At 43.3% G+C, this 66,808-nt stretch overlaps 1 protein-coding gene across 1 annotated transcript; it reads left to right on the forward strand.

The window, feature by feature from the left end:
* Window positions 1-12,714: 12,714 nt before the first annotated feature.
* COLEC10 (collectin subfamily member 10) lies at window positions 12,715-39,281 on the forward strand. Its single transcript, XM_024208594.2, has 6 exons — window positions 12,715-13,026; window positions 28,531-28,602; window positions 31,089-31,160; window positions 36,157-36,210; window positions 37,335-37,430; window positions 38,874-39,281. The coding sequence occupies exons 1-6, from the start codon at window positions 12,879-12,881 to the stop codon at window positions 39,260-39,262; spliced, it is 831 nt and encodes a 276-aa protein (XP_024064362.1). The 5' UTR covers window positions 12,715-12,878; the 3' UTR covers window positions 39,263-39,281.
* The last annotated feature ends 27,527 nt before the right edge of the window (window positions 39,282-66,808 follow it).

The following is a 66,808-nucleotide window of genomic DNA, read 5'->3' on the forward strand; positions in this document are numbered from 1 at the left end:
GAGGTTGTGGAATCTCCATCTCTGGAGATATTTAAGAGTAGGTTAGATAAATGTCTATCAGGGATGATCTAGACAGTATTTGGTCCTGCCATGGGGGCAGGGGACTGGACTCGATGACCTCTCGAGGTCCCTTCCAGTCCTAGAATCTATGAATCTATGAATCTATGAATCTAGGGCTTAACATTCACAAAGTGTTGTACAAATATTAATTAAGCTAATGATATCTTGGTGAATTTCATACATAATTATTATTTCCGTTAAACATATGGGGAAATTGACCCTTATTAAACTCTGTAGGAATGTTCCATAGATATTAAACCAATTGGAATCTATAGAAATTGAAGTGAGTTCTATAGCTGTCAGTCTAAAAACATATCGAATTTAGCCGAGAACTACTGTCTTTTAACAGTATTTTTGCACTATCCTATAGAAATCTGTAGCAGGGGTATAATTTTCTATTATGTTTTATGGGATTGCCCAAAACACCCTTGGAAAAGTTAACCTTTTCTATTAAATTCTGTACAATTTTTTCCATTAGGGGAAATTCAAACACTGAGTTGCTCAAGGTCATAAAGCAATGTAAAGCAACCCCAGATCCAAGCACCCTGAAACTTTGAAAAAGTACAAATTCAGGTGCAGATTCATAGATATTAAGGCTAGGTGGGACTATTGTTATCATCTAGTCTGACCTCCTGTATAACATAGGCCATAGAACTTCCCTGAATTAATTCCTGTTTGAACTAGAGCATATGTTTTAGAAAAGGATCCAACCTTGATTTAAAAATTTCCAGCGATGGAGAATCCACCACAACCTTGGTAAAATGGTCCAATTGTTAATTACCTTCATTGTTAAAAATGTACACCTTATTTCTAATCTGTACTTGTCTAGCTTCAACTTCCATCCACTGGATTTTGTTATACCTCTATCTCCTAGATTAAAGAGCTCTATTAATCAAATTTCTGTTCCCCGTGTAGGTATTTATAAAGTATGATCACGTCACCTCTGAACCTTCTCTTTGATAAAGTAAATAGACTGAGCTCCTTATGTTGCTCACCACTCCTTTACTCATTCTCTTGGCTCTCTCTGAACCCTCTTCCAATTCATCAGCATCCTTCTTGAATGGACACAAACTGGACACAGTATTCAAGTAGCAGTTGCACCAGTGCCAAAAACAGAAGTTAAATAATCTCCCTACTCCTACGCAATATTCCCATGTTTATTCATTCAAACAGTTCATTACTCCTTTCAACCACAGCATTGCTCTGGGAGCTCATGTTCAGTCGGTTATCCACCATAACCCCCAAGTCCTTTTCAGAGTCACTGCTTCTCATTATAGAGAAGACCATCCTTTAAGCATGGCCAATATTCTTTTTTCCTAAATGTATTACCTTACATTTAGATGTACTAAAACACACTGTTTGCTTACACCTAGTTATCAAGCAACACAGATTGCTCTGTAACAGTGACCTGTCTTCGTACCACTCCCCTAGTCTGTGTCATTGCAAACTTTATCAGTGATGATTTTATGTTCTCTTCCAGGTCATTAATAAAAATGTTAAATAGAATACGGGCAAGAACCAGTCCTTGCAGGACTTGCCTAGAAACACCCCCATTTGATGATGATTCTCCATATACAATTACATTTTGAGACCTATCAGTTAGCCAGTTTTTAATCTATTTAAATGTGTGGCATGTTGACTTGCTATTACACTTGTTTCTTATCAAAATATTGTACAGTACCAAGTCAAATGCCTTCCAGGAGGGTAACTATATTACATCAGTGTTATTGCCTTTATCGGTCAAACTTGTAATCTCATCAAAAAATGATAGCAAGTCAAAAAATGATATCAAAGATCTCAAGATCTGGATCCAGCCCTTTTAACTGAGTCTCCTTGACTAAAAAGCAAAGGTGACTCAAATAAGAACAACCAAGGTCACTGAAGACAGCCAGACCCCATCTTGGCAGTCTCTTCACATTAAAGGTAATACCAAAGACACCAATACAGACAGTTGTGGAGTTGTCAAGTGCGCTATCTACTGCAGTGAACAAAATCTTTGGACCTCCGGACTATTATGCCAAGAGAAGTAGTAAGCAGAGATGGGTCACAATATGTTAGGGCAAGACCTTCCCCAACACAACACATTTTGATTTAGCTAGCAGTATAAAAATATCCTCTCTTTGAGGAAATGTGTCTGTGTAAGAATTGAATTTTTAAGTTTAAAGGGCAAAAAATATTTCATTCTTATTGACGAACAACCTGTGCCATCTTTCTGTGAGCATGTGGTGTGACCGGCTTCTAATACTCTATGGTTAAATTGCCCTCTGCCTCCCTAAAGCCCCTCTACTTACTTATTACATTGATTTATATAGCACCAGCATATTCTAGCTAGTTTGCAGACAAACATGAAGACAATATGCTGGCCCTGAGAAGCTCACAATCTAAATTCAGTTTAAGACCATGATCCTGCAAAATGATCCACACAGGTAGACCCCTGCACCTGCCTGGATTTGGGATTATATGATCATCATCTTCACCTCCTATCCTATATTGTTGTGTATTGTTGATGTGAACTGGTAAACAATGTGCTTTCCACCCCAGAGCTGGCTGGTGAGTAGTGCTTTGGGATCCTTGAGGATGAAAAGTGATGTATATGTTGTAATTGAGATATTATTCTGTATGGACTAATGGCACTTTGCAATTGGCCCTAAAATTATTGATAAAAAGCTGATTACCACTAAGAATGCCATTGATTCATTTATGTATTCATGCACACACACACATTATATATATATATATATATATATATATATATATATATATATATATATATATATATAGACAGGATCCAATGACAGAGAGCTGAAGCTAGATAAATTCAAATTAGAAATAAGCACATTTTATTTATTTATTTATGCATACAATGAGGGTAAATAATCATTGGAACAATTTATCTAGGGATGTGGCATGTTCTCCATCACCTGACGTCTTTAAATCAAGATGGGATGTTAAAATACCTTACAGCTCAACCAGAAGTTATGGGTTTGATGCAGGAATGATTTGGTGAAATTCTATGGTCTACATTACACAGCAGGTCAGGCTAGATGATAATAATGAACCCCTCTTTATTTAAAGAAAATCTATTAATATATTCTGTAATCCCAGTAATGAATCTAGGCACCCCCCTGGCATTTCTTTTTACAATGCTTCTATTTGGCTGTGTGTGTCATTTGAAAGAACTAGTTGCAGACAATAATGGTTTATAGAAAGCAGGGAATTACTATTTGGAACAAAGTTTGTTTCTAAAAAGCGTGCCATATAGGTCTATATTCTTTGGAAACACAGAAGCTGTTCCCCATGACACATACTATTTGCTGAAAATTTACGGTAGACTGACTCATGCAGGTTTATATTGTGCTCCATTTAAATACTATTTTTTGGTTAAGTGGTAGCTATTTCAGTGGTTACCTTTTGGTTTGATGGTTTGTTTTTTTACAGGGTAGAGAAAGTTTACCCAAATTATAAGCCACTGCCAGTACTGCCTGAGGGAAAATGTCATCTTGACATTGATTTCTTTAGGGAATGAATCATGCAGCCATATAACTTAGCAGCACTGTCTGTCTAGATTTCTGATGGTTTTTTGTTTCTGTTAATACAAAGTTTGTCACTTGAAAAAATGTGTGATGTCTGGTCTTATGTGTATTTATAGTTTACCCCATGTTTACTAACAATTCTACTATGTGTGTCATTCATGTCTGACCTATGCATCGTCAGTAGTTCCATTTCAATATAGAAACCCATAATTTCATTTTATATTTTGTCCATATGCATCATTTTTGTGGCTGCACTTTGTCTATGATGAGGTATTATAAGAATGCATGCTTAATGACGGAACCCATAATATGTTCCATATATAGTACTATATGGTTATTGTAAACTGGTGTTTGACACACATTTATGATTTAGATCATTAATGGCTGTTTGCATCACCGATATGACCCATTGCATCACTTTTTAAGAAACCAATGACACTTCTTTACAGATTCCCTTTAGCTCAGCTAATTCAAGGAAAATCAGAAAACCAAATCTTTAATCAGGACAAATTCACATTCTAAATTGTGAATAGGATTTAAAGGATTTCTTGAGGCCAGAATCTGCTACCTTGAACTACCACTTAGGTAGGTATTACTCTTAGGAGTAAGAGTTGTACAATCAGACCAGCATTAAACTCAGCATAACGTATGTTTCTAGTCTATGTTTTAATCCTTTGCAATTGACTAATAGATGGATTGCATCTTCTCATTTATTTCTTTTAGATCAGTTGGTTTCTTTGTTTCCCCTCTTTGTTCTTAATTGCTTGTTTTTGTTCATCGTTACATAGAGAGTGCTTGGGGCTGTACAGACATATAGGAGATCAGCATGTGTTTGCAATCTCAGTTTAGGACTCTATTCAGCCAATCACATCTCTTGCCCGTCACCCCTTAAAGCTCAGGATTCAATGACTTTCTCTGGTGCTGGCATGGTGCAGAATGTCAAGACACACCATCCCCACACCTGTGTATGAAAAAGGTCCATTCTAATGACCTCAGAGGGAGTCAGCCCAGGGTGGTACTGAGGGCACATTGACACCCATATTCAGGGAAAGTCTCTCAGGGATAAATGACTCATTCCACATCCTCCGTAAAGTGAAACACGTGCTTTCTGTGAATCCCTTTTGGTTTCACTCATTCCTTAGTTTAGAAATTGTTGTCATAGAGAAGAGACTGATTGCAGCAGAGGAGCTGGCACTAGCAGCATTAAGTAGGATGTTAATCTAAGTCCATCTTCAGTGTCCATCTGTGCCCTAGTGAAATTGGCTTACCACTTGTGAGTAGGCACTACGCCATCCTACCACATGGGTATTAGAATGGGTAGCCAAGCGATCATGTGCATACATTGACTGTGGGCAACAAGGGCAGGATTCCAGGCCCAGGAATGTGGACACAGCTGTATGTCTTGCTCATGTGGACATATTCAGTAGTTAATGAGCCATGTCAACAACACTTGAGAGATCAGCCAAACTGCCTCCACCGCTGTGCAAAGTGAGTTTTTTGCATCTCAGGGACCAGAATGTGTGTTGCACAAAGACTGGGGAGGAGAGGGAGAACAACAATCAGAGATTTCATGGTATTGCTTTACTCATTTTGTCACTTTCTGCCCCTGTGAATCACCATAATTCTTTGTGTGGGAAATAAGCATTTTAAAGGGACCATACCAGGTATGTGATGCAGCATTGTGTGTGCTTTTTATGGCACATACCTGTTATGCGCTGTGGATGGGAACTGGTTAATATTAGAAATGATCTATCATCAAGAACCCAGACCAGGGGTAGGCAAACTATGGCACGTGTGCCGAAGGCGGCACTCAAGCTGATTTTCAGTGGCACTCACACTGCCCGGGTCCTGGCCACCAGTCCGGGGGGCTCTGCATTTTAATTTAATTTTAAATGAAGCTTCTTAAACATTTTAAAAACCTTATTTACTTTACATACAACAATAGTTTAGTTATATATTAAAGACTTATAGAAAGAGACCTTCTAAAAACGTTTAAATGTATTACTGGCACGTGAAACCTTAAATTAGCATGAATAAATGAAGACTCGGCACACCACTTCTGAAAGGTTGCCGACCCCTGACCCAGACCCTTGGAAGAATTCAGATCCTAATCTAGCTCTGAACTATGCAGCTCATGCCAAGTTCTAGTTACTACCCAGGGCTTCAGGTCTCTCACTAGAAACAAGGAATTAAAATATATCTAAGTTAGGATAAAAACACATTAGCATGCAGTGCTTTGGATTAGGCAATATTGGTAAGAAAGGGATAATTCCTAATGTAAAGTCCTAGGAGTGTGCCATGTTCTGGACCTTGAACTGAAAAAGAATGTGGTTCATATTAATAAAACATTGTTCCAGCTGGATCTAGATAAGAAACATTTGAAGAAATTAAGATGTTGGATAAGATTTTACTTACGCTATCTCTCTCTGGAACTGATTTAATGTTATTTCTAAATACAAATTCCATTACCCATCAGCTTAGAATTTGAATAATTAAACAATGCCAAAGGGCAAAATCTGGAGATGGTTGAAATACTTCTGTGACTTATGAACATTTCTTTTATACCCAGGACTAAATCTGTAAGTGCAGGCAGCGGATTAATTGTAGAGCAAAGCACCTAAATGTATATCATTTAAAACATGAGGGGGAAATAGCTTGTAGTTTTGGTTATCCTATCCCAAGAACATATTCTGAAAACACCTGCTATTTGTTTTACATTGGTACATTCCAATGGCAAAATTACTAATCAGAAGTACTTTAATGAGCCCCGGAGATAAAATTTATTTCTGTCACAGATGGCTGGACAATGTCTAGAGAGGTGTGAACTTCTCCAGAAGCAGAGAAATCACTACATACTAGTACTGAATTGTACACAGGTGTGTTATGCAAGGTGACATTATAACAAATCCATGTAGTACAAACAACAACAATGATTGTATAAATCAGACACACACATGAAACTGGGACTAGAACCTGGTCTTTCAGATCCAAAATCACAGGCCTCTACCACTTAAGACAAAGGAGAATTGTATCTACTGCTAGTAGTAAGTCCCTTAGCCTCTGTGTGCCAGCCACTAGATGGCTGTATAAGACACTCATAAAACATGCACAGAGTTGTAAGGGGACTTGTGTTACAGAGCCAATATATTACACAGTACCCCCACGCTGCACAGTGCTGTGACCCAAGAAGTGAAGAAGCCTTCAGCTAGGACACAGACTGTGCTAGACCTGGACTATGCTGGAGTTGGAACTGTGTTATCTAGAAGTCTATTTAAACAAATATTTTACCAGCAGGATAACAACAGTGTCATAGGCTATATTTTGCCAAACTGTGCTTCCAGGAGCTGCTGCCACCCTGGAGCCGCTCCGGGTAAGCGATGCCGGGCCAGAGCCTGCACCCCAAACCCCTGCCCTGAGCCCCCTCCTGCACTCCAACTCCCTGCCCTGAGCCCCCTTGTACACCCCACACCCCTCCTGCATCCCAACCCCTTGCCCTGAGCCCCTTCCTGCACACTGCACCCCCTCCCACACCCCGCACCCCAACCCCCTGCCCCAGCCCTACATTCATGGCCCTGCATGCAATTTCCCCACCCAGATGTGGCCCTCCAGCCAAAAAGTTTGCCCAACCCTGAAAAAGGAGAAATAAATAACTAAGTAAGTGTGTGTGTGTTATGTTCCCGGCATGCACACGCGCGCACACACACACACACACACACAAACACGTTAGATAAAATCATAAATTACTCTTGCTGAAAGGTCGCAATGTAACACTGCTTTATTTCTTAGAATTCAGAATAATAACACAAAAGAACCCAAAACAGAAAGCACAACCCACTCCACCTGACTCTAGCCTGGCTCTCTGATCATGGACCCTGCTAGGCCCACATCCCTTGCTTTCTTACAAAGCCCTCTAGTCTGCAAGCAGGACCAGAAATAACCCCTGAGCATTTAAAGTAATAGTTTACAATTTTAACACTGTTTATAATACACCACTATGTGTTTGGTTGCAACATTTAAAACAAAGGGGGATAAGGCAGGACACTGCAGCCAGAATTCTGGAAGAAGGAGAGAGGGACAGACTTGGCTTGAGAATCTGATGGCTAACAGTGCTCAGTACTATCACTGCAGTTCTGGAAGTGGAGCTTTCGCCAAGGAGCTTTGCTGTTGGTTTTGCCACTGTTGTTTGAGGTAAACAGGACTTGTGTACATGATGGGTGAAATTTGGCCCTATGTAGAGAGGCAGCACAAAGCTTAGATGTTAGGATGAAATTCAGCCCTGAGCAGTGAACCGGCATAAGGTCTATGCCTTGTTCTGGCTCTCTGCATAAGGCCGAATTTCACCCTCTGTCAATAATTTCTCTCCCAGCAATGAACCAACCTTCTCCAAAGTCCCAAACACCACCTATCCCTCAGTGGAGGGGACAACAGTGTGGTAGGGTGTATACCATACTGACTTCTTGGCATTTCCCCTCCCCACCCCCCAAGATCTTTGGCCTGACTCTGCTTTAATACATTAAAATAGATGTTGTCACCCTACACTTAGCTTTTGTGGAGAAGAGGAAAATGCTCACTCTCTCAGGGGGATTATCAGTTCCAATCTTTTGTGCAATCCTTCCTCCCCCTGCCAATACAAGGTATCAAGCACTGAGAGATGATACTTAAAGATACCAGGTTAATTCCATTTAGGTTGGAAGCAGTGCATTTCCTGCTATAAATGGAGGGCTGTTTCCAGCTATAAAAGTTTTGAGAGTTCTACCCTGCAATTGTTTTGTTCCTTGTACATAGTGTTTAGAGATGGGTCTCAAACCAGCCCCGTGGATCTGAACTCGTGGGGAAGCTCAGATTCAGGTCTGGTTGTGTTAACAACGTGAAATACTAGAACACCAAACCACCTTTGGAATGTTCAAATCGCAGATCTGGATCCTAATCCTATGACTCAAGCCCACTATTCAATTTCTGAAGAGAGAAAGATATGTGAAGGGGGGGAGGGGAAAGACATCTGAGATAGGGCTCCTCTCTCAAATGTAAACAGAGTTAAATTTGTGTCACGAAGCAGTAGGCTTAGTTTTCTAAAGGAGGCATGGTTCCCAGAAGGAATTACATAAATATTTATGAAAATGAAGCAGGAAATATTTTCCCAGGGTAGGACACTTATTCAGTGCTACATCAGGTCAGCAAGAGCCGGAGGCTATTTGGTAAGTCATTCACTGGAACTGAATCACTGCCTGCTTGTTTGCTGGGTTCTGTTCTGACACAGGAACAGGCTGCACTCTGACTAACACAAATTATGAAACAATTGCAGCTTTTCCCTTTATATTTTATATATATTCATATCTAACCGAACTTGGAATTCCCTTTTTTTTTAAACAACCCCAATGTTTGGCAGTATCTATATGTGTTTCCATGGAAAACCATAATGGTGGCATTAGTTAATTTCAGGCCTTTCATGGAGTCTCATGAGAGTATTATTGTAGCCAACAGTCATTTTCAGTAACAGGAAAAACTTTAAGTGCTCTGTGGCCAATTGCTCGAACTGACAATAGGGATGAAATTAACCTAGAGACGTCCCTGTTAATGTGGTGTGATTCCTGGGAAATGTGAATAATCGTGAAAAGGGCCTGGTGCTGCATATTTTATATACCCCAGTGAAGTGGGCTTTAAGTAAGAACATACCATATGTTATCTTCAGGCCACATGTTTGAAGAGCTAATAAATGTAGGCTTTGATCTTGCAAATCCTTGCACGCTGCATAACTAGGGACACAAGGCTGTGGTGGCCCAGTGCAAGTGTGAGCAGAGGCTACATGTAGCGTGGATATGCTTGAACAATGCAACATAAGTGGACCCCCCAAACAACCTGCGAGGCGAGAATGGATGTTAGGCCATTGTCACCAAGACTGCTGGGTCATGTGTAGCCTCTTGAATATCATGTTGGAAGTTATGTAAGACTATTGCAGACTATCTTAAAATCTCTATTTAATTGACTGTACAGCCAACAAGACTTTGGAGGAATTCTTGTCATTAGCTGTAAAGTGCAGTTCTTTTTGGAAGCTGTTCGCCGACACTCATAAAGCATTGGTCACTGCCTGGGTCTCTGACTGGAATAACGTAGTGTAGAGCTGCTGTTTACAGACTACAGCCACATAAAGCAAATGTTACAAAATATGACATGGTGTCAGAACACACAGGGTCAGATTTTGAATGGGAAATCAATGAGAATTAGGCACCTAAATCCCAATCTGGGCCTAAAAGCTTTAAAATACCTTCCCCCTGCCCCGTCCCTCATGTGCCATGTCATATTATTCTATTTCTCTCTATTCTTTCCTTCTCTAATCAGTTCCAAGCTTTGACAGTATTGGAATTAACTCAGTATCCGACATGGCAGGCGGCACAGTCTTGACCTCAGATACTGTGGTAGTAGGGGCCATATAAGTACCATCGGCAGACATTTTGCCTTTGAACACCTGCAGATCCCAGTAGTTGATCAGTACAGGTATAGGGAAGCTCCCTGAACTATTGAAGTCTTGGGCTAGAGCTGCTGCAGGTGGACCCTGAGCACTCCAATCTGAGTTTTATCTATGGTATAGGCAGGATGTGTAAACAGTTGAATCCAGTTATAGTATGTGGGACTGTGCTAATCAGTCAAGTTGACACTAGCATCTGGCCACCTATTGGTAAACTTTACAGCTACCTGAGCAGGTTGTTGTTTGTACTGTATGTAGCATATTGACTTTTGATGGTTAACATCGGAGGGATATTAAGGTAAAGGTAACACTCGGCTCCTGAGGGAAAGGCTTAGATTCTAAAAAGGTAACATGTGACATAATGTTGACTTGTGTACAGCTGATGGCAAATCTATGAACACTTCATGATTTTCTTTTGACTATTCTCAGCGGTTTCTGGTAAAACGTTCTTGCTGCAGGAAACACAAACGCTGGTTTGTTCATTTTTTTCTTGCCTACAGACATCTCTCTTTGCCTGATTCAATGAGAATTAAAATGCACAATGGCAGATGTACCTCATTACATCTCAGTCACCACTGAATTCTCCGAGCAAATGTTTGCCTGCATCACTTCCCCTATCACTGTTTACTGCTGAGGAATATCAAACAATTGCTGGAAGATTTCACAGTATTGCTGAGCAGATTCTGCCATTCACATTGGTTTGCCAACATGCCATCCTCAGAACCAACTACACTACCTTCCTGCTCCTACACCATGGGCGACTTGCGCTTAAATGGACTTTATGCTCACAAAATGGAAGTGAAGTGTCAGAAAAAGGGAAAGGATAAATAACATGAATTTACAACTTACAAAGTGATGGGCAAATTCACAATGCAAATCACAGTCAAGTTTATTCCTGTGGGAACTCCATCCACCCACAATCCCAATTCTTATTCTTCCTGCATGCCCCTCTAGCTATGGTGTATTTGTTTTCCTGCCTTCCATCTTATTTAGATTGCATGCTCTTTGGGACAAGGATCTGTCTTCTTATATTTCTGAAAAGCACAATGCACACCACAATAATAAAGAGAGGGGAGTATTTTGAAACAGCATGGCAACCCATGACAAGCCTGGCTATCAGAGGTGAAATCTTCACTCTGCTGAATCAGTGGGAATTTTCCAATGTGGCCAAGATTTCCACCCCCACCTCCCCCCCCACACACACACACATGTGCTTGAGATCAAAGGCCTCCAGCCATCAAAAAAGAGTAGGTACCTTGTGTAACTGCACACTTCTGTATGGGTATACTTGCTGCTATGTTATCTGTCTGTCAAAGCCTGTAGGGCTATAAAATTAATTTCTCTTTAAATAATGAGGAAAGCATCTGAAAAGCTATTTCTCCTCTTTAATATGTTTTCGCTTAGGATGGGCACAAACAAATATGTGTGTGTAACCAGCAATAAATTACTCAGCTCCAACAAATTAGCCCCCCTTCAAGAGCAGCTCTCCCCTTATTGAGCTAAATTCATCCAGGATGTAATGGGACAAAAGTTAGTAGAGTCCCACCAGAGATTAACATGAGCATCCATCTGCCTTTGCTCCCTACCTGCCATGATTCATTGACATTGTTACTATGTTTTTTATCTAATTAAGAGCTAGAGCCTGCCTTTTTCAAGTAGGGTTGCTCTGGGAAAAAGTGCAGTGGGACCACACAATAAACAGAGGCCCCAGGAAGAATTCTTGTGACTGCCAGAATTCCTCCAGGGAATCACACACTAGTTCCTCTACTCAGGGGGTTTTACGCCCCTTTGTCTGTGTGTTTGAGCTTCAAACCCACAAACTCAGAGCAAAACTCGGAGAACCATGTCACAGAATTCAAAACCAGCACTAACTGAAAACCTCTTTTGCAGTGCAGCTGAGAAAACAAAGACTGAATGGGCCTGGAGCTGAACTACTCCATTGCCTATAGAGGTCATCTCTCCTGTCTGGCAATGGGATGCGTGGGCTAAAGGCGGGGTGGAGAATTTTGCACTGCTATTGCTTAAACTTTAAGCCTCTTCTGTGGCTTCAGTCCTCAAGGTTGTCCTTCTGGATCTTGTCTGTCAACAAAGCCAGGGAGAAACCATAACAGTCTCCAGGCGCTAATAGCAGCCATGGCCTGTGGATTCTGGTTGGCAGATCAGCTTGGTTCAGAGACCCCCTGCTCATACCCATCTCTCACCCTTCCACCATGCTGCATGGAGCCACCAGAGAATCTGCAGCATGGCATGCAGGAGGTGTGAAGTCCCATTCTATGACTTCTCCTTGAAGCAGAGCTTCAACCATTCTATTGCTTTTGGGGGATTTGGCGGGCTCTTGCTGGCATACGTCCCTTACCTGTTATAATGAGCGTAAATTAATTTCCTTACATAACACAGAACAAGCATCTTATAATTAATTGACATTCATTTGGATAGAAAATCAAAGGCTTTCTCTTCTGACTGATGGAGTGTTGGATTTCCCCATTATAAGTGTAAAAAGAAAAGGCTAACAAAAACAGAGAGAGCCTCATATATCCAAGACATTTCCTCTGGCCAATGCAGCTAAATATTTCACAACTAAAAGATAAATTAGAATAAACAGCTGTCACTGTTAAATAAATATTCTGGACAATGTATCATCAGTGCAGGATACAAAAAACTAACACATCAGTGACCTCCTTTTCCCCACTTTATTTAGCTTTTTTCCAAGTGTAAGCTTCCAAGTCTTTGCTCTGCCTCATTTAGTGAAACATTTATTTTAGAATCAACTTGTATTTTTCAAGACTGAAACAACGAAAGGCATTTCCTGAGGAACTGCAAGGATGAGCAGCATGAAAGGACAACAGTGGAGGACATGTGGAACTTTAGTAGTGCTCTTTATTTTTCAAGTTCAGATTTTTGGTTTCGATGTTGACAATCAACCTGCAACAGATGTCTGCTCGACACACACCATTTTACCTGGACCAAAAGGTGAGCCAGTTAATACCAAAGCTGATCAGAGTTGAAATTCTGAGCAAGGAAGGGATTTGTGGTGTGGGATGTGCATCACCAGTGGGCTGGAGATGAAGGATCTGAAGCATTGCAGCTCTAGCCAAATGAAACTTGTAGGGGAAGATGGAGGGGAAGGGAAAAGAAGGGCTGCAGTGAGGAGACTTGAGAATTGTGGAATTTTTAAAAAATGTTACTGGAACCAACTCCTGCACTTTCATATAAAGTGTTTTCAAACTGGGGTATGCATACCCGTCGAGGTACACGAGCTCTCGTCTGGGGTACGTTGGAAAAATTCTGTAATGGAGGACAACACCTTTTATTTAGTAAGACTTGGCAATCTAATCAACATTTAATCTCCTTTCAATTAAAATTGCAGCCGCTGTGCAACTCAGAATCAGAGGTATTTTAAACTCTGAGGCATGCCCCCCTACAGGGCACTGAGGAATGTTTGGGGGGGGCTGGGGCCAGCCCTGCAAGGCAGGGCTCAGAGAGGGAGCACCACCACCACGCCCTGACTCACCTCTGCAGGCCACCCAGCCTGTCTGGGTTGGAGGGGGGGGGGGGGGGCAGGGCCGTCCTTAGGCATATGCAGGATACGCAGCTGTGTAGAGTACCCAAAAATTTGGGGCACCATTCCCCTCACTGGCTGTGGCTGGAATCCTCTCTTCTCCAGACCCTCCCCCATGCTGGGCCGGCGGGCTTCTCCCCGCCCCCAACCCCACCTGTTCCCTCACTTGCTCCTCAGCCGGCTGGCTGAGGGCTCCAGGCTCCATTTCTGCTGCCCCAGCCCTGGGGAATCCAGAGCAGTGTGGCCAGTCACTGGCAGCGCGGCAGCCTGGCCCACCACTGCCTGGAGCGGAGTCCCTCCCTGGACCCTGCTTGCCTGCACTGCTCGGTCTCCAGCAGGGGCCGGGCCCAGGCCCAGGCCAGGACAGGAGGAGCGAAACTTCCATGTGAGTCAGCGGGGTGGGGGGCCTAAACTGACAGTGCGCTCACTGTCTCTCACACTTCCCTAACACACACACTCTCACACCCACATACACTCTGCCTCTCACGAGTCACAGTCCCCCAATACAGAGTGTCACGCGCACACACAGTCTCACACTCCCCAACACACAGCCTGTGTGTGTGTGACTGTGTGTTGGGGGACTCTGTGACACAGTCCCCCAACACACAGTCACACACACACAGGCTCCCTCTGTCTCTCTCAGATGCACTGTCTCTCTCTCACACACACATAAACACACTCTGTCGCATGCACACACACACACACACACACACACACACACACTTGTATTATTGTTGTTATTACTGCTTGGTACTTCCTGTCAAAATGCTCATGGTGAGCCAGGAGTGGCTAGGGGCTGCAGGAGGGCCGTGGGCTCTGGCAAGATGCAGCTCCCCCATGTGACAGCGCGAAGCCTGCCTTGAGCCGCTGCGTACAAAGCTCAGTGTGTGTCAGCAATGGGGGGGAGGTTCTGGGGGTCTGCGGGCGGGAGTGGTGACTGTGCCCCCTCGACACACTGGGGTCAGCAGCACTGGCTGGGGACCGCCTTCAGTGGAGCATAGGGGCACCAGTTTAATAATGCTGCATAGGGCCCCATAAATCCTAAGGATGGCTCGGGGGGGGGGGGGGGGGAGAAGAGGTGGCGCAAAACCAAAAATTGTATCACACACGGGGGGCTCAGCTCAAAAAGTTCAAACTCAAGTCAGCGCTCGCCCCCCCTGAATGTTCCTCCATGCCCCCTAGGGGGCACGCCCCACAGTTTGAAAACCTCTAGAAGCTGTTGCTAAATGGAAGGCAGAAATCTGTGGGGGGCACGTGACCCTATGTGCCAATCCCACACATCACCTCTCCCTATCTTAGAAGGGGATACATGGTAAGCTACATTATTTGAACACCACTAATATAAACTTAATATCTTGTCCAAATTGTTTCAGCTAAATTAGATCGCTCCTGTTCAACGTATGTGTTCCCAGGCAGTTGATATACAAAATAATAACACCGTGACTTCCCTTAAAAGCAAGCATTAACCAAGTGACAGCTGATGGTTGCACTAGTTGTTTCTATACTTAAGGGGAGAATACCATCATGTTCTCATTGTTTATAAATGCCTACTTATAGATAATGATCACTGCAGCACATATCAGACTTGATCTAGGAGCTCCTGTTGAAGTCAATAGGGGCTTCACCATTGACTTCCGCGGGATCTCGATCAGCTCTTTAGCATATCATTCTTTCACCTCCAAGACACTTTACAAATATCTGAGGCCAAATTCCATGCATCAGCTTACGCAACTGAACCCATGTAACCTAACTGAAGTCAGTGGAATTGCCTGGGGTGTAAATCAGCCAAGAACTTAGCCCATAACAAAGAGATATATCTTGCAGTGGCAGTTCTAAAACATTTATTCCAGGCAATGGCTATTGAAGCTCATACTGCTTCCTTATTAGTAATTTGTTATATTTCTCTGTAGGCTACAGAATAGGGGAACAAATGCAAGTGATTTATAGTTTAAACAGAAAAGAGACTTTATCAACATAAAACCATTGCTGCAGACTCATTTGTTTTTATGATGGATTATTCAAATGAATGTTGCTTAAAGTACCATTTTTAATCATCACATTCATTTCTTTAAGATTGAAATCTAATGTTTAACCTTTGCTGAGGCAGTATAAACTCAGGAAGACACAATGAAACCAGAGGGAGTGGTACAAGTTTGTTTAGTTTCTATCTGAATAACGGAAGCGTACATGCTTGGAAGAGAGAGTTTGGCTGACAATAAACTTTGCAATTAAAATATGCCTGAGTGGGCTATGTCTACACTAGAGACCTTACAGCAGCACAGCTGTACTGATGCAGCTGTGCCGCTGTACGATTGCTCATGTAGCTGGTCTACAACATAATTACCACCTCCAACAAGAGGCGGTATCTGTGTTGGCAGGACAAGCTCTCCTGCCAACCTAGTGCTGTGCACACTACCACTTATGCCAATATGTTGCTCAGGGACATGTTTTTTTTTAAGTTTCGCCAACATAAGTGGTAGTGTAGACATGGCTTAGTGGCACCACATCATGAATAGAGCTAGGATATAAGTCCAGGTCTCAGACTTGTTCCTTTGCTCTCATCCAGCAGGGACTAGGAGCACTCAGTGTAACCCAAGCCTGGTAATGAGCGAATCCAGCAATTGTGATGTTCGGTCTCTGTTGCTTCTTGGCCTGAATAATGGGTTGGCATGATGACACCAGGGGAGGGGAAGAATAAAAGGAGTATATTGAGGGGATGCTTAATGCTCCTCAGAACTAGAATATTACTATTTTCAAAGGGCTGAATGGCTCAAGACTAGTAATTGGACATGAAGCTCATCACCTTTAAGTCACTGCTTCAAATCTCCTGTCAAACAGGTGACAAGTGACCATCTGACAGCATTCTACACTATGGGAGATGAATCTGTGGCCTCACTCCAGTTCCTAGTGGACAAGAGCCCATGTTAGAAAAGTCACAGCTGGCTTTTACTGGCATGACAGCCTCATCTGCAGTCCAAATGAGAATCTAAAGACTGAATGGACCAATATATGAACTACCCCCTTTCCTGTAGAGAAGTCTCTCAAGGTCAGTGATGAGGCACATTGGCCAAAGAGGGCATGAGAAAGTTTGCGGTACTGCTGCCCACACCGTACCTGTCCTGTGACTAGAGGACTCCAGACACCAGGTGTTCTAGCTGTTAGCACTAAATCCATCAACAAAACTTTCCTACTGTATTTCTAACTGTAGTATCTCAAATGAAGGCTTCTATTGCTTTTAGCACCATCATTATTTTTCTTTTAAAAATGCTGTATCTGTGGTGCAGCCTGTTTTCCAGTCTTCAGAAAATAGGCAACTCTCCAGCTTCTTAGTCAGTTTGCCCACATTTAATCCCTCTACCATCTCCTTTCCTCTGCTAGTGGCAGGCATCATAGCATAGTTTATTCTGCTGAGAGATCACACAATATGCTGGGCAATCACTTTGTAGCTGTGCCACTCACAGGATTTGTGCTTCTCCTGTGACATAATCTACCTTCACCATAAGAGGCCTGTAGGTGCACTGACTGTCTCAGACCCTATGGCTCCACATTAAATTGAAGTTGTACTGTGCACTTGCAATATTTTAAAGTCCACATTTCCTACAGGAAATAGCAGCAAGAACTTACATTTTTTCATGTGCTTTCTGTGGAAACCATCTTTGTTCAAAAAGGGCCAATTTTCACCCAAAAATTATTTGCTCAAAACGTTGGTAACTTTTTTTACACTCAGAACAAGAGATGTCAAATTAATTACTTAGGTAGCACAATGGGATATGAGTAATGTGATGAAAATAAGTGAGGGGAAAGTTAGGCTGAATATCAGAAAAAAGCCTTCACGACACAGAGCTATTAGGCTCACAGGGAAGTGACGCAAAATGGAGCCTTGAAAAGTTGACTGGACAAAGCGCTAGACAATGTACTGAGGGAATGATTCTGCCCTGGGCAGTAGGGATGGACTAGGGAGCCTAATAAGTCTTTACCATCTTTAATTTCTATGATAAAGCCCTAGAAGTTAGTATCTATTAGAACTGTTTGTTATTAATAAGGTAATAGACATTAAAGTCTGACCTCTAGTGGTCATGAATGATATCTACAATGCATGTTTTAGTGACTGACTAATTTAGTATTCCTATTTGTTTTCTCCATCTTTCTGTTCACACACCCTTTTTTCTACTGTTGGTGCAGACAGGTCAGTTATAATTTTTAAAAGCACTATATGAGCAGATGACCAACCTTTGCGTGCATGCTAACACACACACGAAGAAGCAGGCAAACTTCAACTGGTTTCCAGTTTCCTCTCCAATCTAAAACTCAGCTCAGGTTTGCAAAGAAGGCTACTAATTCTTTTGTTGAACTTGGGCCTAATGTTACTGCAGACTGCTCCCACCTTTCTGAGAAGGTTTCATCCCTGATAAATTCTAATAGGGTTCTATAAAATTTCTTCAGAATAAGCCTATAGAATGTCATCAAGATTGATGGCCTCTCTATAGAATCTGTAAACTCACCAATAAAATTTAACAGCAGATTATAACCTTACTACAGAATTCTGTATTTTGGGCCAAAATTTCTATAAGAATTTGAAAACTTAGATTAACAAAGTGATTAGTGATTTTGGATGCCCAACTTGGGAGACATTAAAGGGATCTGATTTTTAGAAGGGCTGAGCAAACACTCTCTGAAAATCAGGTTAAGGTGCCACAGATTGTACCCCACAAAAATTCCCATATCCAACATCGCTAGCCAGTTTTGAAAATTTAGGCTATTATTCAGGATTAAAAATTATAAAACAAGGACCAATTCCTGGATTCAATTGATCCCCTGAAGGGGGAAGACTACCCTAACCATACACACAGTAGGCAACTTAAGTGAAAAAGTCCTTTGGAGTTAAAACTGGACCTCGCGTATAGTCTCAGACAGAAGCAATGCAAACCCTCACTTGGTTTCACTGAAGATGTCAGCCCAAAGCAAAGCCCAATGGATGCAAACCCATACAAAAAGAAGCCAGGATAAAATTTGCACAAACCTCTGAATTAAACAACCCAAGTTTCATCCAGTTAGAGCAAGAGCCTCTGAACTGGACGTTGTGATCAGTACTGTTATTAGTGGAATGTGGTTTCCAGATTGATGTGGTTGTTTATGCATCATCAGTAAAAATTACATAGAAAAAAAAGTTTTGCATGAGTACATTGTACAGAGAGGTTCCTTAAAGCACATATTACAGCCAGGGTGCACCAGGTCACTTTATTACCTTCTTGGCATCTCTATCTGATGAGATAAAGTAACTGACATTTCCCAGACAGTATCTGTATTAATCAAGTCTAAACTATTATGAAACATTGAGCCAAAAAAATTCCACAGAAACCTTCTGGGATGGCTTCTGCTGCTTCTTTCTTTCACAATAGCCTGTTCTCTCACACTCCACATCATCACCAAGGGATGTTTAGGGAACTTTAAGCCTCCACGGTTTTCACAATCCTGATCTCTCTTGGTTCTCTTGTGTCCGATGGTTCCTTCAATGTTCCCTCCCCTCTCCTAGGCAGGGCCGGCTCCAGCAGGGCCGGCTCCAGGCACCAGCTCAACAAGCAGGTGCTTGGGGCGGCCAAGGGAGAGGGGCGGCACCTGCGGCAATTCGGGGGTGGCAGGTCCCTCACTCCCTCTAGGAGTGAAGGACCTGCCGCTGAACTGCCGCCGCCGATCGCGGCTTTTTTTTGTTTGTTTTTGCTTGGGGCGGCAGAAATGCTGGAGCCGGCCCTGGGCTCCAGGCACCAGCAAATCAAGCACGTGCTTGGGGCGGCAAAAGCCTAGAGCCGGCCCTGGCAGCAGCAGTGCGTCCTGCATGGGGGGGTGCCCTGGGGCTGCAGTGGTTTGCGTCGGAGAGCAGCGCCCGCACCTTATGGCTGGGCGGGCTCTGAGCGCGGGACACTCGGGCTGGGGGCCACCCCACAGGGTGCACAGAGCCGCCTGCAGGTGCCACAGGGCGGCCGCTCCCCAGCGCCGCAGCCGGGACTGGGCGAAGCGGCCTGAGCCACCCAGGGACTGCGGCAGGGCGGCCAGGAGCACCAGCAGCAGGGGGGCCATAGTGGGGACCGGTGCCCGGGGCGCTGCCGTGTGGGGCCCGCATCCCGCTCTCCGGGGCTCCGCTCCCTCTGGGGCTGCCCTGCCCCGGCTCCTCAGCTCTCTGCTGGGCGGTCCCCTGGCTCTGCCCTCCTGGGTCCCGGCCGGTCCTGGAGCCGGGAGCCCCGGCTGGAGGTACCCTGAGCTGAGGCATGGCCCGGGAGCCCCGCTGCTTACCCCGACCCTGCCAGCGCCGGGCCAGATGGAGGTGAGGGGGGAAAGGGCAGAGTCAGCACTGGTGGGGGGGAGCCCAGTGCTGGGGCAGCAGGGAGTGTGGGTGGGGGGGAGAGCCCAGGGCTGGGGTGGCAGGGGGTGCGGGTGCGGGGGGGAGCCCAGGGCTGGGGCGGCAGGGGGTGCGGGTGGGGGAGGAGAGCCCAGGGCTGAGGGGGCAGGGAGGTGCGGGGGGAGCCTAGGGCTGGGGTGGGGAGCAGCCAAAAATTTTTTTGCTTGGGGCGGCAAAAAACCTAGAGCCGGCCCTGCTCCTAAGCAGTCTCACAAATTTCCATCCTTGGCCTCATTCTTTTCTTCCTGCACCCCCTCTCAGGGTGATACCATCCTTTCATACAGCTTTAGCTACCATCTATGAACTGAGGCCCCATAAATCTTGCTCCCCATTTCTAGGATGTCTCACTCTATCTAGTCCCATATCTCAGTCTGGATGTCACACCATCAACTTAAACCTAACCTGGCCAAAACTGAACTCCTGAACTTTCTTTGAAACCCTCCTCTCCATTCCCCTCATTCTCTGTCACTGTTAAACACATCATGATACCAGAGGTAATCTTAGTCTCCTTCCTTTCCCATGCCTCTCGCATCCAAATCCTATCACTTCTTCCTCAAAGACCTGATCTTTTTTTTCTGTCCAGACTGTTAGGACTCTCACCCAGGCCCTTATACGCTCCCATCTTGATGGTTATAAGCTTTTCTCTGTATCTTCTGACCCCTACAGTGCCCTCCTCTAATCCATATAAAATTAGGCCACTAAAATCATATTTTGTGCAAATCTGATTATATCAACTCCTCTTTGAACCCCCTATTAGTTCCCCTTTTCCAGCACATCAGGTGCAAGTTTCTTCTCCTTGCCTTTATGACCCTACTTCTACTACTTACCCAACTTTGTCTCTTATCACCTCAGTAGGACAGCGGGAGGTCTGGTTTCTGACAGAGACTGAGACTTTCCAGAAGCAGAACTGTATAAACACAATTACTTAAGATGAACCGGGCAGCAGTACTAGAGACCACCATAAACCGCACTGTTGGCTGCTCTTACTGTACAGAAACACATAACGATATAGACCTGCCTAGGTATCTTATTTCTAAAGCACCTTGTCACCTGGTATCTGGGCAAAAACTAACATGTTAATGTCAGTGTTTTAATGTAGCAAATCGTTTTTAAATAATATGTCACATTTCTCTAGAGCTTTTCATTAGAGGATCTCTAAACTCTTTACAAAGTTAAAGATTATCAGCATTGTACACCCAGGGTAGCTGGGGCAGTAAGGGCCAAATTCAGAACTCGATGACTACCCCATTGCAAATGAGACCAGAATCTGGCCAGGAGAGTTGACCAAGATCAAATAGTGATTCAGGGTAAAATCAGAAATAGAACCTAGAACTTTTGACTTAAAATGTATGTCTACACTGCCGGGTCTCTGGGACCTGGGCTTGTCGACGAAGTGTTTCCAAGCCCATGCTTGAGCGTCCACCCTGCACTGTAAACATAGGTTACTGGACCTTGGTCTCACAGCTGTGCTAATGCATCCATACTGCACTAAGCAGACCTTTGGACTCAGGTCTGTGGCTTGAGCTGTGTCCACACTGCAAAATGACAGGGCTTGGTCCTGAGTCACAGAGGGACGTGAGCTCTGACCCAGCCCCCTAGCAGGGTCCTAGGACCCAGATCCTGAGTCAGACTATTTGTTTGTGGACAGAAGAGGGGGTTGGGCTCAAACCTGAGTCAGAGCCTGGGGTTAGTGTGCAGTACCCCCAGTTTCACTCTATAAGCACTGGGGGCCTGATTTTTCAAAAGTGCACTGCCCAGCTGCTATTGACTTCTTTTGGAGATGGAAGTGCTCAGTATTTCTGCAGACCTGGCCCTAGACCATGCCAGCTCCCTAAGGTCTCAATCCAAGTCCCATAAAGTCCATGGTAGTTTTTCCCGGAACTTCAAAGGGAGTTGGATTGGGCCCAGAATGAGAATCTGGACTGGAATGAAATCTGAAGAAGGATACAGGGAGTTTCCCTGTTGCAATGTTTGTGTTTTTTTTTAAATGTTTTCCTTTAATTATTCTGACAAATGTTGCTGGTAAACTCTCTGACATGGGTCAGTGCTTCAAAGTAGCATTTACTGTGGTCTCCAGTACTACTGTCCATCTCTCAGCCTTATTAACTGAGCTTACACAATTCTCTTTCTGGAAAATCTCAAACTCTGACAGAAACCGACCTGCCACTGTCCACTTTTCCTGCTGAATATATAAACGACCTTACCACATCCCATAGGCTGTCCTAAGCCATGACCAGTGTTCCCTGTCAGCGCCTCAGATGTTTGATCAAAAAATCCTGTAATTTCAAGTTACTTTCATCCAATTTCTTACGTATTTGGAATATTGAGAGCTCTTTCTCTCTGCCGTATTCCGCATGTAGTATATGTGCATTCTTTTTACAGAATATCTACCTGAGCGAGGTGATACAGATAAACTCAGAACATGAAGGGCCGGATTCTCTTATCACTTACACTGGTTTTACATCAGTGTAACAACATTAGTTTGACTCCCCATTCAGACATGTAAATCATGAGTCCATGGAGTAACATCATGAGGGCAGTGACAGGAGAATTAGGCCAAGAGTTACACCTGTGTGAAACACATGTAAATAGAAGGAGAATTGGGCCCAATGTTTAAATGTTTTTTCTATTATTTACCAAAAAATCCCACCCAGAGGCCCAGGTTCTCAGCATAGCTCTATTAAAGTCAACACTAGCCAAGGATCTGGCCTATGGATCCTCATGGAAATCAGGAGTACAACTGGTCAGGAATTTTTCATTGGAAAATACCAATTTGTTGAAACAGGTTTTTCCAGGTGGAACCAAAGAGCCAGAGATAGGAATAGCCCAGTTAGAGGCCTCACTTGGCATGTGGGAGACCTAGTGCCTGATTTGGAGCCAGATCTTCATCCTGGGTCTCCCACATTGCAGGTAAGTGCCCCATCCACAGGGCTATTGAGTCGATCTCTCCTGTTGGAGCTGTGCCATTTGTATAGATAATTAAATATTGGGGGAGATAGGGTGAAAGAGAGCAAAAGTGATACCTACACTATAGCCCAGGGGCTCAGACACTCAACTATGCTGTGGGAAACCCAAGTTCCAGTCTCTATAGCCCTATGGGATGTAATCATGTATTCAAAATAAACAGCTCCAACCTGAGAAACATAGATGGTATAACCTGGGGGGCTAGAGACTTGAAGTGAGTTATTGGCTATTCTAGAAATGGAGGGGGGCTATTCTAGAAATGGAGGGGGTGTTTCTCTCTTTTTTGTGCAATGGTGTCCCAAGTATCACTGGGAATGGGATAGGAGAGAGCGGAGAACAATAAAATGATATTTATTTCTTTTTAACTGTTATTTCTGTATTGGCAGTGCCCCTTTAAATTGCACAAAGGTTCTACTGATTGGGAGTGCTCAAGCCACTTTCTTGGGACTGGTTGTTTTTTTTTTACCTCATTCCTTGTCAGTTACAAGTAGAAGTGATCTGGTGGCTGTTAAAGGTCTAAGTGCTTGTAGCTTTTGCTCTCCTGGCTCACACAAATGCAAGAAGGCTGAGCAACTTCCTGTTCAGTATGTGCATTTTAATAGCTTGGTATTTTAAATTAGTGACACATGGCAAGTGGATCAATTTGATGGAATACTAAAAGGGTGCAGAAGACAACTGTGCTTCAGCTTGATGCACTGACATGCCAACACATAGGGGTAGAAGTAAGTCACCTCTGGGCAACCATAGTTTAAAGGAGACAATCTGTTAATTGGGATAAAATTGAATCAACCACACAGCCACCATTGCCTTGATCCCTGAATACCGCCAAGAGCAGATCAGAATGTAGGCCAGGCCTTAGACTGTAAGCTTCTCAGGGCAAGGACTCAGTCTTCTTTTTCTGTAAAGCAACATGTACACTGATGGTGCTGTACAAAGAAAAACAGTAGGATGTTCTGTTCCCAATCCAGAGTTGTGATTCAAGCCCCTCTCTGATGTGAACATAAATACCATTTGCAATGTACAGGCTGGAATAAGGCAAGTGGATAAAAAGATGCAGGTGGCCTGTACATATTAAATCACAAGAGATGATGAGGGACTTGCTCATTTAAAGAAATGCATCCATCCTAGTCCTTCCAACACAGTAGCAAACCACAAGAGGGCAGCATCACTTAAGACTTCACATTTCAAAAGGAAACCTGCACAATACTTTCAAAAGAGGAGCGGGGGGGAAGCAGGGGACTTAAATTCATAACTCTGCTAGATACTAAAAACCATGGACTGAACAGAGACACTGGATTTATGGCTTAGTACAACAATCTGTAACCCACTAAGTCCCTTGTTTTGACCTATGACTGCAGAGCTGCTCTACACTGAATGGTCCCTTACAATATGTGCTAACTACTTATTATGCTAAACAATCTGTTCATTTTGCTGTGATGCTGGGAGTTCCTTTCCCAGATCTGAAGAACAGCTCTGTGTGGTTCAAAAACTTATCTCTCTCTCCAACAGAAGTTGGTCCAATAAAAGATATTACCTCACCCTGCTTGTCCTTACTTCCTAGTCCAAGCCTTCCTTGCTTCACAACAGCCCATCTACGAGTTAATTAACAGGGGGAATGGTATGGAAAGTAATCAGAATTAACATTTAACCGTTATAATCTCAAAGCTCTTTACAAAGGCAGGCAAGTATCATTTCCCCATATTCTAGAGTGAGAAACTGAGGCACAGTTTAGTGAACTGACTCTCAGTCAAGTGCCCCATACACCAGATCACGGTTAAACCATTGACAGCCCTGAACTCTGAACGCATGCTGCTCATTAGGTACTCTGATACAGAAGGAACCATTGCAGCTTTTAAGAACGAGGAGTACTTGTGGCACCTTAGAGACTAACACATTTATTTGAGCATAAGCTTTCATGGGCTAAAACCCACTTGATCGGATTCATGCAGTGGAAAATACAGTAGGAAGATATATATACACAGAGGACGTGAAAAAATGGGTGTTGCCATACTAACTATAACGAGAGTAATCGGTTAAGGTGGGCTATAATCAGCAGGAGAAAAAAAACTTTTGTAGTGATAATCAGGATGGCTCATTTCCAACAGTTGACAAGAAGGTGTGAGTAACAGCAGGGGGAAAAAATTAGCATGGGGAAATAGGTTTTACTTTGTGTAATGACCCATCCACTCCCAGTCTTTATTCAAGCCTAATTTAATGGTGTCCAGTTTGCAAATTAATTCCAATTCTGCAGTTTCTCATTGGAGTCTGTTTTTGAAGTTTTTTGGTTGGAGTATTGCGACTTTGAGGTCTGTAATTGAGTGACCAGGGAAGTTGAAGTGTTCTCTGACTGGTTTTTGAATGTTATAATTCTTGACGTCTGATTTGTGTCCATTTATTCTTTTGAGTAGAGACTGTCCGGTTTGGCCAATGTACACTCTTTGGGAGGACTGGGGGAAAGTACCTGACAATGACAAGCATTCTATGGAGCAGCGACCATCTTTTATTATGCGTGCACAGTGGCTAGTGCAGTGGGGCCCTGATGCTTGACTGATGGCCCCTAGACACTGCCACAATACATATAATGCCCACATTCCCACTAACTCCAGGACTGGACCCAAAGGCTGATCTGGATTTTTAAAGGGCCTAGCTTCCAGATATGTATCTGTATTGGCTTTATGAAGCACCTTTGCAGAATCACTGCAGAGATCTTCAAGATAAAGGTTCTTCAATGGTCCCTTATTAGCTAATTGAAGGCCATGGCATTTCTGTATTTGTTTTGTGACAACTGGTTTTAAATATCCAAAACAATGTTTATGTAAATGAGCATAATCCCCATCCAGCTCCCCACCCAGCATATGCATGGCAGGCTCTTGTGCACAGCCACCCTTAGGGGTGAGTTGGGGTTTGTCTTTATTCTGCTACCTAAGCAATTAATTAACTTAAACAAATCCATGGGCACGGACTGTACTTACTGACTGCACTCACTGACAGTTTAGCACGTTCCTCAGCCATATTTTCTCCCAGGCTGTTTATCCCCAGGAGTTCCTGTCCCTCCCTCTAGCAGATGTTCTCGCTTTAATCTCAGCTTGACACTCAACCTTTTATTTTCCTCATTTTGAGATAATGAGCCCTGCTCTGGCTGCCAGCATAAGTCACCAAAGTCCCAAAGCTTGACATCCATCTTGTCAAAGCTGGTCTTAACCGCATATCATAGGGTTACCATATTTCAGCAAGCAAAAAAGAGAACGGGAGGAGCCCCGCCCTAGCCCCGCCCCCGTCCTGCCCTAGCCCCGCCCCTGCCCCTCCCACTTCCCGCCCCCCTCAGAACCCCCAACCCTCCCCCCGCTCCTTGTCCCCTGACTGCCCCCTCCTGGGACCCCTGCCCCTAACTGCCCCCCAGGACTCCACCCCCTACCTAAGCTCCCTGCCTCTTGTCCCGACTGCCCCCTCCTGAGACCCTCCCCCCATCCTAACTGGCCCCCTAGGACCCTACCCCCTACCTGTACCCTGACTGCCCCAACCCTTATCCACACTCCCATCCCCAGACAGACCCCTGGGACTCCCACACCCCATCCAACCACTCCCCTCCCCCTGTCATCCCCCCCCCCAGAACTCCCAACCCATTTAAACCCCTCTGCTCCCTGTCCCCTGACTGCTCCAATCCCTCTCCCCACCCCTGCCCCCTGACAGCCCCACCCCCAGAACTCCTCCCCCCCCCGCTCCTTGTCCCCTGACTGCCCCCTCCTGGGACCCCTGCTCCTAACTGCCCTCCAGAACCCCACCCCCTACCTAAGCCTCCCTGTTCCTTGTCCCCTAACTGCCCCCTCCTAAGACCCCCCCCACCCTAACTGCCCCCCAGGACCCTACCCCCTACCTGTACCCTGACTGCCCAAAACCTTATCCACACCCCCCCATAAAGCACCCCCCGAACTCCCGACCCCCCCGTCTCTTGACTGCCCCTTCCAAAACCTCCCTGCCCCTTCTCCGACCCCCTGGCCCCCTTGTTGTTGGCCTTCACCTAACGTCTCTGTGAATTTGCTCAGGAACGGCCTGAGCCGTTCGTCCCGACACGCTGGGCAGCAGGGGAGGAGGAGCGGGGGGAGGAGCTCCAGACTGCCGGAGGTGATCTGAGAATGCAGGGAGGGAGGGAGTGATCCCTGCTGCAGGGGAAGCGGAGGAGGGGCTCTCTCTGGCTGTCGGAGCCCCATGTAAATGGCACCATCCGGCCGGCTGCCCTGTTAGCTGCACGCGCTCTGCATTGGGGGGGGGGGGGGGGTAGTCCAGACATTTACAAATCCCCCCCGGACGCTATTTTTAGCTCAAAAAGCCGGACATGTCCGGGGGAATCCGGACGAATGGTAACCCTAGCATATCACTAGTTTATTCACAGAACCAAATCGAAAAGCCTGCCTCATATAAAGGAAGTACAAACTTCATTTATCTTTTGGCACCATCAAGTGTAGTTCAGAAACAAATGATGTGAGATCAGAGCAGGGCCCAACTTCCCAGCTTGTTTCCCACATTTTCATTTGGCTCACTTGCTGTTTGTATTATTGACCTCCCAATCAATAACAAGGCAGTCTCAATTTTTTTCTATTTGCTGCCATATGTAGCTGTGTACATCAGAGGAGAAGTTTTTGGTTGTTTTAGTTTTGGGGGTTTTTTTTTGTTTGTTTGTTTTTTGCTGCTCCCGACTGAGCCTCGGGAGATCTGGATTCAAGGCCTACTTCTGCCCCAGACTTTCTGTGTGACCTTGAGCAACTCAATTATCCGGTGCCTCTGTAAAATGAGATTATTTCTGCCACCATTTGTCCGCCTTGTCCATTTAGAGTGTAAACGCTTTCCTGCAAGGCTGTCTCTTACTATTGTATGTACAGCACCCTGTGTGCAATGGGGCCTTTGTCTTACTTGGGGTATCGATGTGCTATGGAAGTAAAGTTCAAGGAACTTACTGCCATGGACTTTCCCTGCAGGCAAAGTTCTGAGTCATGTGTGGGAGTATATGTAAAATCCAAATTTTATATTCAGACACACATTCAGCACGTGCCAAGGGTTGATGGGTTGACTTGCTGGGATTTATGGTTTGCTCCATTCCAATTTCTACAGCTATCAATCTATCTACCTTAAGGTTTTATACTGCTGTCCATCACCACAGTATCTGAATGCCTTCCACATAAAATCACTAGAAACAGCAAAAGCCCTAGTGCACTCTGTAGTATTTCTCCCTTTTTGGAGTCACAGCTCTGCTTGGGATAGGCCTTTATTTTGTTTTTTGTTTGGTGAGGGTTTAGAGGCAGAAGGGAATGTCAATGTCATTGTTATGGTGGGAAGGTTTTGTCAAAGCAGAATGTATTGCCGCATTTCCTGAAGCTGGTCAGACACTGGCTGGACCTGCTTTCCTCTGAAGTTTGTCCCATATATATCCACTGTACCTTCAGAATGACAACTAAAGAAGCCAGTCGTGTCAACCAGTCAATTTTACTTTTGGAGAAACACATGGTAATGTTTATTGGACTGTATGAGCTGGAGCATGATGTTTTATTTTATGCTTTTTAAGGGGATGACGGTGAAAAAGGAGATCAAGGGGAGGTTGGAAAACATGGAAAAGTAGGCCCCAAAGGACCAAAAGGTACGTGTGGTAGTTTTGATAGTATTGATATAGGGATATTAATACAAATAAAACAGAACAATATGTCAATTGCTAGTCATGATAATACCTTGGACTAATGCTGTACCAAGAGATCTCATAATATTTTCTAAACATGAATTGATTAAGGCTAACAACATGCCAGAATTACTATTAATATGGGTATTACTGTTACTCTTATATACCATAAGAAAGTCACAACTTATGACTGACTGCCAACAGTCGTGTGACAGGCCAATAAGTTTCTATTGCTGACTTCCTTCTATTGCTGCAGTTCATCGTGACTGAGGCATGTGGAAGATTGTTAGCTGATCAGATCACATATGCACCTCCTGGCCTCACGGCTAGTTCATCAAAAATAACCTGGACCCTAATTTCATCTCCTCTTCAGAATGTGAACGAGAGGAAAAACTGTCTGGAATTATATGGCTATAATGGAGGGATTTCCATTTAGCTCTGATTAGGAACATTCAAAGCCACATGTAACAATACATAGCCTGACTTCATATTTCAACATAAATCAAGGTTTTATTGTCCCTTGAGTCAAATACCTCCTTAGGTGAAACCTAGGCTAAGAGTTACCTCTAGGTCAATAAATCTTGACATTTATCTCAACAGAAGCCAATATCTGTGGAATTTTCAAATTTACAGATGAGCAAACTGATGCATAGAGGCCCAGATCTCAACAGTATTTAGGCTGTTCCCATCCATTGAAATCAATGGACGGTAGGAGCCTAAATATCTGTAAGGATCTGGGCCAGAGAGACTAGGTGAATTACCTACGGTCAAACAGCAAGTCGCTGTCTAAATTGGGACTAGAGCCAAGGACTCTCAGCACTCTGCTCTATTAGACACACCCCCTCCTTGGATAATGAACAGTACAACAGCATTCTGAGGCAGAGAAAAGTGCTGCTAATTACAGAGTTCAGAGTAAAGCTTATTTGGATGTCCCATCTCATAGTTTAACCAGCTGTTTTTGCAATACTGATGCATACACATGTTCATTCTCCCATTTGGCAATAGGCTAAGTATTTCAGGATGCTAATCCGTAGCATTGTTTTACATTTCATAGCTAGAATATTTTTTAAAATTCTGTTTACTAGCTGTTATAATTAATACATCCTCTAATTCTGTATATACATCGGCTACATAGGACCACGTGTGACATTGTTTCAAATCATAAAATAGTGACTGGAGCAGATCAGAGGGAAAGGGATCAGTTAACACATGTGTTTATTAAATGTTTTTGTGGCATTAAAGTCATATGTGCAGATGGAGAGCCCACAAAACTAGGATCTCATAATTTAGCCAGCCAATTTGCAACATAAAACAATGGCAAGTATAAAGGTGTGTATTACCATCAGACTCTGTGCACCAGAAAAATCCTGTAGTGACATGCAGCAAAAACACTGGGCCACATTTGGCAATCCTGACTTTTACCACAAGTAAGGACTTCAGAATTTGGTCCGGTAAAAGAAATCAAAGAAATACTTGACAGGGGTTCTCGAACTTCATTGCACTTTGACCCCCTTCTGACATGACCCCAGGAAGGGGGACTGAAGCCTGAGCCCACCTGAGGCCCATCACCCCAGGCAGGGGGGCCGAAGCCCGAGGACTTCAGCCCCAGGCAGGGGGCCAGTAGCCTGAGCCCAGCCGTGGGCTTCAGCCCCAGGCACTAGGACTCAAGCTTCAGCTTTGGCCCCGGACCCCAGCAAGTCTAATGCCAGCCCTGGTGACCCCATTAAAACGGGGTCATGACCCACTTTGGGGTCCTGACCCACAGTTTGAGAACCACTGAGCTATTGGCTATGGATTTGCTGTGTAGCATAATTAATATATGAATAACTAAAATGGGTTTTAATCTGTATTTTCAGTATGATGATGGCTCCGGGCATGTCAGTTGAGAGTTTTAATAGAACAAGAAGTTCTGAAATGTCATGCTGTTTATTCCATAGTGCAGGAGGTCAGAACCATCCATTAGTATCGTCCTAATACCTCCAGACACATAGGCCTTGCAATGCTGAGCAGACAAATCCCTAAATATATTTAAAATTCTGGGCCAGGAAGACTGAGCAGGAGGGGAAAAGATAGGCAATCCTCTGCATAAAATCAATGGGAATCTTGTTTAAATCTTTTTTTTCCAGCATGAAAGTTACATTTCTGATGGCTGCTAAGAACTTGTCAATTACAGAGATTGGCAAGAAGGATAGAGAGCCCAATTTTTGGCCAACACATTGGGGACCTCCAGAGCTAACAGCGTGACCTGCTATGGAGCTAAAGAGCCAAAGCTCTCTAAGTGGGGATGTCACAGACTCATATCCCCTGTGGATCGGCCCAGAAGAGGACCAGTAACACACATTGTTTCATTGCACTTGCACACCTTAAAGTAACAAATCATCTAAAGAATGAAACAGTGTCCTGCGAATGGGTAAAACCATTCACCTTCTTTTCATTGCTTTCCTTTTCAGGAAACAAAGGAGCAGTGGGGGACAGTGGGGATCAGGGAATGATTGGAAAAATTGGCCCAATCGGTGGAAAAGGTAATTTACGTGTTTCATGTTACTTTTTTTTTTGTGAAGGTACATATTCAATTATGACATGATTTGTATGTTTTTAAGAATTACAGCTATTAAGTACAAATAATTCAGATTCAAATAATGTCTGATTTATGTTCCCCAAATATATTTACACAGGCTAATTGGGGATCATGATACAGTTTGGTGTGTGTATGTTCTAGCTAAGCTAAGAAAGCTGATCTCTTTTAGATTACAAAATAAAAAGCATAGGGTGAAATCCTGGCTCCAATATGGCAAAACTCCCATCGACTGCAATGAGGCCAGGATTTTACCAGGGCTGCCCAGAGGGGGGTGGGCAAGTGGGGCAATTTGCCCCGGGCCCCGCAGGAGCCCCCACGAGAGTTTTCAGGGGCCCCCACGAGAGTTTTTGACGGGTCTTCGGCAGCAGGTCCTTCAGTGCCGCCGAACACACCCGGATCAAGTGAAGGACCCGCTGCCGAAGACCCGGAGCTTCTTCCGCTCTGGGTCTTCGGCGGCGAGGGCTCCTTCCGCTCCGGGTCTTGGGCAGCAGTTCGGCGGCGGGTCCTTCACTCGTTCCAGGATCCGCCGCCGAAGTGCCCCAAAGACCCGGAGCGGAAGGACCCCCGCCGCCAAAGACTCCGAGCCCCCTGAATCCTCTGGGCGGCCCTGGATTTTACCCGCTTGCTTTCAAAGCTGAGGATCATAAGTCAATATTCTGCTGCTTATTATTCATGCCAAATGTCTGGACCTGGCTAACCACCTTGGTGTGCAATGGGCAAGCTCCTTGCAGGAGACCTAGATTTGGCAGTGATTTTAGGACTCATGTTCTGACACTAATTACTTATTCTGAGAGCTGTCCCTTATATATCAAGGTAGAATATAACTACACCTGTCTGACCTGTCAGAAGAGGCCCTCAGTTTTCAAACTATACACATACAATTATAAGTTACTGCATAAATACATCAAATAAACATGCATGTGCCCTCTTTATTCATATTGTTTGGTTTAATTTCCACTTAGGCAGGAGGGAAAGGAATGACACTTTTATTACCCCTGGTTACAGCGGAATGGAAATTTGATACAGCTACATGACTGTCTGATGTGCTCTGAGGTTTAATTTTTACTATGGCTTGTAAAACAACCAATCATAAAGTGCAACACCTGTGTACTCAGCTTTATTAGTGTGTGGTTCCTGTGCACTAGCATTGTTTGTGTTTGTTTTTAAGACAAAACTGTAACGATGCTGCCTCTGGCGGGACACAACTGAGAGTACCAATTCAGGACAAATTGCTTAGAGCAGGGCAGTTACAGCCCAAGGCTGGGGTTTCTCCATCTTTAAGGCACACCCAACCAGCCAGACAGAGAGGACTTTGGTTTTACCCCACTGGCTAACCATAAGTCATACAAGCAATTCCCTTAGACACTACAGTTTCCCAGTATTACCACCAGTGCCACTCATTATGGGGACAAATGGTTATGAAAATCAATGCCCCAGTAAAAGAAAAAAGAGGTTCTCCCGATCCCAAAGGACCAAGCCCCAGGCCCAGGTCAATATACAAATCAGATCTTATCCACAAATCACGCTGTTGCCAATCCTTTAGAATCTAAAATCTAAAGGTTTATTCATAAAAAGAAAGAAATATAGATGAGAGCTAAAATTGGTTAAATGGAATCAATTACATACAGGAATGGCAAAGTTCTTGGTTCAGGCTTGTAGCGGTGATGGAATAAACTGCAGGTTCAAATCAAATCTCTGGAGTACATCCACAACTGGGATGGGTCATTCAGTCTTTTGTTCAGAGCTTCAGTTTGTATCAAGGTTCCTCCAGAAGTAAGAAGCAGGAGTGAAGACAAAATGGAGATGAGGCAGCTGCCTTTTATAGTCTCTTCCAGATGGAAGGACACCTTTTTGTTCTTACTATGGAAAATTACATCAGCAAGATGGAGCTTGGAGTCACATGGGCAAGTCACATGTCCATGCATGACTCAGTTTGCAGGCCGATGCCATTGTTTACATGTTAGTTTGAATGTTCCCAGGAAAGCTCAGATGTGGATTGGCATCTCCCAAAGTCCATTGCCAGTTAAATGTTTCTTGATTGGGCATTTACTGAGAATAGTCCCTTCTCAAGAAGCTGACCAGATGCTTCACTGAGGCTACTTAGAATCAAACCACATTGATATACAAGTACATAGCCAATATTCATAACTTCAACTGCAAAAATGATACACACATGCAGATAGCATAATCATAATCAGCAAATCACAACTTACACGACAACCTTTGCACAACATTTACTGCAAATATATAACAGCGTTTGCAACAATGATCTATACGGTCACAGGTTATATCAATAACATCACAAAAACACCCAAACATTTGTTTAAATAATCTGAAAGAACTATATGGATTTTGCAAGCAAATAAGAAAAAAAGGCAAGTCTAACTTTTGGCTTTGCATTACTGAGTCTCAACCTACAGCCTTTTCTAACATCAGTTCCTATTGGCTTCAATGGGAGACATGGCTGAATAAAGATAGTTGCACAAAGGGAATGGAGAGCTGCTTTAGACGTCTGCTGGGGATTTCCCTGACACAGGGGGAATACCCAGCTGGAGTAAAACTAGTGTATGCTCCCAAGAGTAGGAGCAGGCTGGAGATGGGTAGAAGATGGAGTGGTCCCTAGCTGACTGCTGTAGCCCATGTAATTGAGAACAGCTGGCCCTTAGGCTCCCAGACAAGATCAAGGGAGCAGAAAAGTAGCTTAGATCTCCCCCATCCCATTGACTTCAGTGGGATTACTCCAGATTTATACAGCATTTGCAGAATTTGACCCCAAGGGACAGATTTTCAAAGATATTTAGGTACCTAACGATGCAGGTTGGCATCTAGTCAGATTTTCAAAAGCACCTAAATATGTAAAGTGCCTAACTCCCATTGATTTCAATAACTTGCCAAGGAGCTTTTGAAAATCCCACTAGGTGCCTACTTGCATCCTTAAATATCTACATACCTTTTAAAATCTGACCCCAACTTTTTAACTCAATCCAGCTCTTTGTCTAGCATAGTGACTGTTACATTTACAGCGCCTCTGATGGTCAAGAAAGAATTATACAATCTGTTTGGAAGAAAATGAGGAAACAAACAATTAAAAATGTGTTTCTGTTTCCAGAAGCAAAGGTTGTTCAAGCTAGATGGAAGAAATTGCTGCTGGTATTAGGGTTCAGTTTATTGCTTTAGGTGTTCCCAGGTGTTTCCTGTCACAAAATTGAGGTTATACCCAAACCAAGAAATGAATGTATTTTATCATGCTAACTTACTATATGTCTGTGATGAGGGTGAGTGAGAAAGAATTTTTGGCATCCCAAGTTAAAAATAGAAAAGATCATTCTGAAAATGGGGGAACTGGCTCTGATGCCAAAGTATCCCATTCTTTATTACCAACATTTGTAAAGAATTTGCCCACAGCAAGTGATTCTTTAATACGGCTCCTTATGCCATTACAAACAACAGCCAAGATCTTCAAAACAGTGACTGGTGTTTTTGCATGCCTCAGTTTTTTAGTGACTAATCGGAGACACTTTAAAGGGGCCTGATTTTAATGAACATCCGCCCTCTGCAAATTAAGCCCCTTTAAGGTGCATCATTAAGACATCTGAGAATTGTGGTACCCCAAATCACTAGTCACTTTTTGAAAATGTGGGCCACTGTCTATTATTGATTTTCATGAGATAAGAAGTCAGTAGTGTTATTATGTATTTACATTGGTGTAATTTTGGGCTTCTTCACGGCACATTACTGTGAGAATCTACAGAACACTGGAAGTCGTTGAATGCGGCTTAGTGTACTATGCTTTCAAGTAGTAATAATCAGTCACACTCGGGACTTTCACTACAGTGCAGCCAGGTCCACACAGGGATGTTGATGTACAGCAAGCTGGTGCACTGCCAATTCACACCCTGGCTTGCCTAAGAGCACTAATTGGCCCATAGAATTTAGCTTTTACTAGATATATTAATATTCTTCAGTATATGAACAGAAGATCCAAACCTATTCATGGTTTAACGCTATAGAGTATTAGGTGCTTTAATGACATTTTCCAGAATTTCCATCTGTCTGCACAAAAGGGAGTCAGTTATCTTTAATTAAAATGTCCATAAGATCCTGATGTCTTCCAAAAAAAAATACAACTATATTAAGGAAAAGAAATAATGTAAAAATACATGGTGTGAAACTACAAGATAGAATTAATATTAATCAGGGTTTGATCTCTGAACTAAAGGTGCTATTTAATCTACCAGAGAGAGCTGAAATGAATTTTAAATAAAGTCAGGCAGTTTTCTGATTCAAACAATTATGAGTGGCTTTGAAATAAAGCTGCTCACTCATCTTTTTGTATTAGTACATCTACTTAGATATGGATTATTTGAATGATTTTCAAAATATGAGAAACACAATAAAAATAAAAAACATAACACTTCTATGGATTTATTCTGAAATGAAATGAGATCACCTACCTACCTCAGCTGGAGAGCCATTTGCCAGCTGTGTGCATTGCTAAATGCATCCATGGAAATTCACTGGGTTCTGTCAAACCAGCCTTATCCTGTATCTTAATTTTACATGATGTAATCCAGTGCCGTATGGACTCAGTCCTGCAAGATGCTGAGAGAATTCCCACTGACTTGCTGAGGGCTTTCAGCATCTCATGATCCAGCTATATAAAGGGCATTGTGCAGCTCCCCCTTAAATTGAGTGGGTACCAGGCACCAGCCACCCACAAGGGGCCTGAGCTATCAATGGGTGAGCTATTAAAGTTTTCTCCTTCTTTTCATTCACCAGAATTAATCATGGATTGTTTGATTTGGCACATCTGCTAGAACAGCACATCAGTGTCCTTCTGCCAAATGCACACAGCTAATACATTACTAAATAAATTTCCAACATGTTTTTCAAACACGCTCTCCTGAGATATGGGAACGTATTTTTTTTTCTTCATTCAGGTGACAGAGGAATCAAAGGTTTATCTGGGGTGTCTGGAGGAAAGGGAAAAGCAGGTACAGTATGTTAGTTACCACTACATTTCCTGAGCTGTGTCTTTCTACTAAGGATGGTTGAACCTGCTGGGGTGCCGGGGTTTCCTGACATTTTGTAAGTTTGGGGTTTCACAGAATAATTGAGACCCTTAATTTAAACCCTGTTTCTTTATCAAGACTTTTTTTTAAAACAAAATATAGATTTTTAACTAAATGGCAGCTTAGGCTGTGCAATTCTTGTGAGAAATTAACTGCATCCCTCCCCTTCCTGGGAGTAGCAGAAGAATGAACTAAAATATACAGAACCCCAGAGGTCATATTTTATCAGGCCCAAACACTACCCAAACTTCAATGGTTTCAAGTTGTCATGGTTGTTAATTATTTACTGCACCATAAGTGCACAAGAGAGTGTATTGACATAGTCCCCCCTCCAAAAAGTTTCCAGTTTAAGGGCTCAATGCTCTTTTCCATGTCCCTGGTAGAGAAGAGTCTATGCCTGAAAAGGGGGAGTGTTCTATGTCTGTAGCATGTTCAGCCCTTTCTCTGACCTAATAGAAGTTCCTCAGCCCAACTCTCTGGAGCAAGAGTAGGCTGGGCTGGGAAGCCAGCTGGTCTCCTCTGGATATCCCCAACCCACAAGGGACGCCAGTGGCATTAATAGATCCCAAGGCTGCGTTAACTTACCCTGCTTTTACTTCTCTGCCATAGGGAGATAAGATGATAGCAACAGCTGTGATAGGTGAAGTCCCGGCTGTTGGAGCAGAGGAGCAGAGGATATGGTGATTAAGGGGGTGAAACCTCCTACATCTAGGATGGGCCTCCCCTACCCCAGGAAAGAATTGTTCTTTTTCAAGATCAGAGATATCTAAGTGGGTGAAAAAATCTAAACCGAAACATCAATGAAAAGTTACAGTCACATGAAAAGTTACAGTCACATGTTAAGGAGGCACAGTCCAGCTCCCGGTTAGGTCAATCAGAGTGTTATCATCAGTGGGTGCAGCACTGGGGATAAAGAGATGCTAGCTTGCCACAAGTCAGCAGTAAGTCTTCTAGAAGGTCTGAGAGCAGATTGGCAGGTCAGGCAGTACCATGCACTCACCCTTCATTCCCAGCTGGTGAATCAGGTGTTTTCTGTGTTGTATCAGGCACAGTCTGTGACTGTGGGAGATACCGCAAAGTTGTTGGACAACTGGATATTAATGTTGCTCGACTCAAGACATCCATGAAATTTGTCAAAAATGGTAAGCTTCATCATCATTTATTTTACCGTCCCCACCTTTTTATTAATGATTATTATTGTTATATTAAGGTAGTGCCTAGAGAGTGTGGAAATATATATAAAGAGACAGTCCCAGCCTCAAAGAGCTTCCTATCTAAGTGTAAGATTATAGACAACAGGGAGATACAAACAAAGAGGTAAAGGATGCACCAGGGACCAAGGAGATGATAGGTACTAGCATGATTGGCACTGGGCACAGCACACCAACTGCCCAATCATTGTTGAGTTTGTAGCAGGCATCGCAGCAGAGAAGAGCTAAGGAGGGATTTGAAGGAGGACAGTGAGATGACTGTAGATATTTACTAGGAGCTGCGCCCAAGCTTGAGGGGTGGCCAGGGAGAAAGCACAAAGTTGCTTGTTGGAAAATGTTTAAAAATATAATTAAAGGCCGTCAGCTCTGATTCTCCACTGCCTGTCACCTGGGCTAGTCACTTCCACATGGGCAGCAATCAGAATGGTAGCACTTTATAGCCACTTTGACTACCCTGACTATACAAGGCACAAGTGTGTGCCAGTCTGCTCCATGGTGTGCAAGGGAAAAGGAGGACACAAGAAACCGCCTGCCCCTTCCAGCCCTGCACAGTAGCTGGGTGTAATTGGAGTCCCAGTGTTCACTCTTTCCTCGTGCCCCTGAGGAGTCAGATACCCAAAAGGGAATAAGCATGGATAACGAGGAAGCACGCTTGTGGTCAGAGTTGCCCAAGCATGCAGTTGGGGAATGTGCTGTGCACCCTGAAGAGACAGAAGAATGGCTACTCGGCCCCAGCACACCTGGGAGCTCTGGGTAGGACTCCACACTATGCACAGTGCAGGCTAGTGCTTGTCTGGCATGACTGAACCCTCAGAGGCCCGGTTATCAGAGATGCTGAGCACCCAAGCACCTTTTGTAGTCAATGGATATTGTAGAGACTCAGCAGTTATGAAAATCAGTCCAAATTCAAAGGCCTAGCTTGAGCCACCCAAGAACACTGGCCTTCACTTACACTGAGAGGGCCCTAAGGCTGTTCGCGTTCTCGCTTTTGCTTTCTAGAGCACTATGCTGGCATCTGTATTAAGTCACAGGTGACGTGAATGTGGTGATCTCATCTAGTTGCCCAGACTTGTTTGTCCATCTGGCAGGACATGATCTGAGAACCATGGCTGCAGAGAGGCCCAGAACTGAAATGCCAAGGGAGATGCCGAGCAGTCAGGACTGAGGAGCACTATGCCTTGCCCTCACTTGTATAAGAAGCATACCACCCTCATTAATATCATTCCCTGTTCAAGCCTTCATCATTATAATCAGAAACTCAGTTGTGGGAAACCCATTTCCCAGCTTTATGGGCTATTTCGACTGTTGTTCTGTTTAAGGAGAGACTTGTGTACGTTTTGAGAAACCGTTAATAGGATGTTTTTCTTTCTAAAGTAATAGCAGGAATCAGGGAAACAGATGAGAAATTCTATTACATTGTCCAAGAAGAAAAGAGCTACAAGGAGGCCGTGACCCACTGCAGGATCAGAGGGGGGATGCTGGCAATGCCGAAGGATGAGGCAGCCAACGCACTGATTGCTGACTATGTCTCCAAGAGCGGCCTCTTCCGCGTGTTCATTGGGGTGAACGATATGGAAAAGGAAGGGCAGTTCATGTATGCAGACAACACCCCACTGCAGAATTACAGCAACTGGAAGGAAGGGGAGCCGAAGAACACGTCTGTGCATGAGGACTGTGTGGAAATGCTCAGCACGGGGGAGTGGAATGATTCAGAGTGCCATCTGGCTATCTATTTTGTCTGTGAATTCAAGAAGAGAAAATAAAATGCCAGAGTGCTTGCCAGGCAGCTTCTGGACCTGCAATAATTCCTCCTGATTTATCAATTAGAGGTGATGCGCTGGGCAGGGCTAGGAGGGATAGGGCCTGATGCTGCACTCACATACACTGGTGTAAAGCAGGAGTAACTATGTTTAAGTCAGTGGAGTTACACTGGTGCACGTGGAGTCAGAATCAGGCCTGCAGAGAGCTCCTAGCTTCCCAACTCATGGGGGAAATCAGTGATTTTTATTTGGGGTTTAAAGTTCTTGGGCTAAATTTAGAACCAGCATGAATGAGTCTGACTCCATTGATGGAGTGACAGTATGTGAATAATGGGGAAAGTAACTGGTGGAACAGCTTATTGAAATGTTGCACAAACTCCACCGAGGGAGAGTGTGGCTTTTAGCCACACCAGCACTGCACTGGGGGTGGCGCACAACCATACTGCTCCACAGGCAGCACCAGATGGTAGACTGCACCAGGGAGGCACAATATTTTCTGTAGCTCCCCTGGTTGTGTTAGGGAGTGGAGGAGTAGTGTGCAATGTCCCTTTAAGAGCTGCGAAAAACCTCCTCTACTGCCCCCATGGTAGCTGGATGGATATGCTGGCTGGTATGGAGCATCGCTCCACCTGCTCCCTACCTCTCCCTGCCCAGCTGCTCTGAGATAGGGGTTACTGGGTCTGGGGCTCCAGGGGGTTCTGGACCACTGCACTGTTCAGCCTTTTTCTTTCTCCAGTGATTGGCTGGCTGTGGGTTTTGTTGGTTTGATTTTTGGATGGGGTTTTTTTTCCTCAGCCACTTGGGGGATGAGAGGTGAGCACCAAAAACGTTTTCTGCCCTGGTCAGCTTACTGGCTAGGGCTGCTCCTGCTTGCATGAGCAAGTGATCAGCAATGAAAGCGAAGGCTTTGCTATCAGATCCCAGCTATTTATTATTCTACTTTGGCATTTACCTAAGAGGACAGATTTTGATACCCTTGCTGGTGCTTCCTCCCTGAGTACTCCTGGCGAAATCATTGGGGCTACTCCAAGACCCTCTGTAGGAAATACTCCAAGATCATTTGGATATCGGGCTTGATTTTAACCCAGATTTTAAAGGTGTGTAGGATATAACATTTTAAAAAGTGATTTAGGTGCTTAGGAGTCTAAGGCTATGTCTACACTACTGCGGTAAGTCGACCTACGCTACGCAATGTACCTTAGGTCCAGTTACTGCGGGGTCTGCACCGCGGGGGGTCTACGGGAGAAACTCTCCCGTCAACTTACCTTACTCTTCTCATCGGGGGTAGAGTACAGGCATTGACTGGAGAGTGATCGGCTGTCGATTTGGTGGGTCTTCACTAGAACTGCTAAATCAACCGCCAGTGGATCGATCTCAGAGCGTCGATCCCGGCTTTTGTGTAGACCTACTCTTAGGACGTGTCTACACATAAACCACTACAGTGGCACCGCTGCACTGCTGTAGCACTTCAGTGAAGGCAGTACCTACGCTGCTGAGAAGGCTTCTCCCATTGGCATAGGCAATCCACCTCTCCAAGGGACGGTAGCTAGGTCAACGGGAGAATTCTCCTGTCAACCTAGTGCTGGTCTACACTGGAGATTAGGTCAGTTTAACTGCGTCTCTCAGGGGTGTGGATTTTTCACACCCTGAGAGACATAGCTATACCCAAGTAAATTCCTAGTGTAGACCAGGCCTCAGTGTCATTGAAAGTCAATGGGACTTAAGAGCCTAGGTCACTTTAGAAAATGGGACTTAGTCATCTAAGTCATTTAGGCCTTGCAACACGGAGCAGAGCAACATTTAAATAGCTTTAGAAATCTGGGCCTTTGACTTAAGGCCAAGCCCTGAGCTATGGGTGGGGCATATGAAGTGGAGTAAAAAGAGAGAAAAAGAAATGGTTTGTTGCAGGGTCAAAGCATGATGCATAGGAGGCCTGACTTGGTTTACACCAATTCATGTGAGTTCCTCATTCAAATACATGGTCAAATCAAAACAATGGTAAGAAATCTGAACAACTGCTTTTTGACTAGTGATGAGTTAAAGTAATCCAGGAGCATGCTCAGAGCTTGGGGAGAAAAGCATTAAGACAGCCTTCAGTTGCATGGTCAAGGACACAAAAAAGAGAAGTGAGCCAAGAACTAATTTGTGGGTATCTTCTATCCTCAAAGAGTGGAATGTCATTTGCCAGTATTGGCTGATTACACTGAAATCATTGTCAAATACACCTCTTTCCTCCTGTTCCAAGGCAGTAGCATTTGTGTAATCTTTTCCTTTATAGAAAAAAAAGAGTTAAATGTAAAAATAGCCTACCTGTGCATTCGTACAACATTATGGTTAAGATTTGGTTACTAACTTTTTATTAAAGATAACAAAAATTTAGGGCAATACAATTATTTTATTAACGTATTAAAAGAAAGGTTGACAAGACAAAAAGTAGGTGAAAACAATGGAGTTGAGACTCTGAGTAGTTTAGTCACAGTACAGTGGGAACACCTAAAATGTTCATTCTGGTCCTAGAGATATTCACGATTTCACAGATATTCCCTAATTTTGGGAAATAGATATTTAGGACAACCACTAGAACTGGAAATGTCTCTAGAACCAGAGTGAACTGTAAGTGCACCTACCGTAGATTTTTACATACACTGTCTATAATGTATATATAGTAAAACTTAGACCCATGATCTTTTTATTAAAATCATTTTAGCCTGTTTGGCCCATCTTTCCTCAAACAGTTCAGCCATTAATCTCATACAGGCAATAAATTGTTCCATTTCCTTTAATTCTTTTATGTCATATGTTGACAGTTGGTATTTGATTTTGCAGCCATAGTGATGAAATACATTTCTTGGCTACAGTCAAAAGACTTCTAAACAGGTACCCGTATTTGTTTAATTTCAAATAAGATCTTAAAGGTACACAAGTCAGAAAACACAGCCTTTATAACAACCACATGACATGTACTAAGACAACTAACAACACTATGTTCAGTAATAAAAATAGCACCTATGCACTGAGGGAAGTGGACAAGTTACATTTGCTTTGGAAAGCACTGGTCTGGATTTTCTGGCTTTAATGTGCTTACATTTTGCATTTAATTCATATTTAATGTGATCAAGAATGTTGTGAAAGAAGGAATGATCAGGATCAAATGAGAGGCATAATGTTTGTTGCTTTCTGTTTGCACGGGAAGTGAGAACAACATCTTGTAAAGGTATTTTTGAACTCTTCCTGTTTAATCACTACGTACTGTGTGCCTGACTCTGCAGTCATCCCACCCCACCCTCTGAGTTTCTCCATGCTGATATTTCAACATACTGAGACAACATTTCACTCTAATTTTTATTAGAAGGGTGGGGCTGATAACGTGTATGGTCCTGTCTTACAGACAACAGTGGCAAGGTAGGAGAATAGTAAAGCAAACTGAAGAGAAACCACAAGGAGGATTTGGTGGGGTGAGGGGAGCATGCATTTCTTAGGCTCTGATTCAGCAGAGCGCTTGTACAGTGCCCAACTGTAAGTGTGTGTTAAAGTCCCATTGAAGTCATGTGTGTAAGTGTTTTGCTGACCAGATGGATTTAAGCATGTGCTTAAAACAGTCTAGTGCTATTTATTCTTTTGGTCTTATTATTTAAAGTGTAGAATGATCAAATACTATTTAAAGTAGACAACAATTAAATAAATGTATCCTTTAAGGTTTCAGAAGTCATGAATCCTGTTGCGACTATTTCCTTTCACCACACAATTGAAACCTATTTTATCTTATCTACAATTCACCTCGCCTATTTCCCAGCTTCCTAAAAGCTTTAGAGCAGTGTTATTAATTTTAGTTACTTATGAAGCACCAGAGGACTGCACACTAGAGCTTTACAACACATGCAAATGGTATCGGGGCACTGCACTTCACCAAGCTGCTTACCATCCAGATTGGATAAATATAAACCAAACAACTAAAAGGATAAAGCATGAGGTGGAAATCAGACTGAGTCATGGTTGATCAACAATGGAGTATTACGCAAAAAGCTGTGAGTCTTAAGGAAGAATTTGATTGTGGAGTTGGAGGAAGCTCAGCACATAGTTATACATGGAACAACTTCCCTCTTCTATCAAGTCAACTTCAAGGTCTCGCTCCTTATCCTGAAATCACTCAATAACCTTGACCCGGCATAGAAAGGAGATGGCCAAAAGCTCTGTGCTTAAGACCAGGGTTGACAACTCAGCTCCTCTGGTACAATGGAACTTTCTATACTAAGGGTAAAGCTCATCTGTGCAGGAGACCGCTTTCCTAGGGACCAGTCCAAGACTGTGAAATTAGCTCCCAGAGAAATGAAAGACCATCACAGACCTCACCATCTTTTACTACAAGTGCAAAGTGCAGTTTTTTGACTTGCCTTCTTCAATATCAACAGAGCAGTATGAACATTTAATAAACAAAAAATAAAAATAATACCCCACCTAAATGAAACACTTCACTGAACACAATTACCCTCCTGGGATAGAGAGAGAGAGAGAGAGAATGAAACACACATGACTGCTGTTAGTCATATCACTTAATGCATCACTCAAAGGCAATCAAATATTAGGAACTGTGGGTGGTATAAGAATCTATGTAGAATAGAATAGAATAGAATAGAATAGAATATGGAAATGTGAAAAAAGCCTGGAGTTAAGAGTGGGGGGAAAGGGAATTAAGGAAGGAAAACTAAGCAGAGCCCAATAATTTGTTTCATTTTTGCATAATTTGTGTTTGGCTAAAGCATATCTTCCAGAAAGGCATCCAGTTTTGATCTGAAGACATCAAAAATGGAGAATCCACTACTTTCATTGGTAGTTTGGTCCAGTGGCTAAGGCCCCTCACTGTTACAAAACTTGTGCCTGATTTAAGTTTGTCTGGCTTCAGATTTCAGCCATTCTTACTTGTTCTGCTTTTCTCCACTAAATTAAAAGAGACCTCTAGTACCTAGTATTTCTCCCATTGAAGGTACTTGTACACTTTAATCAAGTTACCTTTCAATCTTATTTTTGATAAGCTAAATAGATTGAGCTCCTTAGAGAGACCAGGTTGGTGAGGTAATCTCTTTTATTGGGCCAGCTTCTGTTGGTGGAAGAGACAAGCTGTCAGATTTAAAATTTTTATTAAAGCTAATGTTAAAAAAATTATATAATACATAGGTTGGGGAAAGAGTGTCTGTACATCTGGGTATAGTGCTTAGATTATCCACAAATACAAAGTTTGTTTTTAAAAGTCATATGATACACAGAGTACATAATCAGCGATAACCCAAATTTAGGTGAATAGATTTAACAATACAGTTTAGATATTAGAATCTGAATACTCGGGTACATGACTCATGAAAAGTTGTTCAGAGATTTGGTCGTGGAAAGCAAAATATATCAATGAGTGGAGATTCTCAATTACTGAGGGACAATTAGGTTGGTTGTCCATTTATAAAATACAATCCATGAGGAAAGTATGTGTTACTGTGTAGCTGCAAGCCCATTCGCGAGTTTGGCAGCTGCGACACAATGCCATCCAAGATCGCCTGACCAGAGCCATCCCGCCACCCTTGGGGAAGGTTGCCGTAAACTCCGCCATCCCCGGAACTGACAGCCAACTGCGACCGGACATCGTCATCACCAACAAGGGCCGGAAGAAGATCATCATGGTGGACATCACAGTGCCATTCGAGAACAGGACCCCGGCCTTTCACGATGCCCAAGCTCGAAAGGTAGAGAAATATGCCCCTCTTGAGAGCTAAGGGTTACCAAGTCCAGACACATGCACTGATCATCAGAGCCTTAGGTGCATGGGACCCCAGGAATGAGCAAGTGCTGAGAACATGCGGAATCGGTCAATGCTACCCTCGGCTGATATGGCAACTCATGGTGTCAGACACCATCAAGTGGTCAAGGGACATCTACATAGAACACATCACTGGACATCGGCAATACCAGGTGGGATGAGCTGGAGTGCTGATGAGGAGTACAGTCAGGAAAGTAACAAATACACAGAGCTCTACTTCAGGTCTGCAAAAAGGTATTTGGAGCATTAAAGCAACATACAAGGTGGAACAAATTGTTTAGGAGAAGTAGTTAACACATATTCTTAGGGACCATTCAAGGTGAAGTGGCCCTTTAACATCCCTGCAGTCTTAGGACAAAAAGAGAGTTAGTGGATTACAAATTGTAATAAGCCATAAATCCAGTGCCTTTATTAAGACCATGATTTTTAGTGACTAGCAAAGTTATGAATTTAAGTTCCCAGGCTCATCTTTTGAAGTTGTTGTGCAAGTTTCCTTTGAGGATGAGTACTGAGAGATCAGATATGGAGTGATCATTTCATGAAAAAAGTGCCCGCCCACATATGATTTTTTTTTTGTCTTTTATCATTTTCTTGTGAGAATTCATTCAAAAGTGTAATGATTGTATTGTTTCACCCACATAGTTAGTAGTGGGGCATTTAGTGCACAGGATGCAGTACACCACATGTTGTGATGGCTATGTGTAGGACCCAGAGATCTTGAAAGGTGTATTGTATGGGTATTTATCGTTGTAGCAATGGGGCTATGTCTGCAAGTTTTGCATCTGTTGTTGTGGCAGGATCTGGTGTTGCTTTGAGTTGGTGGGTCCTGGTCTGTGGGGAGCTTGCTTCTAATGATGAGCATGGCTAGGTTGTGGGGTTGTTTGAAGGCCAGAAGAGAAGGACTGGAAAAGATTTTTTTCAGGGTATGGTCCACTGAGCTCTTTAAGCTCAGTGTAAGGCATTTTCTCCAGACCTTGAATCATTTTTGTATCTCTTTTCTGTACCTTCGTCAATTTTCAACATCCTTGTTAAAATGTTGATACCAGAACTGGATGCAGTATCCCAGTATCAGTCTCACCAATGCCATAAACAGAGGTAAAATCACCTCCCTACTCATACTCATTACCCCCCATTCATACATCCAAGGATCAGCAAATATGACCCGCTTTTATCAGAGCATGTTAAACGTGTTTGAGAATCACAAGAGAGTCAAAAGCTCATGCAAGTCCATTATCTCTCCACATGCACACAAAATGAGTTTATTGAGCTATGTGGGTCATTCGTACAAACAACAATTCTTGATGAGATTCGAAATGCCATGTGTTTTTCAGTCACTGTTGATGCCACTCCAGATTGTTCTCACACGAAACAGATTACTATGGTTATTGGATATGTTAAGATTGTAGATAGCTCAAAATTTTCAATTGAAGAAAGGTTTATTTTGTTTGATAATTTCATGAGAAAAACTGGAGAAGAAATTGCTGCTCAAGTACTAGCAATTCTAGGTTTTAAGTTAGATTTTCAAGTCTGCATTGGTCAAGCCTATGACAATGGATCTAATATGGCTGGGAAGTACAAAGGTGTACAAGCAGTCCTGCTTGAGCATAATTCAAACTGTATTTTCTCCAACTGTGGAAACCACACACTAAACCTTGTAGGTGTTGACTGTGCTGAATCATACAAGGAGGCAATTATTTACTTTGGAACTGTTCAGCAAATGTACAATCTCTTCAGTAGCAGTCCACAAAGGTGGGAAATTCTGAAGCAATATCTTCCTGTTTCACTGCATGGGATGTCCAAAACTAGATGGTCTGCACGGATTGATGGTGTTTAACCAGTTGTGCAGCATTTGAATTCAGTGAGAAAGGCTTTAAATGAGTTTGAATCTCTCAGTCTCACTGCACAGGCTCAAATTGAACTTCAATCTATTCAGAAGCACATGTCCAAATCTGAATGCATTGTGATATCATCTTTGTGGATGAAGCTACTTACAATGATCCACCAAACTAATCTGGTAATTGAAGCACACAATGCTACACTTGATGTTGAGAGGAATAACATTGAAAGTCTTATCATTGACATCCAACAGATTCATGAACAATAGGGTGCAATCCTGACTGAGTCCAAATTAGTAGCACAGAATATTGGCATTTCATCTGAGTTCTCCATCAATCGCAACTTACCTACTGAATCCGATGCTGAGCAGCATTATAGCGTCAATGTCTTCCTTGTCATCATTGATGCTATTCAATCAGGTCTTACACATCAATTTGAGTTACTGCGACTAATTTGTACTCTTTTGGGGTTTCTTTGGCAGTTCAACAAACTGAGTAATGACCATCTACTTTCTACAGCTGAACAATTTCAACAACAGTACAACAAAGAAATCTCAAAAGAGCTCAGTGACGAGGTTATCTTCCTCAAACAAATATATTCCAGGAACTTTAAATTGGATTGCAAGCCAAAGGAATTGCTTCAAGAAATACTTGAACTTGGACTCTCCGGGGTGTTTCCTAATATCACAAATGCATTGCGTATTTTTGTCAGTTTGCCTGCATCAGTGGCTTCAGGTGAACGCACCTTCAACGTGTTGAAGCAGGTAAAGAACTATCACCGTTCAACTATGGGACAAGAGCATATGAATGGGCTCACCATGCTTAATATCAACTGTGACATTGCACAAAAGCTAGATTTTTCTTCAATAATTAGTGCATTTGCACAGAAAAAGGCTAGAAAAGCATTTGTTAAATAAAAAAATATTCAAATTATGTCTCACTCTTTTTTGGTGCCTTATTTTGTTTTCATGTGTCATCATTTTTTATTTTCATTATGGCTAGGGGCCTCAAAAGCTGGAAGTGGCCCAGGCCTCTCTGGACCTCTGAGAGGGCCTGAGAGTAACAGTAAAAATATTAGTTTACCAGAGAACAAGATAATTTTTTAAATGGTATCCTCTATTTTTCTGAGCCAGATGCATTGCCCCTCATTTGATCATCTTAAGACTGACCTGGAATGTCTGGTTCTGTGGCCAGAGCAATAGCAGTATGCACTGCCATGAACATAATTCAATCTTGATCCTGCCCCATTTCACATTCCAGGACAGTAGAGATGAGAGCAATGGTGAGGCTTCTTTTAGCTTGGGAATAAAGAAATAAGGTGGGTGGAAGAGAGGCTTTCATTCATGCTTTAGTGAGTTCAGTTTATTCTTATTCTTTTTGTTGACCGCCATAGCTCAATTCAGCTGAGATGTAATATCCAATGTTCAGTGCATTCCCACTTTTTACATAGTTTTCCAGACTGGGTTATCTGAGTCACAATGAGTTCTCTTGCCTAAGGTCAGGCAGTAAATTTAGCCCAGGGTTAGAATTTAGGTTTCTTTTGCCACTCATGAATTGGCTGGGCCAAATGGCTTTATGCTAGGTCAGGGGTCAGCAACCTTTCAGAAGTGGTGTGCCGAGTCTTCATTTATTCACTCTAATTTAAGGTTTCACGTGCCAGTAATACATTTTAACATTTTTAGAATGTCTCTTTCTATAAGTCTATAATATATAACTAAACTATTGTTGTATGTAAAGTAAATAAGGTTTTTAAAATGTTTAAGATGCTTCATTTAGAATTAAATTAAAATGCAGAGCCCCCCGGACTGGTGGCCAGGACTCGGGCAATGTGAGTGCCACTGATAATCAGCTCGCCGCCTTTGGCATGCATGCCATAGGTTGCCTACCCCTAGCAGCTAGGTTATATAAATAACCATATTCAATTATTTTCAGGTGGAGGATGTGACTATATGGAGAAGGGTATGAGAGCACTCAACTAGTTGCCTTTAGCAATTTACACAATATAAACATTAATTTCAGGACAAGCAAACAAACTTATTAAACAACAGCAATATAGGATGACTTTTTTGCTATCATGTACAATTTATGGGCCAAATTTTCAGCACATTAGTCTGCCCCCCCATCGATTTTGTACCCAAAATAATTTGTGGGTGAAACTAGAGCCATCTAAATGTGTTAGTAGGTGAGCACAGGGATTATTAGACATCTAAATGACAACCATAATTATTTGCAGGAACACAATGGAGGCCATTGTATAAAAATGTTGCCTTATATATTTTCATATAAATTCAGGCTACCCTGTTCATGAGTATTTATTTAAGGTCCAGTCCTGAGCCCCTTCCTCAGGAAGAACTCCAGTGAAGTATGGAATTTTGCTCTGGATCACACCTGTACGGAGGGGTGAAAATTTCATATTAGTCTATGGAAAACATCAATTGTTTCCTATCTTCAGAACCCTTTACAAAGAATTCTAAAGACAGCCATCCTGCTGCTTAGGCTACACATGCATGAAGCATCATTATCAGCACCTGACATGGAAGCATGGGCAGGGAGAGGGAAGAGAAGAACAGAAGAGATGAAAGGGGAGACTAAAGGAATAGTAAAAGTACAGTGTGAATAAGGCTTTCCAAAAAGGAACTTAACACTTATTGCATTCAAGACCCTTAAAATACATTAAATATTTTACTAATTTTTTCCATGTAAGCAAGTGATGTGGTTGCTGTTGGTTTGTTATGGATTGTAGCTAGAAGGGGAAATGGTCCATGAAATCCTGAATGCACATGGGGAAGTGTTGTTAAGACAATCTCTCTGTTAAGATGAGATCCATTATTAAAAAAAGGTTAGAGAAGCCACAGCCTTTTCCTCTCCAGCAATTCCTTACATATTATATGTGGTTTTTACTTCCCTGTACCAGGAGACAGACTAACAAGAATGCAGACGAACTGGTTTACATTTTGTGAAAGGAACCAAAAAAAAAAAAAATTCAAACCCTGTTTGCTTTCTTTTGAATTAACATATACCTGATCGAATGCCTCCACTTATCAACTTCTCAATGACTGAGGAAATCAGCAGAGAGAGAGAGAAAAAATATTGTGTAAGGAGCTGGGATTGGCTTTGAGCTTTATAACCTCATAGCAGTGATGCTTTAGATAGGCTTGAGGAAGCATTTTCATAGCAAATTCCTGTTTTCAGTTGTTTATAAATATTTCAGTAAACTGAATTCTGAGCTGAAGCTTCTGGGGCATTTTCTCCTAAGCTGAATCCTTTATACAGGGTGGACTAATTGCAGGTTTGCCACAACATATGGTCATGATTTTGCCATTTTTGAGTTATCTAATAGTGAGATAACAGTGTTTTTCATACTGTATATAACTTTCAGAGTCTTTCTGCATTTGGAAAAGTCAAAAATAGCATTTTGTTACCATCGGAAGCTTGCCATGTACGTAAGGCCTGTTTTTCAGAGCCTCTGAACACCTGACATCAGGCTGTAATCACAGAAGTATACACTGGAAGGGACCTCGAGAGATCAGAGAGCCCCCCTCTCAAGGCAGGAAGTTTGTCAAACCTGTTCTTAAAAACCTCCAGTGACAGAGATTCCATAATCTCCCTAGGCAATTTGCTCCAGTGCTTAAATACCCCTCAGGAAGTTTTTCCTAATATCCAACCTAAACCTCCTTTGCTGCAATTTAAGCCCATTGCTTCTTGTCCTATCCTCAGAGGTTAACGAGGACAATTTTTCACCCTCCTCCTTGTAACTTTTTAAGTACTTGAAAACTGTTATCGTTAGGGTTGCCAACTTCCCAATTTCTTAAAACCGGACACTACATCCTGGCGTGGGTTGATGAGCTGGTGCCCCCGGTCCTCATGCCCTGGGCCAGGCTGGCGGTGGCATTTGCAAGCAGCGATCATGGGAGGGGACACGGGGGCTGTTGTTAGTCTGTCTATCTGGGCGAGCCGGGGTGGGATGGAGAAAATGCCCTTCCTTACTCACGCTGTGTATGCAAGCTGGAGGCCAGGCTCTGCAATGCACTGAGATTTAAAGGCGCTGGTCCCCCACCCTCCCGGGCTGGGCTGAACTCATCTGAGTGGCACAGGGAGAAAGGCGAAGTGGGAGCTGGTGCTGCAAAGTCACCTCTGCCCTGGGGAAAAGTGTCCAACCCACATGGGATCCCTGTCTCTGGTTGTGGCTCCGGTCCGTGACTTGGAGCCCCTGGAGTGGCTTCCCACAAAGATGAGTGTTTCTGCAGCAGGGGGTGGGGCAGAGCTGGGGAGCAGAGTTGAGGGTGGAAAATAGGACACAATCCAAACACAATCCTGCGGTGTGGATTGGCACCCACCTGGCTCACAGCCATGCTGCCCCCAGCTCTCTGCAAGTGCTCCGCTGAGGTCACACATGCTGTGGTGGGCCGTGCCTGCCCCTCCCCCGTTCTGTCACCCCTGTGGGCAGTAATTTTTGTGTCCAGTCAGTACTTCTGACCGGACACTGTACATGTCTCCTTTAGACTGAACTTTCTGGTTGAAAACCAGACACCTGGCAACCCTAGTTATCGTTTCCCTCCTCAGTCTTCTCTTCTCCAGACTAAACAAATGTGGTATATTCAGGCAATGGGATATACTGGCTCTTTAAGAGTAGAGGAGGCCAGAACACCCCATTCCAGGAAGCTGGAATGAACAAAGGCCCAGGAAATGGAACAGTCCTGGGGAATAAGTAGTTGGATTGGAGAAAAACCTAGGGCACTGCCCCTTTAAAGGCCTGGGACTAGGAGCCCTAGGGTCGGGTGGGACAGAGCTATCCTCTCTTCCAGCCAATCAAGAAGAGCTCTCAAGAGGGGCAATATATAGCCAGGCTTCTCCCTCAGAAGAACAGAGATGATGCTGGTAGGAGAAGGAAACTAGAGCCAGAAGGTTGAGTGCCAGATAGAAATAGCTAGGAGTGGTGACACTGTAAACAACAGATGCTGGCAGAAGAAGAGCTCTGTGTGGGTGGCAGAAGAGCCAGAGATAAGTGTGAACTGTTGGGTTGCAATGCAGAACTTTATGTCTGAGCCATTAAGGACGATGTGGGACTGTTTGCAGTCATTAAACCAGCCCCAAGTGAGGATGGTTCTACTTATGAGAGACTGTATAGCACTCAGAAGGAGCCCTGAAGATGGAGAACAGAGGGAGGGTGCTGCAGAGGGACTGAGCACTCCCTTGTGGCCAGAGGTAAGTGGCAACCCTGTATTACTCTTTAATCAGATGTCTGAAAAGGTTTGCATTAGAAATAAAAGTTCATGTGCTATACATGACTTTCCACTCATGGCCCATTCCTGCAACAGTGTGAGTACACAGAGGGAGCTCATCAATTCAGATGACGTGGATACAATTTGCAGGATCAGATCCTAAATTTTCAGCTATCTTCCAAGTTGTAGTACTTGTGCATGAGAGTCTATCTGGAGTCTCACACAATGAACCCAATTTTATGCTGTTTTACATTCTATGTGACTCTGCTGAGATCACTGGGGTTGCCCCAGGACGTAAGTCGCTGGCCCAATGGAATCAGTTCTATGTGTTAATTCCACTGTGTGATTGCATCCATGCAAGAACATTCAAACAATCCCTCTGGGTGGGCATCTTATGACTTTCACACTGAAATAAATCCAATTTATTTTCTTTTTAATCTTTTCATTTTATAAAAACAATGCATTCAGAGCAAAAATTATGTTAAATGCAACATGACAGTGTTACTGCTGCAGACACAAAAATCAAGAAATTCAGAATTATGGTTCATACAGTGCAGCAATTTTGCAAAGCAGCTAGAATGTAGCAGGATGTATTTTGTGTTACTGAAATTATACCATAGATGTATGTGTGCAATGAGACTGAGTTACCAGTCCTGGGCTAGATTCAGGTCCAGGACTGGTAAATCATTTTCTCATTGCACACATACATTATGGTATAATTTCAGTAACACAAAATACTACAGATGCATGAAGGTGGACGATTTACAGTAACTCCTGGAAATACAATGTACCTTTGAATTTCCTGCCTCTTGCATGTGTAAATTCTTAGTTATAATGTTGCATTAACATCAACATCATGTTTTCTTTTTAATGAATTGAATACCACACAATAAGGAAAGATGATGTGTCTCCAGAGACACGAGAGCTGAAGTATAGCAGTGAATCTGGCTCCATTTGCTTTGTGGATTAGATTCACCTCTGCGTTACTCCATTTTATACAGTTCAGCAACACTCACATGAGAGGAATTGCACTGGCGTAAAACTAGAATGATGCAGTGGTGAATAAAACCCGAAGAACCCATTAAGCTAGATATACTGGGAGACTCCAGCTGTTTTGTGGCACAAGGCAGCTATAATCCAAGTTTAACCATCCAGTTAAACTGGATTTATGACTGCTTTGTGCCACCAGAGCAGCACAAAACAGCTGGAATGTACTGGTGAATCTTCTCATAGCATTTTGTTTTTAAATTAAGACTGTTGGCCTGATCCCACAAACTCCAATGACAATAAGTGGTAACTGAAATCAATAGGGTTGGCTCCAATGTTCTTAGTAAACTGAAAGTAACTACACACACACACACACACAAACGCAACATGATGTTTCATTTAAGTATGTTTGTAACTATAATTATTATTTACCATCCTACAAAAAGATAGATAATCAGATAATGCCTGATTATACATACATGTTATCCCTTTAAACTTAGCAGTTTTTACATATAGACTCATTCTTTTACACAAAACTACTTAATGGCTATTTTAAAACCTTGAAGACCATCTGTGGATTGGCATACCTGTAATTTTCCCCTCCTTGCTTTTTCCTTCCTGGACTCATTCATCACATTAAATTGAGCAATCTCATTATGCTGCTTGATTATTCTTTGTCTTCTATTGGATTTTTAGCTAGGTCGCTGCTGAATTAAACAAATAGTCTAAAAAAAGTAAACAAACTACAATAAATATATAATGACTTCATATTAATAGACTGTTCATCAGAATATTAGATACATGTTCCTGCCTAATGGTAAAATCCAGAAGTAAATACATTTTGATTAGACTAATCAGTATGTGACTGGTGGCAAAATAATCATAGAAATCAAAGACTGAAAGGGATGTTGGTAGGTCATCTAATCCAGTCCCCTGCACTGAGGCAGTATTATCTAGAGTCCATCCCTGACAAGTGTTTGTCTAACCTGTTCTTTAAAAACCCCAATGAAAGGGATTCCACAACCTCCTAAGTAATTTGTTCCAGTGCTTAACTATCTGGACAGTTAGGAAGTTTTTACTAATGTCTAGCCTAAATCTGCTTTGCTGCAATTTGAGCCCATTACTTCTTGTCCTCTCCACAATGGTTAACAAGAACAATGTAGCATCCTCCTCGTAACAACCTTTTATGTATCTGAAGACTGTTATCATGTCTCCCCTAAATCATCTTTTCTCCAAACTAAACAAACCCAATTTTTTAAATCTTTCCTCATAGATCATGTTTTATAGATCTTTAATCATTTTTGTTGCTCTCCTCTGAACTTTCTCCAATTTGTCCACATCTTTCCTGAAGTGTGGAGCCCAGAACTGGACACAATACTCCTCCACTTGAGGCCTTATCAGTGCAGAGTAGAGTGGAAGAATTACCTCTCCTGTCTTTCTTACAATACTCCTGCTAATACATCCCAGAACGATGTTCACCTTTTTTGCAACTGTATTACATTGTTGACTGACATTTAGTTTGTGACCCACTATAACCCCCCAGTATTCCTTCCTAGGATTCACATTTTGTATTTGTGCAGTTAATTGTTCCTTCCTAAGTGTAGTACTTTGCATTTGTCCTTATTGAATTTCATCCTATCCATTTCAGACCATTTCTCCAGTTTGTCAGTTCTAATCCTGTCCTCCTACAAGGACGGGAAAGCTATCTTAAAAAGCCAGCTGATGACCACCTTGATGTAAGAGGAATCCCTGGGTGGTGTAGCACTAGCATAGCCAATTAGAGTCTCGTAGCCCCTGGCATAGGAAGCCTGTCAGAGGGAAGAGGACATGGCCAGATTGTAGCTGCTCTCCAGTGATCCCTGGCTGGTTTAGAGCAGCCCTGTGGCTGCTTTCAGTTGTTCTGGGAACTGAACTGGCCCCCAGCCAGCCCCAGAACCAGTGGAACACAAAAGGTGGTGTATGGATTTTACTCCATCCCTCTCTATAGGTCCTGTGCCAAGCACAGTTCAGCTGGATCAGGCCCATGAACTTCAACAGAAGTGCTCTGTTTTATTCAGACAGTGCAAGGAGGTTAGAATGAAACCAAGTGCCCGGCCACATGTGTATTAAAATAAAGCCAGCATCATTGCCCCTTAGAAAAATCTCAATAACCTGGTATTTGCACACTGTAATCCATGATGTCTGCTAATCTAAACATGATATCGTGTACTGTCACCATCGGGTTGGCATTTAATTTACAACCCATGCAATAGTTAAGAAACAGGATCTTTAATATCATTTATGCCTTTTAGATCATTCATAGTTTAAATGCATGTTTCAGGCCAGATTTCAGTTTGTATTAACTGGCATAGTTCCATTGTAGTCAACGAAGCTGTGCCAACGTATATCAGCTGGGGAACTGGATCTTCATGTTCAGTTGAGTGACAACAATGGTAATGGAGAGAATAACTTAAAAATCTGAAACAGGATTTGTTGTGTTTACACGGTATATTGGCCTTCTACCTATGTCTCTTTTCCACTATGAAACAATTCGATTTTACGGTAGGCTAAAGAGACTGCTAGAAAACCTTCCTGACTCATTTTATTCGGAGAAGAAAATATGGCCCATAGTGTACCTCTGTAAAGGGTTCTCTTAAATATCTAATAGAAATAGAAAATAAAGATGAGTGTCAATTAGAAAGCTTTCTTCAGGATAAGGTTATGCAAAAGACACAGAGCTTGCTTTTGATTTCACACCAGTTTACAATGATTTAACTTCCCTGACTTCAGTGGAGCTACTCCTGATTTTATACTGGTGTGACATCAGGATCATGCCCACAGTTATCAGACACATGCTAAATAAACTGAAGTTAAAAAAAAACAGTTTGAGTTTGCTGTGTATTTTTATGATGACAAAAGTAATAATTGGATTAAGACAGACAATGAAAAATTCAGGAAAGCTAAAAATGTTAAGGGCTTTTTTGTGATCTTTCTGCAGAAAATGCAAGTAACCAGGAAAGAGAGGTGGATCCTGGAATGGTAGAATGCCTCACTGAACTATGATCTGTTTGTTTTAATCAAGCTGTGTGCGTACAGGTCTAACTGTGGGCAAATATGGCCAGCGTCTGACCCATAGCTGTGGCCATGCAGGTGCCTACTTCTGCTTGTGTGTGTGTGTGTGTGTGTGTTTTGTTTTTTAATTATTTACCTGCCCAATCCATGATGGCCTTACTTTCTAGACATTGCAACGTGAGACATAAGAGATTAGAATAGCTATACGTACATTTTGGGGGTGCTGGGAGGTTTAGAGAACATGTGTAAAGTGTTTGGAACATGAAGTGTGATATATAAAATTTGCTATTATTACTGCCGGTGATTAGTGTTAAAAAATTTTTAAAAAATCTTCAGCTGCAATTCCAGCATCATCACAGTATATCCAACTATCAGGAAATACAGTGCAGATTCACTGAACGTATAAGATGTGCTGTCTTATCTCATGACTGTCACATTCACCAATAAGATAACACTCACTACTTTCAATCCGATCATTAAGTACTGCTATGGTTTGCAGTTAGAGCTGCGATATTTTGTGGCAAGCGTCTCAATGGAGTCAGAGCTTTATGACTTTTAGGTTAGGACGTGCAATAGCTTAGGTGTTTTGGCCAGCCACTGAAATTGCTAGGCAGTTGTCTGCGAGGGCCCCATGACTGGGATGCTAAACAGTGTCAGATAAAGAGCAAAAACAGCGTACGATGGTAAAATGAGGGACAACAGGAAAAAATCCAGCAGCAGACACACCACATCCTTTTTGGGGGGAGCTGGACAGGATTTTACATAAACTACATGATTGCGCACCCCTGGCAGCTCATGGCTGATCACCTTCTCCCTCCCCAGCCTCCCCCCAAGATTTACCAGTAAGACTCACTGGGGGATGAGCATGAGGAGGTCAGTGAAGAGATCTTCCCAGAGAGCCAGGATTTATTTGGGACTCAGGACCCCGATGCCATCCAGAATGAAGATGAACCCAATTCCTGCCCTGCAGCAACCAAACTCAACTCCCAGGCAGCTATCCAGACCAGTATTGAGGAGGCTGATCCTATGGAGGGAACCTCAGCATGTAAATTTTGTATTATTTTTGTAATAATTAACTATTTAAGTTTTAATGTATTATTATTATTATATATGCCATGCTGCCATGCTAGCTTCTGTTCTGGGTGCCCCTGGCCACAGCTGTTGTAGGCCAGATGTGGGCTAGAAGCCTTTCCAAGTCTGAGATCCCCTCTTCCCGTCAGCCCGTACTGTCCATTCAGCCCCCACACCTTTACCCACCTGGAATAGTCGCCATTTTGGAATTAGCCTCTATCTCACGCTAAAGCCATGAATACTTACTGTTTTCAAGCCCAGGCCATGAAAGGCGCAAGCCCATATACACATTTTCCTTTCCCCTTCCCTCAGCTGTCCTGCTCGGTGAAGGCCACCCTCACTCGCAAAAAAAAACAATTCTTGCCACCTCCAAAAAGAGGGCTGGCAGCATGGCGCACCTGTGCCCTCTACCCCACCCCCTCGCAAGACAGATTCAAATGAGGAAAACATTCTTTTGCGTGAAATGCAAAGGTTTATTGACATGAAGAAGAGCTCTGATTAAGCTCGAAAGCTTGCCTCTCTCTCACTCGCAGAAACTGGTCCAGTAAAAGATGTTATCTCACCTTCCTTGTCTCTCTAATATCCTGGGCCCAACACAGCTACAACAACACTGCATACAAAGGGTTATTGAGACATAGGTTCCAGGGAAAGAAATTTGGTTAGTGTTCTCACTTTACAGGAGGTAAAAGCTTGCAAAGCTACCAAGAGTTACAGCTCCCCTGTAACATGTATCCTTACAAACTGTAATAGTGAATGCTTCAGGCAACCATTGCGGAACCCTATTTTTCTCTGAATTTTCAACATGTCCGCAGGGGAGATAAAATAAAATTTAAGACTGAGAAATTGTTCTGTATTTGTTCTGAGATTGTGAGGAATAGCTGCATGGTCATCCCCATCCCTGGAATAACTCACAACTCCTTTCCACTCCTGCAGAAGTTCTAGCGAGACCATCTTGGTGAATAACTTCCCAGCGTATCTCGCTGGTCTGTCCCTTGCCTTTTTTGAGTAGGCCATTCTCTGCCTCCTAGACACCCAGTTCAGTGTGATGTCATCCAGAGACAGGACAGCCTAAAGGAGTTGGAGAGGGGATTACTAGCCATCTCACCCCCAGATTCATTCTGCTAACCCTTCCAACACCATATAGGCACCTCCAAGGGATAGAAAAACTGCAAAGCCAGACTGGAAACATAATTCCCACCCCCAGCCTCCAAGGCACAATGGCAAAGCCACATAGCATAAACTGCACAGACAAAAATCCCAATGTACACAACACTTACTTACCATTTCCAATGTTTCCCAAGACTGGGAAGAATCTCAGAGAGATAAATGGCAACAGAGGGTCCTGTGGTAAGAACCCACGGCAGCTTATGCTCCCAATACTTCTGTTAGTCTTAAAAGGTGCCACAGGACCCCCTGTTGCTTTTTACAGATTCAGACTAACACGGCTACCCCTCTGATACAAGAGAGATAAATGTAAATGTAAAAAAAAAAAAATACTCCCTAGACTATGAACAATGACACTTTTCATTGTTTTATACTCCCAACAGTTATGGCACCTGCCCTGGCTAGACCAGGGGTAGGCAACCTATGGCACGCATGCCGAAAGCAGCAGCCGAGCTGATTTTCAGTGGCACTCACACTGCCCGGGTCCTGGCCACCGGTCTGGGGGGCTCTGCATTTTAATTTAATTTTAAATGAAGCGTCTTAAACATTTTAAAAACCTTATTTACTTTACATACAACAATAATTTAGTTATATATTATAGACTTATAGAAAGAGGCCTTCTAAAAACGTTAAAATGTATTACTGGCATGCGAAACCTTAAATTAGAGTGAATAAATGAAGACTTGGCACACCACTTCTGAAAGGTTGCCGACCCCTGGGCTAGACGTTTATCAGTGGGCTTTTATCAATGGCTGAGCAACTGGCAAACTTGAGGGTGAGAAAATGGAAGACTCCTGATGACATGTTGATGGACATAATTACAAAAAACCTGAAAAATGCGGAGAGGTGGAGACAGTATCTGAGAACTGAGAAGAAACCTGACAAGGAACTTTCTAGGGAGAACACTGCAGTGGCAATGGATAGCGTAGCAGTTGCCAGGGACAGCATTGCCAGGGCCAAATACAGTAATGTAAAAGACAGGGAGATGCAGACAACTCCTGGATGCACTACAAAGCCAGAATGCCCTGTTGCAGCGCATGTTACTGTTAGGGCAGCAGCAGGCAATGAAGCACAGTACTGCAAACCAGCTCCCAGCCATGTTATGCTGCCCCTGGACAATACAGGCTACAGGAACAACTCCTGCCCATTGTACCTCCACAGCACGGCTCCGCAGAGGCCATTTCCCTCCCAGACCCCAGCTTAGGGCACTGAGAACCATCGTGCCTGGGAGGGACCCCAGCTCTTTTGAGCTCTCTATTGCTCCTGGTACCTTTGAGCCTTGGCACTTAATACCAGAAGAGGCAGAGCCAAGTTGTATACTCGCCTGTGACTTTAAAGCCCTTGTGCCCCTTGCATTGTGCCCTGCCCTGCACTGTCACACTTTACTGTTTTGTTTTGTAACCCCCTTTGGAGTCCGTCAGCTCCTGGAACACTGAACTGAGTCTCTGGGGTCCTAGCCTCCGGACTACAGCAACAATGGCTCCAGAGCCTCCCAACACCCTTTCCCAGCCTGCTTAGAGTCTGGGGCAGAGACAGAATAGACTGGAAACTCCTACAGAAGCCAATGGGGTGCTTTGGATGGAGTGATTTATATACGTAGTTTGCTGGGCCAGTGATGTGCCCGAGCTGCTGAGTCCTTCAATGCAAGGGGACAAGTTGCCTCAAAGACAAAGTTTTTGTTTCATTTTGGGGCTGTTTGAGTTTGGAGCTGGGAGAGGAGCAGCGCAGTCTGGGGAGCCTTTACTCAATTCCCACTCCTAACACAAAGGGGGACTTTGAACTACTAGGACAGTTAGTATGTGATTTGGGCGTGCCAGCCCTGTGGAGACCAGCAATCAGGGAGGCACAGAACCAGCCCAGTGCCTGCCAGCTACAGGCCTCTCAGACAGCCACTGGACTCCTGACTCCCTGGTCTGCAGAGAACCCTGCCCTACCCAGGGGCGAAGACACTATAAGGGAACCCCTTTCGTTTTGTTTAAGCTGGCCAACATTCACAGCCCTACAGCACTCATCAAAGGACTTATCCCCGGCACCCCACCTGACTAGAAATGTTGTAGGGAGGGAGCTGGGGGTCCCTGTACAGTGGTTAATGCAAGAAGCTGGGAAATTTGTTATATTGTTGATATTTTCGTATTTTTGTTAATCTTAACCCTTTCCTTCCCTAGAGCTTTGGTTTCCTGACCTCAATAAAGTCTCCTGTGTTATATTTTAGTTTTTGAGTGTGGTATTTCATTTGTTGGGGCTTGTAGGAATGTATTTTGTTGTTAGAATACTGGGTTTATTCCTTACGAACAGAGTAGTCATTATTCTCCAAGAGACAGCACCCTTTGTGTGCCAACCACAGAGGAGTCACCTCAGGTGGAGGCACCAGGTGCCAAAATAAAGATCCTAGGACTAACCCATGCGAGGAGAGGGCAGAAGCCACTCCGACTAGCAAGCACCAGGGAGCAGCCATGCCTCTGGGGAGGGGCTACAGTTTCACCACTGGTTAAATGAAAGCATTCTTTGTAGAGTTAGAGATCATTGCTTTTTAATATATTGTTTATACTTAAAGGCTGTTTTCATTTTCGTTTCAGTTGATGGTTCATTTCTGTTTGTTACATAATTGTTTAATAATAAAAATCTTTTAAATTTAATTCATAAGGAGTTGATAACAGTTCTTTATCTCTGGCCAAGCAGCCTGTGAATGGCTTCATTAGCCAAGGAAGCAGAGGATAAGCTGGGTCTCCCAGGATCACCAGAGCAACGTTCACACTATTAATGTCCATAGTGTTCCCAGGGGCAAGCAGTCCATTACTTAAATATTCTGAATTCCAAAATATTCTAGAATCCTAGACCCTTCCAGACCACCCAACATTTATATCCATAAACCTGCCATGGTGGTCGACAAGCCCTTGAAACTCCATAGGGCTACCCTTTTCTGTTTATGAATTCTGAGCCGTGATGGCAGGAATGGGGGGGGGAGGATAATAGGCATATAGGTTGCTTCAATTGCCCCATTTTGAAAATCCCATGCTTACAAAGCCATCAATAACCTCCTGAGCATTACCAAGCTTATAAACTGGTGCAACAGTAGTCTTTCCATGGCATCACACACTTGCAAGACAATGGCCCCAACAGTTGATCTCCCCATGCCAAATTGGTTTGCTGCTGACCGGTAGCATTCAGGGGTGGCCAGCTTCCAGATGGCATTGTGACACGCTTGTTCACAGGTATGAGGCACCACATGTTGGTATGATGGTTCTATCACATTTTGGGAAAACTACTGCAGACAGAAGCTCAAATATTTCAACTCTTTACATACATTCAGTGCACATATCAGTAAATAACTAGTCAAAGACAAAAGGACATACTACATAGTTATACTGGGAATCTAGATAACTGATGATTAATTAATTCAAACACTGATGTTTATTACACCTTCTAGATAATCTATTTAGCATCGCCTAACGTATGTTCTAAAAGAACTTAAATAAGCGGAAAAATGGAAAATTCAAAGGATTCCCTCTTTGTTGACAACAATATATAGGTAATTTAAAAACAATTAACCTACTTTTAAAAACCAAAGTGTCATTCTATCAATGCCATCACACCACTAACCATTGCCATTGTGATGTAGAGAAAATCATGGGTATGAATTTGTGCTTCATGCTCAGACTCCTTATGAATAATTTTGTCATCTTAAAAACTACAGCAACTAATTTTCGACTTCAATGACAATCCGGGGGCTTTACACCATGCTGAAATATAAGATACATGGACAGCGAGGGCAATAGCTATCTAGGAGTTTAGAGCTTGTTTGCATAATTTTTTTAAAACAATGGTTGAAGAGATAGACCTTGCTAAGTACTGTTATCAATACGCTCCTGTCATCTTGTTGATTCTGTAGCCAGCCAGATGAAATAGCAGCATCAGTTCATCCTAATAAGATGCCAAGAGGTGGTTGTTAACCTGAAAACACTAGTAACCAAGATGTCCAACACAAACATCTGCCTAAGTCACTGAAACTAAATTTTCAATTTTAAACTATTTTATTGCACTAACCTACTAAAGAATTTAACAAACTTTTAAGCAGGAATCAAGACACATCAAACTCTGTGTGTATGTAAATTATCACAAACAATAATGTAGTACTACATGGCCAAACTGAGATGTTTCAAGATAAATTCCCTATTTCTATTTAAACAGCTAGGATATAAGGCTAAATCCTCCCCTAACTCTGATTTGGGCTAAGTCACATCCTCTGCATGTGCATCCAAAGGCAAAATTTGGGCATTACTATAGAAAACAACTCTGATTTCAGAAGAGCTTTGCTAATTACGACCATGGCTTAAAGGAATGTGCAGGTTGAAATTAATGGTATATTTAGAACAAGTGAAAGGGAAAATGACATCACATAACATATAATCAGCCTGTAGAATTTGCTGCTGCTGGAGGTCAAAGGCCAATTCTGTGGCTCAGTAATAAAAGAACTGGATAATTTTATGACCAATCACTAACATTTTTTCTACTTATGCAGGATAAGATAATGATAATTAAATCACATGGTTCACAGCATACACTGATCAGGAAGAAATCCACCCACACATACTTCTCCCCATGGATAGCATTGCTCAAGTGACATCATCTATTGGATTATGGCATTCTAGTAAACCAATGACTTACCAGGACTTAACTTTCAAAGAAAAATTATAGCCAAAGAATGACCATTATGATAGTAACAGAGAGAAAATAAAACCTGACACAAAATAGTAATTTAAAACCACTGTTTCAGAAGTGTCACAAATTGTATATGCCCCAATTCTGAGGTACCTAAATTCAATGGGAATTCTGGGTCTCTCTGTGACAGGGTGGGATATTCTATACCAGACTTTGGACTCAATTTTGTGTGGCTTAATGAACACATCTAAACTTGTCTAAGGCATCTTATCATATAACACTGCAAACACTGTGGAAAAGTTGCTTGATACCTCACTGAAGGATGATCTGGTCTAAAATTACACAGTTAGGTTGATGTAAGCTGCCTTGAATCAACCAAGTTGTGGAAGTGTCTTCACTTACATTTGGCTCCAGCTGATGTAAGTGACTCTCTATGCCAATTTAGTAACACCACCTCCCTGAGTGGCGTAGAGTCACGGTCGATGTAATTAAGTCGATGCAGAGTCACTGTAGACGCTGCATTGCCTACATTGATTTTACTGGCTTTCAGGAGCTGTCCCACAATGCCACACGCTGACACTACAATTGATACAAGTGCTCCTGGTGAGAACGTGTATCGCTGACACAAGGAACCAGGTGTGCACACACACAAGTGATTTCATAACTGCAGTGGCTGTAGGTCAACATAATTTTGTAGTGTAGAAATGGCCTGAAAAGCCATCAATAGAGCAATCAATGGCCATTGGCTCCAATTCTCTTTCTACTCCCTATCCCATGGACTTTCTGCACTGGAACCCACAGGTGGGGGACGGGTCTTGAACATCCCAGGGGAGAACATGGCAAAGAGAGAGAGAGATTATTTAAAAGGGGATGCAACTCTGCAGGGGGCTGATCATCACCACTGGAAGCATAGGCACCGACTTCCCCTCTTTTCTGTGGGTGCTTGACCCCCCCACTCTGCCTCCGGCCATGCCCCCACTCCACCCCTTCCATGAGGCCCTGCCCCGCTTCTTCCCACCCCTTCCCCGCCCCCATTCCAACTCCTTCCCCAAATCCCCGCCCCAACCCCGCCTCTTCCCTCTCCCAGAGCGTGCGAACAGCTGTTTGGCAGCAGCTCGGGGGGGGAGAAAGTGGGAAATGCTGGGAGGTAGGTGGAGCAGTGGGGATGCAGCACGCCCAGGGGGGGAGGAAGAGGTGGGGCAGGGGGAGAGGAGTTTGGCTGCTGGTGGGTGCAGAGCACCCACTAATTTTTCCCCGTGGGTGCTCCAGCCCCGGAGTCGGCCCCCATGATTGAAAGTAGGGCATGCAGGAGATAAAAGGACAGCCTGAGATGCTGACAACCCTCCAACTCCCAGTGAAAACAAACTAAGAAAAGGGGCATTTCAGGACTTTTTTTTAATTTGTCAAAGATCTATAACTCTTGAGTGCTTTTAAGATTTAAGGGAGTGTGGTTATAAAATTCCTTTGCTAAACCTATAGGTGCTTTCTTGCAACACGGTCCCTGAAGGAGTTAAACTAGAAGGGCAGAGCACCCACAGCCTATGTGAGACACTTGAGGGTCTGAATGAAAGCAACCAGAGGGCTCAAGAGGTCTAAGGCACTGGTTTGGTGTTCTAGGGCTGCTGGACTGTGGAGTCTCATGTCTCAATGAAGGACTCAGACAAGCGATCTGAGCTTGGGAATGTGCCCTATAGACCCAGAATTAGAAACAGTGACTAGCCTCAGGCCAGATCCAGATGGTTTAGAACAATAGTTCTCAACCAGGAGCACACGTATCCAAGGGGGATGCAGAGGTCTTCCATGATATTTGCCTAGTTTTATAACAGCTTCCAAAAATCACTAGCAAAGTCAGTATAAACTGAAATTTCATATAGACAATATACTGCTCCATATACTATACACCGAAATGAAAGTACAATATTTATATTCCAATTGATTTATTTTATAATTATATGGTAAAAATGAGAAAGTAAGCAATTTTTCAGTAATAGTGTACTGTGACACTTTTGTACTTTTATGTCTGATTTTGTAAGCAAGTAGTTTTTAAGTGAGGTGTAACTTCTGGGTACACAAGACAAATCAGACTCCTGAAAGGGGTACATTAGTCTGGAAAGATTGAGAGCCACTGGTTTAGAACCATGTGGGACCCAGTGGCTGGGCCCTCTTACAACAGACTTGTGTCCGTACAGAAGGGTAACGGTGCAGGTTGTAATACTTAGCACTTCTGAAAATCAAACACAAGGTACCTCAACATAGTCACCCAAAAATTGAGGTATAATTAGTGAATCATGTAGTCTGAGGAAGCAGAGCAGCTACCCTGGCATGAATCCTTCGTCTGAAAAAGTAATTCTGTTTAAAAAAACAAAAAAAGTGAGAATGGTGCACAGATTTGGGATGAAGTTTATTTCATTTTACTCCAATCTATTTTCTGAGTGGGGCAATGCCCCAGATATCTCTACAGAGTATCCATCCTAATCTCAAAATCCTGAATGGGGACAGCAAACAAGAATAAATATTTTATTATTATTTTATCTTTTATCTGTGAAGATATCTTTTACTAAATTAAATGAGATAATAAAGTTTATTATAAGCGGCATGATGAATGCACGTTTCCAGATGTATTTCGGGCTACAAGTTTGGTCTCTCATTAACAACATTTTCCCCTACTGGAATTTAAGTGATAGTCTTTTGTCCTGCTACCCTTTTCTAAACTAGGTGTTACTAAAGTATATATGCAATTTCTTATTGTACTTTGGAGGGGAAAACCCTCTGCATGTTATAAACAAATCTGAAGGAAGTCCCTGCCTTTAATGTTGAAGTCTCATCATTTCTTCATAAACCTTGTGATATTTGATGTTTTTCTTAAAACTCCAACTCCTGGAGTCAAGTGACTGCATTATAATCTCAGTTTTGGCTGGTTGAGTTTTTTAAAGGTATAGTTCTAAGCCTTCGTGGTTGCACAGATAAAGCTTGAAACCGTGAACCCTAAAGTCTCTGTAATGAGAAGGCAAATAAAAAGAATCCCAAATTATTTTTAAAATCTCATGATTATAAACCAATCTCATGATTTTGGTGGTCAGACTGCAGGAGGGATCTGGTCCTGGGTTCAGATTGCAAAAACCCCAGGGACTGGGGGAGTGGGGGCCTGCAGGAGGGGTTCTGGCCCTGAGTGCGGGTTGGGAACACCCCAGGTGCCAGTGGGCTACGGGGGTGTCTCTGGCCAACTGGGCTAGGGATTGAAAGGGGGGGCGGGTCTGGCCCTGGGTTGGGAACAGTCTAGGGACTGGGGACCTACAGGAGGGAAGGCTGACCCTGGGTTGGGAACACCCTGGGGGCCAGGGGCTACAAGAGTACACGCCCATGCTCACGGCTCCATGGAGGAGCCACCAACTGATATCTGTGGGACCAGGGTGGAATAGAGGCTGGCCCACCAGGGGTTCCTCACCCTCCACAGGTGGTAGATAGTCCTGCCACTTGGAATCAGGGCGGGACACGAGGGCGAGGAAGTGAACCGTGTGGTGCACAAGCGGGTATAGTTGTTTCCTTGGCACGGTTCGGAAGCGAACCGGCTGCAGGGCAGGCAGCGGCTCGGATTGTGGCAGGAGGGCTCGCAGGACAGGGGCCTGATGAAAAGGTCCGGAGGGCCTGGGGTGAGGGGCAGGTGGGCGGGGGTGTCTGTCTGACCCTGAGTTGGGAACACCCCAGGGGCTGGCGGGTTGCGGGGTGTCTGGCCCTGAGTTGGGAACACCCCAGGGGC

The sequence above is a fragment of the Terrapene carolina genome, unplaced genomic scaffold (genome assembly GCF_002925995.2).
Source record: "Terrapene carolina triunguis isolate 2854851 unplaced genomic scaffold, T_m_triunguis-2.0 Scaffold58, whole genome shotgun sequence".
NCBI classification, from domain to species: domain Eukaryota; kingdom Metazoa; phylum Chordata; order Testudines; family Emydidae; genus Terrapene; species Terrapene triunguis.

What these genes read in the sequence shown, in the direction of transcription:
- COLEC10 (XM_024208594.2), top strand. Translation starts at nt 12,879, where the DNA reads ATGAGCAGCATGAAAGGACAACAGTGGAGGACATGTGGAACTTTAGTA. An exon ending in AGGCCCCAAAGGACCAAAAG is followed by an intron (nt 28,603 to 31,088) that starts GTACGTGTGGTA and finishes TTTCCTTTTCAG; the next exon opens with GAAACAAAGGAGCAGTGGGG. An exon ending in TGGCCCAATCGGTGGAAAAG is followed by an intron (nt 31,161 to 36,156) that starts GTAATTTACGTG and finishes TTCTTCATTCAG; the next exon opens with GTGACAGAGGAATCAAAGGT.